At 46.0% G+C, this 72,089-nt stretch overlaps 1 protein-coding gene across 1 annotated transcript; it reads right to left on the reverse strand.

Annotated features, from left to right (window-relative positions):
* Positions 1-18,963: 18,963 nt before the first annotated feature.
* Positions 18,964-23,978, reverse strand: LOC144112421 (uncharacterized). Its single transcript, XM_077645258.1, has 3 exons — positions 23,780-23,978; positions 23,586-23,704; positions 18,964-19,086 (listed from the first exon to the last, which is right to left on the reverse strand). Exons 1-3 carry the CDS (start codon positions 23,964-23,966, stop codon positions 18,964-18,966), a joined length of 429 nt encoding a protein of 142 aa, XP_077501384.1. The 5' UTR covers positions 23,967-23,978.
* Positions 23,979-72,089: the final 48,111 nt, after the last annotated feature.

The raw sequence follows: 72,089 nt of genomic DNA on the forward strand, positions 1-72,089 counted from the left end.
CATATTTTGTCACAATGGCCTTTCACTCTCCGCTTCCCCTTTTTTATAAGCCGAACTCTCAAATCACCAAAAACTCCCGGTGACATCATTGCTTGCGTTGCCGCCCGTCGCTCCCATTTCTTTGCGTATACCCACCATTGGGCCTAGGCAGGATTTCGCTTGTGCACAACATCGTTGTTAATTTGGCGAAAACGCCTCACCGTAGTTGTGGCACGTACACATATATTCGACGACACAATGTTTTCGCACCGCGTCGGCCTGTGCCCTCTGCGAACTACACCCCGATCGTACTTGTGCAAGGTATTTGCGGCCTCCGTACGAAGACTTCCACAACAGGGCTTTGAACGCATCAGTGTACGTGCACAAATAGAGCCACAAAAGGTTGCCTCTCGCAATTAATTAATGACACTTGTTAGATGAGCCGTGTGAGAAGTTTTGAGACGTGAAGATTTTTTCATAGGTGTAATTAACACTATAAACCTTACACAAAATAGTAGATGCAGTCCTACCCGCCGCGGTGACTCAGTGGTTATGGCGCTTGGCTACTCACCCGGAGTTGCCGGGCTCGACCCGACCGCGGCGTCTTCGTCTCAATGAAGGCGAAACGCTAAGGCAACCGTGTGCTGTGCGATGTTAGTGCACGTTAAAGAAACACTGGTGGTCAAATTTATTCCGGAGCCCTCCCGCCGCGGTGGGCCGCTGCCTTGCGCAGCCCCAATCTCGGTGACCAACTCTGGGCCGTCCAGCAGGCCCGCGAGGCGACGGCGAGGCAACACCTCGACGTCCCCACGTGGGAGACCTAAGGCCTCATCGGCGAAAGCTCTGCAGGACTTTCGAATAAAGTTGCTACCAACCAACCCTCCACCACGGCACCTCTTTCGTCATTTCTTCTCTCGCACTCTCCTTTATCCCTTTCCTTACGGTGCAGTTCAGGTGTCCACCGCAATGTGAGACAGATACTGTGCCCTTTCCTTTCTCCAAAAACCAATTTTAATTTTTCAAAAGCAGTCCTAACGACATAGTTTAAACATCTGCGGCTGAAATAGGTTTTAGAAATATATCGTTTTCTGATTTCTCTACATCACAAAAAACACATCACAGTTACAATGTGAACTTTTCCAGAATAATATAAAACGAAGGATTAAAGTTTTGCTTTAGCGGTAGCATCTTATAACAACAAGCTCTTCCTTTGCAATGTACCTACCGTCGCAGTAAAATGATTACAAACACGTATTACCGTGAAAACATTAATTGCAGAACTAACTTGCGACCTAGTGTCGTGGTATTGTTTCAAACAAATAGAGCATGCACGTCCCTGCACACGTATACCCATTTCAGGGAACTGGGTTACGTGACTGGGTCGAAATAATTCTAATTCCGCGCATACACGAACGGTACATTTTTGATCAATAGCACACAGTTGTACACAACCTACCAGTGAGGGGCCCCGCAACAATTTTCAGCATTTTGTATACACTTGATCGATAAGTAGCTTGTTTTGTCATAATCCCCTAAGGCGAATAATAAAATTCTCTAAGTAGCAGATAATCTGTAATTGCGTTCGGAAGAGGCCGACTCTATCCTGTGATTTTTCCATGCCAGTTACCGCTTTCGATTCACTCATGTAAGCATGCAAGTTTATAAATAGTTATTGGTCAATTGATTTCAGATCTTGTGCAGCTACCGTGGCCGTCCCCAATAATCCGGATTATGGCGGCGCATACCATAGACCACCGGATGATGTCGCCGGCGGAGGAGAGCCAGCTCTCGAACATGCAAAAAGGGACGCGAGAAAAGTTTGAAGGCGCTGAAATTCAAACACTAACTGCAGATTACTCTGCTCCCGCTAAGAAAATTTAACCCCTGCAGAAAATATTCTAGTGCGTTTTTCTGATATTGATGCTCTTTTTTCCCCGTGTTGTGTTCGAAGCGATAATGCGGTGTCACATGTTTGAGCTGAATGTTTAAATATACGACCTTTCCGCGCAATAAACAGTTGGTATTATGCGCTTGTGGTGTCTCTTTCATTCTTGTTTGTGTCCCTTCTGCTACCTATTACGTCAAGACTGCCTGAATCGACACCCTCCTCAGCTATGGAGTATTGAGTTCTGAACATTATATATATATATATATATATATATATATATATATATATATATATATATATATATATATATATATATATATATATATATATATATATATATATATATATATATATATGTAGAGAGAGAGAGAGAGAGAGAGAGAGAGAAAGAAAGAAATTTTTATCCCAGGTCACTGGTTCGGATCGATCGTAGGTAGGTGAGTGTTTTGGCTTCTGCTTTCTAATCAATGATCTTTAAAAAATAATTACCGAAATCAGCTCCCATTGATAAACGCCACAAATTACAAAAACGAAAATCCCCTAGGCCGCTTGGTTTTGGTGAGTGTCGGCTTCCGTCATGCATGCCATAACGTTCCTCTCTGGTCCATTCCCTTGCATGTTCAAATACGCTCACAGATTTTCAACACCACGACACTATTTCATTCGATAGCCGGCTTGTGTCGGCACCGTGTCCAGAAGTTTCTTTCATGTCAGCTTCGTAAGTGAATAAGTAAATATTTATCCCCAGTTAGGAATTCCGTTTCTAATCTTAACATCCTGGTTAGACATGACATACAATAAAATAGGTTTTATGTTCATGAAGGAGAAGACGACGAAAAGGATAGGAATAACAATTTAAGAAGTTTTTGCTAGGTGATATCTGTGGACTCAAAAAATATAAAGAAGCCAGGCAACTTGTTCGGTGTGCAAGCGAGCCTCGCGTTGACCGTCACAGTCATTTATAAAATATGCAGGGATTGTCCATCACATAATGTTAGGTAATGATTTTTTAATGAATAGTTTTATACAACCCAAATACTAATGCTTTACAAATTTAATGAAATGCACAGGTGATGATAAAATGTGATACAAAATTTTACATTTATCGCTTTTTTTCGCGGATTTGACATTGACGCCATTTCAGTTATTTTTCTCTTGTGCTGCATGGGTCGGGGCTTCTGGAAGATGTAGGCAAGTAAAGGATTGTGCAGAGGGACCTTTGAATGTGCTTCGCAGAACCCACATTCGAGACCAAGGAATGTCTCCAGAAGGCGCCCCGTTCTGCTTCGATATGGTAGGGGGGCTGAGGTGTGCATGTTTCACGCAGACACAGAGTGTGCAAATTTTTCCTCGATAAAGGTCTATGATGCTAGAGCAGAAACACTCCGAAGGACGGTGGAAGTATCAGAGCGCACCTATTGAAGCTTTCTCCAGTGCATAAACCGAACACGGAGTTTCTTTTCCGCCACTTGCCTTTTAGCTTTTGTTATGCCGTTACCTCAACTAAATCAGGTGCGGAGGAGGGGGTGAATGTAAGAAGCCACTCAAAGGCAAAATATTGATACTTCACTCAACTCAATCTGACCTGCTGCTTTATTTCGAGCCCAGACAAAACTGCAAGGACCTTTTCCCTTATCTCTTTGTGCGAGCCTGAATTCAAATGCTGATCTTGCAGCCGTATAGCGAAAATGTAACTGCTGCGGGCAATGCGGTAACAACAAGCCAAGTTTGCTGCAGACAACACTGGTTCCCTAAATTAAAAACGCGTCAGGAAAAATAGCGTTAGCTGCTGATTATAGCTGTCCCTGGACAGTATCAGACAACACTAGCTTTAGGCTCACGAGGAAATCGCTCATACCACATGCTCAAGCTGCCTTGGATGAGCGCACGTTTCGAAAGGACGCGGTCGTTCTACAGTGTGGCCACACTCTTAACCAAAAGCAGCCCATAAGTTTCTAATAAAAAGTACGATATGAAATAATGAAAGTCCTCACAGCTTGAAACAAGGTAACTTTCTGGATAAGCTTGTAGTATTGCCTGTTGTAAAAGCTATGATTCTTAATGAGGCTTCTATGAAATATTACGCAGGAGTGATTTAGAAAAAAAAACAAGCGACATTATAACGCAGAACTCACCATGTAGAGCTACAAACAGCGCCAGCGCGGAGACAAAAACGTAGGCGATTGTCGAATGCATCCTCTTCGCGCTGGGGACAGCGAAGGGTTCTTAACCGGAAAGCCGTATTTCATGGGACGAATGATTCTCGCGGGGTTTTATACGCAAAAGTCGGCAGTGTAAATCCATCGAAAATAGATTTAGAGAGAGAGAGTTGAAACAATTTTTTTGAACTTTTCCTTTTCCTCCAGTTTACAAGAATGTTTTTTGCGTACTTTAATTTTCAATAAATTTCATTCTAAATGTGACCTTTATAACTGTCTTCGCACATCAAAGCACTTCGAAATCGCGCGGCTCTGGTGTGGAAACTTCATTGTTTCAGCAGACGGCACTTGCAAAATACAAAAAGGCTGACGTCGGTTGGGAGAGAATTTTCTATGACGTGAGAGTGCATACCTTCGCAGAGAGTAATGTACTTTTTAAAAGTTTCAACATGCCTCGAAGTTAGAAATTCAAAAAAATCTTCAGAAATGCACCTAATACAGGCAGTATCAATTGTTTCATGAATAAAGTATCTGAATGTCGAGCGCTGCCCCTTAATTTCACATATTCCCTGCGCAGCGCACGCTTTTAGAAAGCTGGGAAGATTAGAGCCCAGGAAAACAGTATACCTAATAAAAATCCACGGTGGTGTAAACTGCAGTGCCGAAAAATAGCTATGAAGGCAACTCTTTGGACCCGCCGCGGTGGCTCAGTGGTGGTTAGGGCACTGGGCTACTGATCAGTTGTACTCGGTTTCAAAAACGATCGCGGCAGCCGCGTTTCGATGGAGGCGAAACGCTAAAGCGCCCATCTGCTTTGCGATGTCAGTGCACGTTAGAGATCCCCAGGTGGTAGAAATTATTCGGAGCCCTCCACTACGGCACCTTTTTAATGCGAAAGCGTTAGATGGCTATGTAACGTCAAAAAAACCTTTCCTGTGCGATTACTTCGTCTCATAAAGATAAATGTGAAACAGTCTATTACGGAGTACGTGATGGAATCTTGGTGTCGGAAAAATTCATTTGATGAATTGTAATTAGCTAGTTAAACAAACGTGAAAATTCCACTTTTATTCCACAATATCCCCGTGTCTCGTATCAGCAAAACATTCTACGCACGATTACGTTGTTCTGTTAATATAAATGTGCGAAACTTTGATTGTGTTACATAGTGCGCGATAAGACCTTGATGTATAAAAAATATGGTTAAATATTTTTAATTACTTCAATCATTAAACTCGAAAATTACGCTTGGACATCACAATAGCCACAGATGACGACATAACACCTGGGTGTCAAAACAGCCACGGACGTCGTCGACATAGCATCTGGACTTTTAAACTACAATAAAAAGTGCACGTAAACAATAAATCATAAATAGAATGCGTACTGGCGTCGTGGAAAACCCGGGTTCTAGAATGTGCCATGCTTTCTCAATCCTCCACGTAAGCAGAAAAATTACCGCCAGAATTTTTTCCTTTCTTCTTTCGCTCCCTCTTTTAACCCTTCTCTTACGGCGTGGTTATGATGTCCACCGAGGTATGCGAGACAGTTACTGCTCCCCTTACTCTCCTGAAAACCAGTTTTCAAGGCAACTCTTTCACATATAAAACGAAAATCGCTAAAGAATGTGATCGTCGTGAACGAATTTTTTCATTAAATGACCACATTTTCTCCAACATCGGGAAGCAATAATAGAATGTAAGCTACACAAAGTCCAAGCAATGTCGTTTATGCGTTCCAGGGAGACGGTTACCTCTTTCGAGCCAGTCGGAAAGAAACCTAATAGAAAAGACCTGTTTTGGTGGCATCATTTTTAATTAAATGACACTATTAGAAGCGAGTTGTTAGTATGCACTATGTAGTAAACGTCAACAATATTTCTTCAGATTTTCGTAAAATCAAATAGAGAGGGTTTATTGACGGGAAAAGCTGAGACATTAGCCTGAAAAATAAATACCTGGCCTGCTACACTGCACTGTGGAACGGAAAGAGAAAAAAGAAGGTCACGACGGTGGATGATGATGACGGGAGGAGGCAGATGAAAAATAGTGTGAAAAAAAGAAAAGAAGAAAACAAGGCACTTTTTCTATCATCACAAACGCGAGGCAAGGTCCGTGTCGCTTAAAAAGCGCGGGAGCCCTCGCGTTGCCTGTAGTTTTAAAACTATCTACCCAAGCGCCGGGGATCAAATCCTCCGAGAGCGGCCATGTGTCCATAGACTTCAGAGCAGATGCGAGCATGAGTCTTTCACGTGCATATGCTGGACACGCCACTAAAACCCGTTCTATAGTCTCTGGCACGGCACATTAGGTACAGTCCGGGAAGTACGCTTGTCTTATTGAGTTTAAGTATTTGCGCGTCTAGGCGACGTTTAAACGTAATTTATGGATTATGCGTGCAATCGGGCGTGGTATTACTCGAGGAACAGTAAAAGTCATCGCCAGATCTAGCCGTTTTAGGCGAATGTGTCGCTGTCTGGCAGGACCCAGTACTAGCCGTCGCACTCCTCATTCGTTCCGAAAGGAGACAAGCGGTGTACGGTCTAGAGAACGGCACTGCTGTGCTCAGGCCACTGCTGAAGGCGCCCCTTGCTTCAGGTTCGGTGGTCTCATTTCCATCGAGTCCTTAGCGTTCAGGGATACACTGTAACCCTATACGGTGACCTTTTTCCTAAGCAAATTACAGGAGACTGTTATCAAGAGCCAGAGCTTGGTAGGCGGTGTGGCGTAGGAAGAATCCCAAAATTTGTAGGGCAGGTTTACAGTCAGTGAAATGCACCATTCCTGAGGCGGTTCTCCGCAGACGAGGTGAATCGCTTACCGAAGGCCCGCGAGTTCTACAGCGGTTGAAGTAGACTTGTGTCCTAAAAGGAATCTGCGGGTCGTCTGCTCAGTGGGGATGACGAAAGCTGCTGTTGATGACTTTGGAAACGGAGATCAATCTGTGTATACGTGCACACAGTTTTGATATTTTGACCAGATGTAGGCAAGAGCAAGTTGCTTCAGTTCGCCAACCGGCATCACAGATTCCTGAACTATGCCAGAGACATGCAGGCATACTGAAGGCTGAGTCATCGCCCATGGTGGCTCCAAGGGATGATGCGGCAGGGCATAGTCTGATGGCAATTCGGATAGATGGAAGCGCAGTGCACGTGCAAAACTGCTGTCTGGTCGCTCATCAAAAATTTTCGAGAGCGGGGGACAGCGTTGCCGTGTAAACGCGCGTTAATATGCAAGTGGTTCGTGTGAGAGATAGATTGATATTGGGCACGCACGAAATTTTTTAATCGTGCCTTTGTTCGAGGCAGAACGTGGTAATCCGAGGCATATCTTGAGCGCCTGTGCTTAGACACTTTCTAATGTCCGCAAGCAGGAAATGCTTACGATAGAGAGTACAGGAAGGCCGTAACGAATGTAGCCCATATAGAGAGTACAGTAAGTCTTAACAAGGAGCGCTCCGTTGGGCCCCATTTAATGCCTGCTACGAAGCGAAGGACATGGCAAAAAAAGAGTGAATCTTTTCTTTAGCATATTTATATGCCTCGACCATGACAGGTCGACGCCAATGATAATGCTAAAAAATCTGTGGCGGGAGACGTATGGTATTGCAACCCCTCGAAATGTTACCGGGTAGCGGCAGATAGACGTGCGCGTGAATCCGACCACAGCACATTTTTCAGCTCTGCCTGCAAACCCTGACGTCGTAGGCACCTTGAAGTAGATAACACGGCATATCTGTTGGAGAGATTAGTATTTACTACGGCCTACTACAGGAGTGTATTAGTGTTTACTGCAGACTATTACAGCAGTCTGACAATGATTAGATACTGCGGCATCGAAACGAGAAGTTTCGACCAGCCAAGTGTACCAAGCAACGAAGCCCGCGTGAAAAACTAGGATAGAATACGACACAGGTACGATTCCTAAAGATAGCGTCGATAGCTTGCGCCAGTCATGTCTCCTTTCTTCGTGTTTTAAAGAAAAAGCTTTACTGCGCCAGCCAGCGAGCCATTTCGGCTCGTCGCTCAATTCAGCCGTATGCCGTGTGCCATGGCCGACGAACCACTATATATATATATATATATATATATATATATATATATATATATATATATATATATATATATATATATATATATATATATATATATATATATATATATATATATATATATACTTACGAAGGGAGCCAACAGTCACCGAAACCGAGGTGCGTAGCAGAATGTTTTTCTTTTTCTTATGTGTTATGCCTATCAGTGGGATATTATAGTACTTAGATTAAAAAATATCTTAAAGAAAATTACTTATAAAGCAGCAGAAAAAACAACCATGCCGCCGGTGGGATCCGAACCCACGACCTCCGAATATCGCGTCCGGTGCTCTTATTAACTGAGCTACGGCGACGGCTGTCCAAGCTGCTGCTCTCGTGGGTATTTCTGTTTACTGGGTGTAAGCGAACCTTGAGTGTTCACCAGCGCCACCCTCGACCATAGCGGCGGACGTAGCACGTCCTGTAATACCGCGAGCGTGACGTGGAACGTCATCAAACGGCGAGGGCGGAAACTGTGCGAGAGCCCTCTTAAGCTACCTATGCATCAAGACTGCCAGAACCGAGACCCTCGTTAAGCTATTAGCAGTAAAGTTAAAGAAAATGAGGGGCACGTTCGACAATCTTAGGAAGGGAGCCAACAGTCACCGAAACCAAGGTGCATAGGGAAATGTTTCTTTTTTAATTTTTTTATGTGTTGTGCCTATCAGTGGGATAATATAGTACTTACATTAATAAATCACTTAAAGAAAATTACTCGTAAAGCAGCAGAAAAAACAACCATGCCGCCGGTGGGATCCGAACCCACGACCTCCGAATATCGCGTCCGGTGCTCTTACCAACTGAGCTACGGCGACGGCTGTCCAATCTGCTGCTCTCGTGGGTATTTATGTTCTTTGGGTGTAAGCGAACCTTGAGAGTGTTCACCAGCTCCACCCTCGACCATAGCGGCGGACGTAGCACATCCTGTAATACCGCGAGCGTGACGTGTAACGTCATCTAACGGCGAGGGCGGAAACTGCGAGAGCCCTCTTAAGCTACCTATGGCATCACGACTGCCAGAACCGAGACCCTCGTTAAGCTGTTACCAGTAAAGTTAAAGGAAATGAGGGGCCCGTTCGACAAACTTATGAAGGGAGCCAACAGTCACCGAAACCAAGGTGCATAGGGGAATGTTTTTGTTTATTTTATTTTTTTATGTGCTGTGCCTATCAGTGGGACATTATAGTACTTAGATTAATAAATCGCTTAAAGAAAATTTCTTATAAAGCAGCAGAAAAAACAACCATGCCGCCGGTGGGATCCGAACCCACGTCCTCCGAATATCGCGTCCGGTGCACTTAACTGAGCTACGGGGACGGCGGTCCAATCTGCTGCTAGATGCTAGATGCTTGGTAATAAATACCAATATCAATGTGAAGAAACTGATCGTAAGAAAACCTAGAAACTGAAAGTGCGATGCTCTGAAAATATTCAGTGCAGAAACAAAATGCTGGAGAAGCCAAACTTGGAGCTCTATAGCACAGCTAAATCTAAAATTGCAGGGGAAAGCATTTCTGTCAATTCCAAAGGAAGTGGTTTACCTTTCGAGGGCCTGGCTGGGTGCTTCAGGACGAAGTGGTACCAGGAGAAAGTTCAGACCGCTGACGATACTTACAGCTTTTGCATGCAAGACTGGGCATCCCGGTTGCATGCAAGACTAGCCATCCCGGTTAGCTGTATGCTCTATAGAGCATACAGCTAACCGGGATGGCTAGCATAAGGTAGGGCGACAGTTAACTGTTCAATAACTTGAAGTGAGAACAATGTTCGTCAAATGTTGCGGGGAATCCCCCAAGGTGGAATTCATTTCATATAAAGCAGTAGTTACTGATTGGCATGCACCAAGCGAATCCACATGGCTAGAAAGGAAGTATATATACAGCTTTCTAAGAAACATCGTAGATAAAACAAAAAATTTGTCCTGCTGTGGGGTTCGAATCCGGGACCACTGCTTCACCTGAGTAGTCGCTTTACCAGATGAGGTAACCGGGACAGCTATCATATGGTAGGGCGAGACGGAATTGATCAATAACTCGAAATGGGAACAGGGTTGGCCACTGCAACAAGCAATACATACCACACATATTTAATAGTTTGAAGGTTCTATGAAGCCATTATGGTACAAAGAACTAGCCAAATGCCTTTCATATTTTGAAAGCTACTTGTTTGTCTCAAATCGGCTAAGTGTAGTAACGGGGATGTGTTTATATTGTCCTTTGTTTTTTTTTTCAATTAAGAACTGCTTAAAGCAGGTATGCACTCATTTGGCAGTCTCTGGGACCCAAACGTAGCTCTGAGCCAAAACAGTGTGAAATATCTACTAACCGAAAGCCGCTAATTAACACTGTACGCAAAGGTGGTCTTCAGCCATCTATGTCCATGCATACGAGTATCAGGGTATGTCAGTAGACAAAATGCGAACAGGTGGCGCTGAATCTTAAGCATGGCGAGACGCTCGAAATTAGAATGATCTGCACAGAGCCGCGCCTAAGGAGGCAGCTCTAGAAGAAAGGCCAAACGTTATTCGCAATTAACAAATAAATTCTCCGCAACTTTTGAAGAACATCACTTTTTTTCCCGCGGTTCTCGATGGTCTTCGTCTTGAAGGATTACGTCCACGAGACACTTCCGCGTAGATGTAACCCGGGAATTCGTCTTTTTTGCTAACTGGATGTTCACCTTTCTGCTGAAGTTCTCTGTACCCATGAACTTCAGAACGGAATGCTCGCAAATAATGCAGCGCCTCGGGCGACGAGCGATAGAAAATGAGTGAAGGTTTATTATTTATTGGTTATGAACGAATGTCTTGCATACCAAACTTAGTTGAAGTAAAAAATTGTTTACCATTATTTTGATTTCTTCTTCGTCTCCTTAGTAGTAGGTTTTAATTTCATTTGGTTTCCTTTTCTTCCTCTTATTTATTTCTTCTTTTCCCAGTGATGATGAATGGCATTGAACGTGCTATGCAATTTTTGTTGTTATTGAGCAGTTTTGCGGTTTCTGTTTGCCAAATTCAAGGTGAGGTGGAGCTAGTCATGCTGCATAACACGCACCTTTTTTTCCCGCTCTCCAGGCCACATGTCGTACGTCAACCGTTTATACGTTTTTAGTGAAATAAACTTACACCGATATTGGCCTACTAAATGTATAGAGCAAAATTTGGGCTGCTACCTTCAGATGTAACTGTAAATTCACTGTGGCACGACTGACATTAAACATGATCAAAATGCCGACGTGTCTTCCCATGCTGTCACAATCCGCTTATTTTGCCCAATAGCGCCACTTGAATGAACGACACTTGACCTGTGCTATTGAGCATCGCGCAGCAACCCGCACCCCCCCCCCCCACTCTTATCTTATTTCCCATGACCTGCGTCTATAGTGAACCTGCTTTGTGGCGTACCGGAAGCAATCCGATTCACTAAGAATCACATGAATAAAAAACTAATTCTTAGGTGTATATAGGTGATTATTTCTTGAAGAGAGAATGAAGGCAAGCGTTTCATATTTTATTGAAAAGGAGCACGAATTAAAAAGCCCCAGCCAACGTAATTGATATGGATTATGTCCGCAGTGACACTATGAAAGCCAATAAACTGGAAATAAGTTGGGAAGAAATGCAGACATTCCTTTGTATATAAACACACGTATCTAAATGTCTAGCAAAGTCCTCTTTGTGTGTTGGGCAAATGACAAGAGCAAACGTATTTTTAGCGCCACCCGTACAATTTCATCCACAATAGCTGAAGTGACGAGAGCTACCTCTTACCAGCGCTGCACCCACTCCAGACGGCACACCCTCATTTTTCCCGCTGGTTTAGCCGCTCCTGTCGGTGTGGCCTACACAGAAAACTTAACATTTTGGTGTGAGGATGCCCATCATAGCCCGTCAAAGTATGCCCATCATGTAGCACTGCCCTGCCCTCGTCTTTCTTCGCCCCGATTTTACGCTACGCTTTAGTTAAGAATGTCTGAGCAACTGCCCCTACAGAATACTTTGTAAAACAACATAGCTCAGACAGCCCTTCACGAAGCGTTATCGCTGGTAGTCGAATTCATTGCTTAAGCAGAGCAACTCTGCCCCGCTGGAATCTGATGTCTGTTAAGTGAAGCGTCGAGCTTAGCGAGGAGCCCAGCCCTTCGCCTCACCATTCCAAAAACACTTCACACCAGCCACATCTTCATCTCCCCACTGCATCCCCTCTAGCTAGGGAGATTTCCACCTTTACTTGGGATGGTAAACAGCGCTAAATACACAGGAACACAGGTAGACAGCAGTGAAGTGCTGACCTTCAACTGAACGCTTATTAAGAAACTAGTTCGCCGTGAAACGCAGAACAGGCACCTACCTCCTGGAATGCACATGTCTCGCAGCATCTCGCAATGTCTTGAAAACGAATCCGCAAATTCCTCGCGGTCATACATGCCGTATAGGGCTGCACTTCACCTATCATGCTTGTCGATGAGTTAGACATTGCTTGAGGAAGCAGAAACGATTCGTTGCCTACATCGGACGCAAAGTCCCCGTTCTAGAAACGCACCCTATGTAATCGACGTTTCGCAATACCTTTTAGACCTCGTCTTCAGTCTTCGTTCTCAAATCACAAAGCGACATCATATGGCTCACATGCAGTGCAAAGTCAATGATTTCATTACCAATAACCATCGCTGCAAAACCAGTTAACAATGTCTTCGCCACCTCAATGTTTAACGTATGATATTTTTACTCGTCATAAGGACTGTTGAAGCGATACGATGCAAAACTAACAATGTAGACATTCTCTATTTCGAACGGCCAGATTTACTTGTACTAATTCTGGTGGCTTCTAAAATGCTGCTCTTGGCGCTTTTTTTAGTTTTGATTCTAAGCGCCAAATGTGAGGTTGTATATTTTTATATTTAGGTTGTATGCTCCGCAAAAAAACACAAGTTCATCGTTGCACTAGTTTACAAATAGCAGTCTTGCTGGTGGTTAAAGCGCACAACTCCCATCAAACCAGTGAACGCGCTTGTTTGCCACTTGTTGAAAGGCCGTAGCGCCTTTAAAAGTTCCGCACAAAAAACACAAGTTCATCGTTGCACTTCTTTGCAAATAGGAAAGAACTGGCAGCGGTTAAATGACACGACGGACGTCAAGCAAGACGTCAAACAAGTTGAAGGCCTTTAAAAGTTCACACCCGCAACGGAAGAAATGTCTGAATGCAAGTTTTTTGATTTTGTGGATGAGCGCAAATAAGGCACATCTGAGAAAAGAAATCGTGTGATACATCTCCTGTCATTTTTCTTTTTGTCGTGCGCAACATTAAAGTAATGAACAAAACCGTAGGCAGCCGTGTATTCTATAGGTCGTTTTTATTACATGATCTTTTCTAGAACATCTGGTAGCAGGTCCGACAGATCACTTGAACTCTTGGTCTCCCCAAGCAAAAGTAATTATTGGAAGCCTTCGGGTTCTCACTAGAAAATTCAAAATTGCAGGCCATTATTTTGATTCGAACTCTGCATCTTCAACCCTCCGAAGTTCGATTTTCGCGCATCGCGTAACTCAGAAATTAGGCGTACATTCAACACCACTGAAGCCACCAGCTAGAAATCAAACGGCCATCCATGTATAGGTGACGTTTATGCGGTTACCTGATTATAAATAGCATTTGCGCAAGGTAAATAAAATTCCCTTGATAAGCATTTATAATGTATACTTTACGTCATTCCAGAAAATGTCAACTAACTTCCTTTTCTCAGAGCCGCAAGAGCTTCATGTGCGCATGAAGTCTCTAACTCAAGCTGCAGCCGTAGAATTTTGTAGTTACATTGTATCTGGACAGGCTAAACCCAGGGAACACAATAGGTGACGGTGAAACTAGAATCAGATCATCAAGTTCACCTCATGGATATTTTGCTGCCATAAAGCCCCAAATCGAAAAAAATAATGTTGACAATAACTGTTAACAAAACCAGCCTACAAAGTAACGCCACAATGAGTTTTATATTCTCATAGAAATGTGTAAAGCAACCGCTTTATTTAAGCCGCGAGCCTCAAAAACATGGAATTTTCTTGTTTCATTGTTACTTGCAATGCATCAGGATATACTCAAGCCAAGTATATATACAAAAGCGCAGCCAGTTTTTTAGGTGGTCAACATGAGCTAGATAGCGCTGAACATTAAAAACTAACCCGTTAATTTTAAATTGTTTGTGCACACTACTGGTTTTCTATGGCCAAGAGATCTGGTAAGTTTCGAACGGTGGAAGCATTTTTTAAGTCCGATTCTGCGACGGGTAGAAAGTGTAGTAGGCCATTCGTATTAAATCCTTCGCGCAGCATCTCACCGCGCTCTTTTGGTGTCTCCAATAAAAAGAAAAAAAGGTGTTTGTTACTAGTGGTCGAAAATGGCATTAGCTGGATCAGGTGTTCAAGGATATATGAGACAGATACTTCGCCATTTCGTTCCCCAAAAACCTATTATTATTATTCTTATTATAAATATTAATATTATTATTATGTCCAGCTAATGGCATCCGTCTGCCTTTCATCTAAGTTGACATTCCCTCAAGCTGAAGATGATTAAGCAGCGCCAAGCAGAGAGCTCAATGGACGGCTCGTGTTCTTCAGGGTTAACCAACTCATTAATGTTGTAGAGAATCATGTTCAGCAGCAAGTGCAGAAAAAATGCACTCCATGTGCATATATGTCTGCCTAACTTCATTAAACAATTGAACTAAAAGCTTGCGGAAATCTCCCATGTGACAGAATAGTCGCCTGCCGAACGCTTCCTTGCGACGAAAGGCATCTACATGCTTCGCAAAGATCAGTGGGGAAGCTAGGTTGCACCTGGAAAAGTGGTGAACCTCTGTAGTGACGAAGCTACAAGCAGTTTGGAGGACAACAGCACGAGATGTCGGTTGCAGGGCACAGAAACTTTATCGGCCCTGTTGCAAAATGTCGAATATTCGAGTCTTCGACTTCCGGCTACAAGCACAGGCCATAGAATTTCTTTTTTTTCTCACCTTTGCAATATGGGTACTGTGGTCCAGGCGCACTGGTTCAGAAATGGGCACTGTTCTATAGCACATACAAATCTGCGAGTACATTTCATGGCATAGGTTACATACCTGTTTTGCAATCATTGCGGGTAAGCCTGGCAAATCAACTCTGGTAAATGAGCCATGCGTTAGAAAAAAAAAGCTTTTCAGGTAACTATGTAATGAAGCGGCCGGTGTGCACGAAAAAAATTGTTTAAAAGAAGTATGCTGGTTTTGTCTGTTTCAAGAAAAACACCATAAACTGAGACGAGTATTTATGTAGGCTGCAACTTCAGGAGTTTCGTCTTATGAATCAAAAGCCACAGCCGCCCTTTCCTGTCGTGATCCTTCTGCTATAGAGCACCATATAGAGTCTATAGAGCAGCATATAGAGAAATCGCAATAAAAAGCAAAGAAGGGCGCATTCAACTTAAGAGAGAAACTGAGGTCAGAGACCATAATTTTTCATTACAAAACTGGCACTACGTAATTCGAATCAAATATAGCATTTTTTTATTGACAATGATTCTTGCGTACCATGGCAGAATTAGAAAAATAAACATGAACTACGATCCGCTGAATTGTCATGGCATCTGTCCCGAAGATCATGCGAATTAAAATATCAAGACTAGAGAATATAGCTTGACAGGCAATGTGAGAGCGCAAATATGGCGATATAAAAAAAAGCCCTCAATTATGAATGCCTTTGAAAGATTATGAATGCAAATCAAAGGCTATCGTAATATATATGTAGTGTTGGCAAATTGCCTTATAATAATAAATTATTAGTGACAATTCCGTCTATTTACCAGATATTAATGCTTAAGCATGCAAGCGCGATGCTCTGACGCGGCGATGGCGTTCTAGTGTAATGCAGTGGCCAGCAAAGCTGATCTTTTCCCGCTCTCCTGAGGGAAGGTGACGAAGAGTCACCGCAGTGGGTGAGTCGTTATGGCGCTCAGCTGCTCCTCCTGCTGCTCCTCCTCCTACTACCACGCTCTCGTTAATTCGACAGAATTTCTCTATGTTTCCAGTTATATTGATGAGGAATATCAGACCTAGTACTCGTCTGTCTGCTAATACACGACCGCATATTAGGTGCCCACCTCTTAGCACTGTAAACGCCTCATCTACCTTAACCTCAGGCCGCCGCGGTGGCTGAGTGGTTACAGCGCTCGGCTGCTGGCCCGAAAGACGCGGGTTCGATACCGGCCACGGCGGTCGAATTTCAATGGAGGCGAAATTCTAGAGGCCCGTGTACTGTGCGATGTTAGTGTACGTTAAAGAACCCCAGGTGGTCGAAATTTCCGGAGCCCTTAACTACGGCGTCTCTCATAGCCTGAGTCGCTTTGGGACGTTAGACCCCCATTAACCATACCAGACCAAACCAATTAAGTCGATGAAAACGATCATACCCAAACACGACGCGCAAGACTGGCAGTTTAGAGCGCGTGGTGTTGGGCGGCTGTAAAGGCTAAGTCAGGCAATTAAAGAAATGCAGTAATGGGGCAGTGCACTACAGAAGTGACCAGTGAAGCAGATCTTTTAAGTCCGGTTTGGGTTCAAAATTTACTTCTGAAGAAACTCTGTTTAGCTCTCCCTATGATGTAGGCACAGCCGCTAATGTCAAGAGGTCACGTGGTTCCGGGATCGTCTGGCGTGGACAACTACAACACTGACAGATTTTCGGCCTCAACAACCGTATAATGATAACGAACATCATCTATAGAATGGAGACGGCCTAAAAGCTTTGAAGTGGAAACTAGGCATAGGTAAAAACCAGATGTATGTGTTAGGAGATAAGGAGGGCAATCTCGTTAGCAATATCGATAAGACAGTGTAAGTAGCGGGAGAGTTCTGCACAAATCTATACAAAAGCAAATGTAACCAGAACGCTAATGCGAGATACCGTGGCGCACAACAATGCGTCAACCCGCCAGTAACTACAGGAAAAGTAAAGGAAGCCTTAGAAGCAATGCAAAGGGAAAACCAACTGGCGAGGATCAGGTAAGAGAAGATCTGTTGAAGAACGGAGGGCAGATTGCGCTAGAAAAACAAGCCACCATGCATACGCAATGCCTTATGACCTCGACCGTATCCGAAGCTTGGAAGAACGTGAACATAACTCTAATTCATAAGAAAGGAGACACCAAAGTGCTGGAAAATTAGAGACCGATCAGCTTGTGGTCCATTGCCGACAAGGTATTTAATAAGGCAATCGCTGATAGATCCAGAGAAACCTTAGACCTCAATCAGGCGGGTTTTCGTAAGCAACATTCCACTTTAGATCATATTCACACTGTCAATCAGGTGATAGAGAAATGCGCAGTATATAACCAACTCCTATACTTAGCCTTCATTGATGACGACAAAGCATTTACACTCAGTGGAAATCTCAGCAGCCTTACAGGCACTGCGGAATCAGGGTGTAGATGAGCCTTATGTCAAAATACTGGAAGATATATGTAGGAACTGCACAGCTACCATAATTGTGCATAAAGTCAGCAATATTATTGTTACGTTGATGTGGCAGTGGAAGACGAAGTGGCCTCTCGCGTGAAATGACGAACGAAGAAGTGTAGGTTAATGCAGCTCCCTGTTCGTGTTGGTGCTCCCTGCTAGGAACTCTCTATTCTAACCCCCCCAACACTTGTAAATAAATGTAAATAGTTTATCCCTGTAACATCCTTGGTGGAGGCGCTGGGTAACGATCCCAGTACCTCTCCTCTCCTTGTCAACTTTCCTCGTCCACAGTCCCAGAAGGGCGTGCACAGTTTTCTTGGGCTGTGTTCCTACTTTCGCCGTTTTATTCAAGATTTTGCCCTTATCGCTCGTCCCCTCACCGACCTACTGAAGACCGACACCGAATTGCCCTGGGGTCCTGATCAACTAAATACGTTTTTCACGCTTGTCCGCATGCTAACGTCATCACCGATTCTGGCACATTTTGATCCCGCGGCCCCTACAGAACTCCGCACAGACGCCTGCGGCTACGGGACTGGAGCAGTGTTCGAACAACGCCCCCGCCCTCCAGACCATGTCGTTGCGTATGCTAACCGCCTGCTTTTAGCTGCCGAGCGAAATTACTCGATTACCGAACGAGTATGCCTCGCCCTGGTTTGCGCTGCAGCTAAATTCCGACCATAATTGTTCGTTCGCGCTTTTTCCGTTGTCATAGACCACCATACCCTTTGCTGGCTGTCCTAGCTGAAAGACCACTCCGGGCGTCTTGGCCGCTGGGTGCTACGCCTTCAGAAGTATTCGTACACTGTTGTGTACAAGTCTGGACGTATTCATCAAGACGCTGACTGCCTGTCTCGGTACCCTGTCCAGCCACTTGATCTCACTGACACTGACGATATCCATTCCCTGTTTGGCATTTCTGATCAACACAACATCGCCGAGGAGCAGTGCAAGGACCCATATTTGCGAACAAACATCAAGGGCCTCAGTTCTGGAAGCTCGAAGCGCTCTCTGCAGCTGTTTGATACCAAAAATGGGATCCTCTATCGCCGCAACTACCGTCCTGACCGGCCCTCCCACCTTCTAGTCATTCCCCAGCAGCTGCGCTCTTCTATAATCGCAGAACTCCATGACCTGCCTGCAGCTGGAAACCGTGGTGTGGCGAGAACCTACGACCGGATACGGCGCCGCTTCTTTTGGCCTGGCTTATACCGTACATTCCAGCGTTACGTCACCACTTGCGACCTCTGTGAAAGCAGGAAGTAGCCTTTGGCACCATCTCCTGGTCTTCTGCAGCCTATAGCCGTGCCCGTGGAGCCATTCCACCGTGTAGCGCTCGACTTCTTTGGACCATTCCCGACCTCAGAATCCGGAAATAGGTGGGTCGCAGTAGCCACCGCCTATGCCACTCAGTACACTATCACCCGTGCATTGCCTACCAGCTGCGCGACCAATGTCGCTGACTTCGTTTTGCACAATCTTATTCTGCAAAAAGGTGAACATCGTCAATTACTCACGACGGCTCCTCAGGGAGGTGGGCCTGCGGTGGAACCGCGAAAGTGACTTCGTGAAGTGGACAATGGACAACCGTTTCATTAACAACCTCTGCGACTACCTCAGCGCAACGGTTCTTCACGCCTTCTTTTAACTTTCAATCCCGTGCATTCCTTCCCCCTTTCCTTTTTCAACTTATGCCTCATAGCACACTTCTTGAATAAAAAAAATTACTCACGGACCACGCACGCTATTTCATGTCTAGAGTTGTTGACGACATCCTGTGCTCATGTTCATCCAAGCGCAAGATTGCCTGAGCATACCCCCCGCAGACTACCGGGCTAACCGAGTGTTTGAACCGGACATTAACAGATATGTTGTCTATCTACATCTCCCCCGACCACAAAGACTGGGAAGACGCCGTGCCCTGTGACGTTCGCTTACAACGCCTCCCGGCATGAGAAAACTGGTTACTCTCCGCTCTATCTTTTATATGGGAGACCCGCCGTCCTGCTTTTGGACACACTTGTCCCATCCGCTGACCGTCCAGTCACTGCCTGCACCCGTGATACCATTGTTCAAGCTGCAGACTCTCGCGAAATCGCCCGTAGTCGGCTCCAAGCGTCCCAGCAAGCACAGAAGTCTGTACGACAATCGCCCTCACCACGTCACCGACGAACCGGGGTCGCTCGTTCTTCTGTGGTCTCCTTCCCGCCGCGACGGTCTCTCTGAGAAACTTTTGTCCCCCTACCATGGCCCTCATCATGTGGTGCCTTAGGCCACCGATGTCACGTATGAAGTTGCTCCCCATACGCCTGCACCCTCATCAAGTAGACCACCCACCTATATTGTTCTCGTCATGCGCCTCAAGCCCTGCAACGTCGCTTCTCGACCACCGGCCTAGCGCGTAGACGGCGCTCGTGCCGCCGGGAGTCATGTTACGACGAAGTGGCAGTGGAAGACGAAGTGCCCTCTCGCGTGAAAGGACGCAGAACAGGAGGTTAATGCAGCTCCCTGTTCGTGTTGGTGCTCCCTGCTAGGAACTCTCTATTCTAACCCCAACACTTGTAAATAAATGTAAATAGTATTTCTCCGTAACAATATTCCAATAAGTAAAGGTGTCAGACGAGGAGACATGACCTCACCAATGCTATTTACCGCCTGTTTACAAGGCGAATTCCGAGGCCTGAATTTAGAACAGTTGCAGATAGTAGTTAATGGGGAATACCTAAATAATCAGTGACTCGCTAATGAACTGAAGAGATGAACTGCAAATAAAGATCAATGAGTTAGACAGACAGAGCCGTAAAGGGTGGGTCTAAACGTTATCATGGAGAAAACCGAAGTCGCGTTCGACAGTCTAGCAAGGGAACAGCAGTTCATAATTGGCAGCGAGGTGCTTGAAGTGGTAAAGGAATACGTCTACTTAGGGCAGGTAGTGACAGCTAATCCGGCCCTTACAAAAAAAAATTATGGAGTTTCTGCAAAATCTTTATTGCTCATTCGCATCACACAAAGCATAATTTCTGTGGTGTTCATGTTGATGTTTGTGTGCAGGCCTTGTCGAAACCTTCCAGAAAATTTGCCGCCGATTGTCTGATGTACACGTGCTGACTAATTGTCTGATGAGGATATGATGCATCTTCTGAGGAGTTTCTGGTGAAGACTTGTGATGATTTTTTGTAGAATGTTTCCAGAAAATTTGCCGCCGATTGTCTGATGTGCACGTGCTGACTAATTGTCTGATGAGGATATGATGCATCCTCTGAGGAGTTTCTGGTGAAGACTTGTGATGATGTTTTGTAGAATGTTTCGAGAAAATTTGCCGCCGATTGTCTGATGTGCACGTGCTGAATAAACGTCTGATGAGGATATGATGAATCCATTTGAGGGATTTTTGTTAGCGATGTTTTGTGGAAAGTCTGCAGGTAATTGAAGCCGATTTTGTGATGTTGGTGTGATGACCGATTTTGTGATGTGGATGTGATGTCTGATTTTGTGATGTGGATGTGAGGCCCGATTTTGTGATGCAGATGTGGTATCTGATATTGTGATGTGAATGTGATCTCTGAATTTGTGATGTGGATGTGATGTCCGATTTTGTGATGTGGATGTGATGTCAGATTTTGTGATGTGGATGTGATGCCTGATTTTGTGATGTGGATGTGAGGTCCTATTTTCTGATGTGGTTCATATGCCTGATTTACTGATGTGGATGTAATGTCTCATTTCCTGATGTGGATGTGATGTCTCATTTCCTGAGGTGTATGTGATGTCCGATTTCCTGATGTGGATGTGATGTCCAATTTTGTGATGTGAATGTGATGTCCGATTTTGTGATGTGGATGTGATGTCCGGTTTTGTGATGTGATTTTCTGATGTGGTTGTGGTGGTGTCCGGTTTCCTGATGTGGATCTGATGTCCGATTTCTTGATGTGGTTGTGAAGTCCGATTTCCTGATGTGGATTCACATCCGATTTTGTCCGATTTCCTTATGTGGATGTGATGTCCGATTTTTAGATTTGGATGTGATTTCCGATTTTGTGATCTGGATTTGAGGTCACATTTCCTGGTGTGGATGTAAGCTTCGATTTTGTGGCGTGGATGTGATCTTATTTTGCGATGTGGATGTGATGTAAAATTTTGCGATGTGGATGTGATATAAGAGCATAACGGTAGTACTCGTGCGGATCTGTATCTTTAATCAACAGTAAAGTACTCCGTGAATGCATCCATATGATCGCCAGAAAATAGATTAATGCCGCATAGTACATTGATCAGGTATGAGTTTTGAGAATTTATTTTAAAACGGTAACAAATATCGTTACAAACTGTCCACGATGTCATTTGATTTTTCGGGAGACCATGGAGGAAAGGCTGTATCTAAACGGTTGTCCCGGCACTCCAGGAAACTTGGAGCATGTGTACCCTGAAAAAATAAAAGCAAAACCAAGTGTAGAGCAGTTGTAGCATTGCACAAGCTATGAATTCAGTTTCAAGGAATCAGGTCCTTGCTTTTGGTTCGGATTGTGGTTCAAGACCACAAGCAACATCTATGCAAAGAGGTAATCATGAAAAAGAGTGAAAGAAGCAAAATGTTCATTTTACTGCCATTACCATTTCACCCTTTTAAGAGGAGCACAAAGGAACATAGAAACCTAACTGGTTAATGAGTGGAAGAACCAAATGTGCATTTCACATGCCATTACCACCTAATCCATTTACCACAAGTAAACATACAAACCTAACTGAATATTACTAAGACAATACGAAGACACAATTGTCTTCGTATTGCATGCGCCACAGCCGAGAGTTTTAAAGTTCGATTATCACAAACTTTTCCAAAATGCAGCACGATACACTGCAGGTTATAACATGTCGGGTGCTTTCTTTTAGCCACTTAATCTCTGACAAAAAAAGAGGAAAAATAGAGAACCTAATGTATGCAAAAAAATCTTACAATGTATCAATTATTTACATTCTTTAAATTTACTTGAGATGACAGTAAAATGCCCCAGTACACATTTTCGTCATTGAAGTGTAAACCCTGAGCTTGCCTTAAGACTGCTCAGCAATGCTCCGAACGCAGAGGCCACTATGCTGAACGTTTTGTGGTAGTTGGTGCAGACTATTATTCATTCTTTCAATCTTCGCTGCCTCCAGGCGCAATAGAAATTTAAACTTAGCAATCCGATGTTCTCACTAGCCGCAGATGGCCGGAAGAAATAACGGTTGAACTACTTTTAAGCTGCAGTCGACCGCTGGCAAAGAGGTTGGTCAGTCTAGAACTGCTTCCGGCAACGGTGAAAACGAGCTTTGCCGGCAGAATCATTGCCACAAAAAACTGCAGGAAAGCTGTTTTTATGGCATCCTGAGTAGACAATGAGAAGGCGAATTTCGGCCCGGAATTTCAGCTGGCCGCCAGCAGAACATTCTATCTTTCTTTAACGCATGCTCTTGAAGAGTTACAAATATTTCATTTGTCTGTATTACATGTTAGCTCGAACTTTTGTTCACCTTTACATCATCTGTTAACCTCATCCGCCCACCTAATTTTCAGCCGCCCCGTGCTACGCTTTTCTTCCTTAGGAATCAAAGAATATAGCAGGGGTCAAGTGGATGCAGCTAGCATAGGACCGGGTTAATTGGAGGAATATGTGAGAGGCTTTCGCCGTGGAGCGGGTATAGTCCGGCTGATGACGATGATATTCCTTATCCGAGCGGTCACTCTGCTGTCGATGTCGAGGGTTAACCTCCACTCATCGCGATTTACTCGCTGCAGCCGTCAGGCAGTAGCAATGTTTTGTTCATCGTATGTCCACATTGCTTACCATTCCTGAAAAAGAAATGGTTGTCTATTTCCTTCAACATTGAATTTATGTTCTTTCTCAGGCAAGCAGCATGCTTTTTTCACCATATATTATAGCGTTAAAGGTTACCGAAGCAAAATAGGTGAAGAGAATGTTGGCGATGACGAAAACCACACTTACTTTTTGTCTCTTGGTTGGCGGCTGCGTTCCGCTCTCGGTCTCGGGAGTGTTCGGGACGGCGCCTACTTCTGCTTCCAGAGCAAGCCGCGTTCTTTGCCATTCCATTGCGCGCTCCGTGCCTGCATTTCATGCGACGCACTAAATTATGACAGAGTCATTCACAAATGTGCCAAAAAGTAAATGATGACACTTACCGAAACCCAAAAGGGTTGCCGACGCTGGTGGCTGGCTGGCTTCCCATTCAACCATCACCATAATGCCCCGCAGTTCTTCTATGGCGCTTTCTTTTGCTAGAAGCTGCATACCAACGTCAGCGTCTAAGGCGCGGATCGCGTACACATCCCATTTTTCTTCTTGCCATTTTACAAACACGTGCGTCATTTTGGAACCGGAGTGGCTGGACTCCAACTGAACTGATGTCACTCCAGCAAACGAAGGGTGGCTCGAAAAAACGCGACGGAGTCACAATCACGTGACGGGGGTGACGTAGCGTGTCTAAGTGCGGGAGTGGGGAGGGGTTGATGCGCAGTCACATGACAAGAACTGCGGAGTAGGAACTACCCTACCGGTTCTGGGAGCTCAGAGTGCCCTTTTTTCTTTTTTTTCTTTTAGAAAGGGGGTGGGAAGGCGAGCGAGCTTTCTTCTCTCAAGGCTAGAAGCGAGAGGGGAGCTGTGTACACTTTCATGCTATCTGTTCCGGCTCCCGCTTTCCATTCACAACGACGTTATCCAGTCTCCCCACCAAACTAAGAAAAAACGTAGTGCCACCGAACAGAAGCTTCTCGCATTGGTTTCCGAGACGTCCATGGGACCCGCCTGATTCTTCAGCGGGTCCGCTTCCACGGCCTATGCAGTACAACCTAACACGCGCACTGCCTGTGTGCATGCCGAGAGGAGCCTGCACCTAGAAAGCTGGCAGCGATTGCAAGAAAAGCAACCGAGCTGAAGAAGCGCAGAAGGATATGCAGATATTCTTCAAGGTGGAAGAAAAAGGAGGGGAGAGGTAGGAGGGCGGCTGTGAGCCCGCAGAAGGAGAGGACTTGGTCGGTCTGGCAATGATGGAACGAAAGTATAAAAAAAGACGGATATAAGGGAAAAGGAAGATGTGTTGCTAGGTTTTATGGCGCATAATGAAATATTAAAAAAGAAACAAAAGACGAAATAAACGCACATTGTAAGAGGTGCACGGCGAGGTCCGGGAACGAGATACAAGAACAGACATGCAATTAAAGTTAGCGACTACAGTATTTCCCGATCAGTTTAATCCAGACGCCAAGATATTTAATCGTAGTGCCGCTGAGTTATTAATATTATTAATGATAATCATATGAATAATAATATTGCCACGTGCCTAGCGCCGCGCGGCAGCCTTGTTTGGTGCCGACGACGACGAAGCGGTTGTTGTGGGCACGAGCGGCGCGCTGGTGCTGGTCTCTGTGACTCTGTGATCGGAACGGCAAGCCGACATTATTCTCTGGTCCTCGGCAACGTGTACCTTCCCTGTGACTTCAGTTGTGACACTGGTGGAGGTGCCATCGATGATCCCTTCTCCTGCGGACGATCCTACGCGGCCACCTCTCGTGACCACTCCTGTTCATCGTACCAGCCGACGGCTCCGAGGCTTGCCCCCCGAGGCCTTCGCTCTTGACGAAGAGACCCTAGCTGTGGCAGCGATACCGCCCGCCCGTACCATGACTGTCTCTTCCACCCCTTCGACCTGTCTCATCCTTCAGACCACACGCACCCCTAAACCATTTCACGGTGAGCAGTATGAAGACGCCGAGGACTGGCTAGCTCACTACGAAAGGGTCGCGACGTTTAACGGCTGGGACGACGCTGCGAAAATGCGGAACGTCTACTTCAGCCTTGAAGACGCTGCTCGGACATGGTTCGAGAACCGCGAGGCCACATTCTCTACGTGGCCGGCCTTCCAAAGCCAGCTCCTCGGTACGTACGCCAACAGTGACCGCCGAGAGAATGCCGAGGGTGCCCTAACCTCTCGAGTTCAGCGTCAGAACGAAGGGGTCGCAATGTACGTTGAAGACGTCACGCGCCTTTGCCATCGCGCCGACCCGTCTATGAGTGAGGAGAAGGAGGTGCGGCACCTGATGCACGGCGTCAAAGAACAGCTTTTTTCCGGCCTCGTGCGGAACCCGCCCACCACAGTCGCGGCGTTTCTGGCTGAAGCTGTGACCATGGAGAAACTGCTACAGCAGCGATGCAGCCAGTACGGTCGGCCGCTGAATTCTATCTCCACACTACCGCCGTCTGACCGAACCGACTACAATCCCGGGCAAGATATGAGCTCCCTTCGCGACCTCATTCGCAACGTGTTTCGCGAGGAGCTCCAGCAACTTCATGGATCATTTACTCCTGGTGCAGCTTCCCTGGCCAGCATCATCCGTGAGGAGGTCCAGAACGCACTCACGCCACCGACAAGTACAGTCGTTCCACCACCACCCCCGGGCCCCACCCAGCGGATGACTTATGCTGATGTCACACGCCGCCCAGCCCTGCTACCTACCTCTTCGCCTTACACGCAACTTCAGGTCGCTGTGCATGCTGCGGAACCGCTGCCCCTTTGGGCAGATCGGCGCCAGGCGCCCCGGAAGACTGATCTCTGGCGCGCTCCAGATAACCGCCCTCTCTGCTACCACTGTGGCGAAGCAGGTCCCCTCTACCGGCAGTGCCCTTATCGTCAGATGGGCCTTAGAGGATTTTCCCCCGACAGCCCTCGTCCACGGCCTGGTCAGCGGCCTCAGGACATCGCCGAGTACGTCACCCGCCAGCGTAGTCTGCCACATTCTCCTCGTCGCGAGTCGCGCTCGCCTTCGCCTCGTCGCTCTTCGCCTTCTGGGCCACGGTATACCGCTGGACGCCATGGTTCCTCGAGCCCTCATCGGGAAAACTAGCTCCGGCGACCTTTGGGGGCGAGGCCGCCGCACACCGATTCGCCGTAAAGCTTCCACCGCCGCACCGCTCGATTCGCCCCGACGTCGAACGCCGAATTCCTGTCCAGTTTTCGCCGCACAGACCAGATCGCCCCGACGTCGTCCGCATCGCCGACCAGTTATCACCGCCGTGTCGCTTAAATTGTCCCGACGCCGACCACCCAACCGCCGTCCAGCTTCCGCCGCCACACCGCTCACTTCACTCCGAACCGACGTCGACAGGCCCTGGTCTTGGCCGGGTCTCCCTGGACATCCCTATTATCGTCGACACGAAGGAGGTCAGCGCTTTAGTTGATACGGGAGCCGATTATTCTATCCTTAGCGGGCGGCTTACAAGGACACTGAAAAAGGTGGTGACGCCATGGAACGGACCTGACATACGGACGGCAGGCGGACATGTGGTTGCACCACTGGGTATGTGTACAGCCCGGGTTACGGTGCGAGGCTGCACATTTGTTGCGACTTTTCTTGTTCTACGCGAATGCTCTCGTGATGTTATTCTTGGCATCGACTTCCTTCGTGAGCACGGTGCCACTATAGATCTACCGAACCGCTTGGTGACGTTTTCCGCCAAACTGGCCACTGAAAGGCATGAGTACCGTGGGTCCCACTCCACGCTGCGAGTCGCCGATGATAGCCTCACAGTGCCACCACGTGCCAGCATCCTCGCCAGAGTTACTTGTGAGGAGCCACATCACGGCCTCCGGGTTGTTGAGCCTAATGTCTCCCTCTCACTCGCCTTGGGAGTTTCTGTGGCAAGAGGTCTTTGTTTTCTTCGTGGAAGAGAGACGGGGGTGCTTTTCACCAATTTCTCCAATGAACATCGACATCTGTTCCGTGGCACTGTCATCACTTACGTCGACCATCTGCACGAAGTCGCCGAATGTTTTGCTTCAGAAGAAGCTACGCCTAGCACTGAACCGGATGATGCCGTACACGCTGTCGACATCAATTCTAGCCTTTCCTCCGTTGAAAAGAGGCAACTCCAAGATCTATTGCTGGAGTTTCGTGTGTGCTTCACGTCTTCATCTAAAGTGCAGCAAACGTCGGTCATTAAACACGGGATTATCACGCCTGATGGCACTCGACCCATCCATCAGCAGCCCTATCGTGTGTCTCCTCGGGAGAGAGACGCTATCCAACAGCAAGTCAAGGAGATGCTCGAGGATGGCGTCATTCAACCTTCAAGCAGCCCATGGTCGCCGCCTGTAGTCCTCGTTAAAAAGAAAGACGGAACACTTCGTTTCTGCGTTGACTATCGGAAACTTAACAGTATGACAAAGAAGGACGTCTATCCGCTGCCACGGATTGACGACTCTCTCGACCGACTTCGCCGAGCTAAGTACTTCTCCTCCATTGACCTCAGGAGTGGTTATTGGCAAATTGAAGTTGATGAGAGGGAGCGTGAAAAAACTGCCTTCGTAACACCAGATGGGCTCTATGAATTCCGCGTCCTCCCATTCGGGCTCTGCAGTGCTCCTGCCACCTTCCAGCGGATGATGGACACTGTGCTCACAGGTCTTAAGTGGCAGACATGCCTTGTTTATCTCGACGGCGTGATAAATTTTTCACCGACGTTCACAGAACACCTGCGCCGCCTGAGAACTGTTCTCGAAGCTGTCCGGTCTGCCAACCTTTCTCTCAAGCCTCAAAAGTGCCACTTCGGGTTCACCGAATTGAAGTTTCTTGGGCACATCGTGAGTGCTGATGGCATCCGAGCTGACCCTGAGAAACTTGCTGCCGTTGCTGCCTTTCCCGTCCCCGCCCACAAAAAAGCAGTCCGACGATTTTTGTGGCTGTGCTCCTATTATCGTCGCTTTATCAAACACTTTGCACAGATGGCCCGCCCTCTGACTCTCCTAACTCGAGATGACGCATCATTTTCCTGGGGCGCCGAGCAGCAGATGGCTTTCGACGAGTTACGACGCCGGCTCCAGTCACCCCCGATCCTGGAACATTTCGACGATGATGCCGACACAGAGTTACACACGGATGCGAGCAACGTCGGCCTTGGTGCCGTTCTAGTTCAGCACCAAGACGGGGTCGAGAAAGTAATTGCCTACGCCAGCCGTCCACTTTCCCGTGCAGAGTGTAACTATTCCACCACTGAAAAAGAATGTTTGGCGGTAGTATGGGCCGCTGCCAAGTTCCGCCCGTACCTTTATGGCCGACCGTTTCGTGTCATCACTGACCATCACTCCTTGTGTTGGCTGAAAAACTTAAAGGATCCTTGTGGCCGCTTAGCACGTTGGGCATTGCGCCTGCAGGAGTTCGATTTCGATGTTATTTATAAGTCTGGCCGGAAGCACACCGATGCTGATGGCCTGTCCCGCGCGCCCGTCGGCCCTCCTTCGTCAGATGCCACCGACGACGATAGCTTCCTCGGAGCAGTCACTACGTCCGATCTCGCCTCCAAACAGCGTGCCTACGACGAGCTGCGACTGATTATTGACCATCTTGAAGGTGGGCATCCTACAATACCCCGGTATCTTGCTCGGGGGTTGTTGTCGTATTGCCTCCGCAATGGGGTGCTTTATAAGAAGAATTCTACGTCGAGTGCGAAAACATACCTGCTAGTCATACCGGCTGATCTAAGGCACGAAATCCTCCTGGCCTGCCACGACGAACCAACTTCAGGGCATCTTGGCTTTACACGCACCCTAAACCGAGTCCGGCAGAACTATTACTGGCCACATCTTTCTCCGAGCGTTAGACGTTACGTACAGACTTGTCGACAATGCCAGCGGCGAAAAAAACCCACGCTCAAGCCATCCGGTATGTTGCAATCTATTGAACCACCCCTCACACCCTTCGAGCAAGTGGGCATGGACCTTTTAGGCCCATTTCCTTTATCCTCGAACGGACACAAGTGGATCGTAGTCGCCACAGACTACTTAACACGCAACGCCGAAATGAAGGCTCTTGCCCGAGGTACTGCCGGCGAAGTTGCTCGATTCTTTATGAACGACATTGTGCTCAGACACGGTGCACCGTCGACCATCATTACTGACCGAGGAAAGGCGTTTACAGCTCGGCTACTGCGGGACACCTTAACTCTCAGCCATACCGAGCATCGCAAACAACAGCATATCACCCTCAGACAAATGGATTAACGGAACGACTAAAAAAAACTTTGGCGGGCATGATCTCAATGTACATCGACGTCGAACATAAAATGTGGGACGAGATACTGCCGTATGTCACCCAATACGGCGCCGCAGGAAACCACGAAGTTTACGCCGTTCCGTCTCGTATATGGCAGAGAGGCCCGCACGATGTTGGACGCGATGCTCCCGTGCGGGGAAGAAGCGGTCGAACCCGATGCCGCCCATTTCGCAGAACAGGCCGAGCAAGCCCGTCAGCTGGCCCGCCTGCACATCAAGAAGCAGCATGCCACCGACGCTCGCCACTATAACCTCCGGCACAGGGAAGTCCACTACGAACCAGGGGACCAAGTGTGGGTGTGGACCCCCGTGCGCCACAAAGGCTTGAGCGAGAAACTACTCCACCGCTATTTCGCACCCTATAAAGTCCTGCGCCGCTTAAACAACGTTAATTATGAAGTCATTCCAGATGGAACTGTGACCGTCAGTGTTCGACGCCAGCGGCCTGAAATTGTGCATGTGGTGCGCTTAAAGCCATACTTTTCGCGCTACTGAGCGCTTCCTGCAAGTGAAACCTTGCGTTATTGTACAGTTGACCTCATTTTTTTTCTTCCTCTCACCTTGTCATCGGGACGATGTTTTCTTTCACGGGGGGGAATAATGCCACGTGCCTAGCGCCGCGCGACAGCCTTGTTTGGTGCCGACGACGACGAAGCAGTTGTTGTGGGCACGAGCGGCGCGCTGGTGCTGGTCTCTGTGACTCTGTGATCGGAACGGCAAGCCGACCTTATTCTCTGGTCCTCGGCAACGTTTACCTTCCCTGTGACTTCAGTCGTGACAATATATAATGTGTTTTTCTTTTGTTGCACCGAACGGAGCAGCCGCTAAAAATCTGCTTCCAAGAGCAGCTTGACAGGGCGGCTGCCCTGATATTTGACAGCAGACAATAAGCCACGCTTACATAAATGAATAACTTTTGAACATTAGTGGTTTATTTAAATGAATAAATAAAAAGGCAAGAAAACGAATGTTGCCGGCCACAGCAATTGCTATCTAATATCTTAACCACCGCAGCTGCAGCCGGCGTAGATTGAACAGAATTGTAAAGGGGGGTACAAAAACACACCAAGGTAAGTCAGGGAAAATACTTAACGGTAACACGGAGGAACACGTCACAAGCTGGAATACTGTTTCGCCAGGAATATATACTCACATAAACATTTCACGGATTAATTTAAAGAGGGGAAGTGCGAAATTTTAACTGCTATTGATTGAGTATTGATTTAATAAGTTAGGAAGCCTGAAGCGGAACATCTGCCCGTCATAGTTTGTCGCGGACCCCGTAACGTGCCAACACTCTGAGTTGTGGGTGTAGTATGTTTTTATGTAGTCTTGCAGCGCCGCTGTGAGTGCTAATGTGTTTTTTTTAATGATGCCTTGTTTTTATATTCGCAAAGGCCTGTACTTACAAAAAGGTGTCATTTTAATCATTTTATGCTTAAACATTGGTCCTGTGTGCGTTATATATTGGCCTTGCATGCGCGAGCTCTGATGCTTTATAAATTAATCTGGTAGCTCTTTTTTTGAAGCATTACTTTGTGCTGTCTTCTGCTGTTCTTGTTGCCCCTACTAATGAGCAATAGTTAAGAGATGAAAAGAGTGAATTATAATTGGGAATGTTAATGGAAAGCGGAAATACTGAACCGTCTCGGCGTAAACAACCAATTTTTTCGTGCTACTTTGTGTCGACTTAGTATTCTATGTGAATTTCCATCTTAGTTCCGCAGAGGATGCAGCTCCAGTGCTTTATTTCTGGTAGTGGAAGACAACGGCCTTTGCTTTAATGACATTAAGTTTGTGCTGTTTTGCAAGCCCAATGGTCAGTTTCGGCCAAGGTTGTGTTAGCAGTTTTAATGGCCCTATGTCTGAATGACCAGAAAAAAAAACGGTCTGCTGTCGTCAGCAGAAATAATGTATTTCGCAGCTGGGTATATGTGGTACAATATCAATGATGTAGAGAATAAAAAGAAGGGGTCCTAAAAGACTGCCTTGTGGAACTCCCGAGATGACGGGCTTGACTACGGAGGAGAGACCATTCATTTCTACATACTGCGCCCTATTGGCTGTTTAAGGACATGTTAAAGAGTGGGCTGTGCCACGTACACCATACCTGTCTTGCTTATTGAATAACGTTTTGTAACTGATGTTGTCGAAAGCTTTCGAAAAATCCATGAATATGCCTATAAAGATTTTTTTCTTCAAAATTATCTAGTATATGTACTCTTTTTGAGTGAAAAGGCCCAGTACACAAAAATTCGTAAAACGAATTGAGCGGAATTTAAAATATTGTGATTAAAAAATTACATGCATGCACGCGTGAGAATTGCCTTTTACAAACCCTTTTGAGAACTTAGGTAGGATATATATTGGGCGATATTAGGGTCTTTTTTATCGTTTTTTTTTTCAAATAGTGCCAACCTCTCAGACTGTCCGTTGTGTTTGAATACGCCTTGATAAACATGAGTTGAAAATCTGCCAGGCAGTTAGATATATCGAGAATAACCAATTTTACTGGCTTTACCTGAACACCTGCACCTCCCACAGATTGGCTATTGTTAAGACCGTTGCATACCGCCAAAACCTCGCCATCTGAAATTAGATTAAAAAGTATGATTGGATTTCCCGTTTGAATAATTGCTCAGTAGTACCCCTTCGCAAGATATTGAAGTCAGGGCAATAGAAGGAAAAAATCGTTGAAAACGTTATTTCCCTCAACTTCTACGCCACCGGAAGTTTGGTAATTGGTTGTCGTATATATTTCCTAGATTAGTTTACAATTTCTTACAGGTCACGTCACTCTCATAATACTGTTTTTTTTTTTGCAACTCGAAGCTGCTTTGTAACTTTGTTTCTAAAAGACATGAGGGTTTTCAACGCGTCTCGACATTTCGTTTTTAGTGGCTTTACATTTTGTCTCCTTTTTTATTCGGTTCAGTAGCGCACTGCTGATCCCAGGCTTACGATCTCGCCGTAGGCGATCATGTATCGTGTAGGGTGTTTCAATAATATGATACATTTATCGTACGCTGCTCCAGGATTCGTTTCATTCAAAAATTCGCGGCAGTCCGCGCCGAGTATCGGTTCACGAAAGTCAGAAAGCCTAGACGGATTGATGCCCCTATCAGCACATCGTTTTGAGCTCCTTTTAAAATTAGGTGCACGGTTAGCAAGCAGAAAAATATGCAGGTGATCGCTAATTGTTATACTGATTACTGCAGACTTTAAGTGATCTTGGTTATAATTTGTATTGAAAAGATCCAACAATGTCTCTGTTTTTTTTGTTACTCTCATTGGGTCAATTGTAGCATTCCTACAGCACTGAACATTGAACAGCCTGTCTAATTTCCGCGTCACAATGCTAGCGGTTTGACAAGAGCTTAATATTAGGTCACCACCAAGAACAATACTGAATATGTAATGATTCACAAATTCAAGAAGAGAATCCAGAAAATAAAATAAAACACTCATATTGGCAGAGGGAAGGCGCAATAGCACACAGAAAACACATATAAGCCGAATATGAGCGTGTCTAATAGCGGGCGTTCACAACACAAATTTCATCAAGAAGTTCACATTGTAATTCGTTTTTGACGAAACAGCAATACGCCACCACCTCCTTTAACCTGGCGATTCAAGCTATATCTCTTGAAATATAGTATATGCCAAATACCTCGTCCTCCAGCTCTACAATCATGTATCCGCGTACATAAGAGCACGAATCGGCAACATGACCTCAGGAAGAAAACATTCGATATCATAATGCTTCCTTCTTCGTGAACGCACGGTCAAATTAACTATGTTTAAAGATTGCTGGGAATTCTCGCAAAGAAAAACGAGATCCGATGTACAGGATGGGCTTTGCAGAAAAGAGGCATTAGAGACTACACATATTTAGAATAGGGTGACGCCGCTACCGTCTAGAGTCATAAAAGAGCGCTAAATTCATGAAGCGTACTTCATTCGTTTGCATGGCGATAATTGTAGTAGCACTGCCCCCCCCCCCCCCCCCCCCCCGGTAATTGTCCTGGGTCTGCGCACTGGCTTCCCGCTATTACCCTATGAAAATGATGGTGACAATGAAATTTTTTAACCTAATCGATAGCGTCACCCTATTATAAAAGTTAAATGAAAATCAGACAATAACTAGACAAATGTCGAAATGGCTTCTACATCATGAGTTCGCAAGTTTTATGACATCCTCTGCGCTACGTACGGATGAGAACAGCAGTGTCAAATGCACGTCGGCCGAGTATTATACCATCCAGCACTTGGTGAGAGTGCGCGAAAGGGATAGCCATTACGCACCGGCGCTGTCGTGCAGCTCGCACCGTGGCATATATTCTTTGTATGGTCCTAACGGCAGCTAGCTATTACTCTGAATAGACCGAGTCATTTCGTAGAATGAATTAAAAGTCGTAAAAATGTCCTTTCATAATGAAACTTGCTCCATGCCACGCGACAATTCTTTATAACGCATATGCATTTCATAATCAACATCATAGCTATGGTTGCAAAAACGACATGGCATGATTCTAAAGTCACGTGAGCCAAGAGAACTGACTCCGCCAAAACCTTTTCTGTAAAGGATAGCCATATTGCCCAGGGAAAACTATGTCATTGCCAATACCAATCTTGCTGGGTCGCTAAAGACCCTCATCTTTCCGTAAAATCATGTGACTATAGCGTTTCGAAACTTCTATAGTCTTCTAATACTCGAAATTAACAGAGAAATTTGATACCATTATTATAAGTGGGGAAAATTTGCATCCTTTCGAAGTTTAATAGTATCATGAGTCGTCATTAAACTACCTAGTCGTAGCAATAGCCTTATTAAGTTCGAAGTAAAATTTCGTCAGCGCACCCCTCGTAATTAGGCTGAGAATGCATGACGCCAAGTTGCAAGTGATACATAGTCATGTGACAGGACTACCAGCAAATCACAGGAATTTTGTCTTAGTCATCACCATAGCACGGTGTGGCACATCTTATCGCGGTAAATGTGTGATGCCATGGTGCGAACTGCGACACTGCCGTTATGTAATAGCTGACAGCATCGCGCGCTTTATACACCGGCTCCTTCGGTTGACGTGCACGGTGGTATAAATACCCATCCCGTTGTAGCAGACCAAAAAGTGATGATCATAATTATCATGTGATCATTAGGTCTCTCTACGTTAAATACAACTCGTCGATAACGCATCTTCGAAATTTGTAGACCACGATTAACTCTGGGCGGGACGGTGATGGAAAAATGCCACTCTCTCGCTTGGGTTAATTTGTGTGGCGCCTAGATTAAATTGGTTTGCAGTTCTATTAAATACTCTTGCGATTGGGTAAAGTTCAGCGGGAAATACTGCAAAGGTGATGCAGCGTGGAAGAGAATAGGTGAGAGTGTTCTTCATAGATTGCGTTCCTGCGCCTAGCTAGCTAGTTTCAGCATGCCGCCGACGAACATATTGCTCGCCCAGCCAAAGGAAAAACATTCCTTCGATTCGTTGCGCTGACTGCTTCGAGGATCGGACAGAATGCACTTTCTCCGAATTAGTGGCCGGAGGAATGCTGACTCCGACGTGAGTGCACCGCGCCTGCGAAAAAATGAGAAACCTGTTGTGGCACCCCGACATGCCAGAAACACCGATTGTACACAAAAAAGGGGAGGACCCCCCACCCCGAAGGGTAGAGAAGGAAACTCACGCGGCCGAAAATAGAACGGACGGGAGGGAGACAGAGACACAGGTGGACACTGAGTGGAGGTAAAAAGCTGCGCTACCGAGAAAAGGACGAGGATGAGGCAATTGACGACTATTAATGATTTTCTTAGAGTGCTGGATAACTCTGGACAGATTGGTGTTATTTTTTTAGATATGGCTAAAGCTTTTGATAAGGTGCCTCATTCAAAGCTCCTTTATAAATTACACTTACTTGGTATTCCGTTTTATCTTATTGAATGGGTCAGAGCATATTTAAGTGGTAGAACTCAGTGTGTTGATGTGAGTGGTGCTCTTTCTGAATCCCTTCCTGTTACTTGCGGTGTTCCTCAGGGTAGTGTGTTAGGACCTTTGCTGTTTCTAATATATATAAATGATTTAATACATGCCATTCCTCCGTCTGTGTCAATAAGATTGTTCGCAGATGACTGCGTTGTATATAAAGAAATACCATCAATTGGAGACAATCAAATGCTTCAAGAATCTTTGCTCAAAATATATCACTTGTGTAAGGAATGGAACATGGATGTAAATATAGATAAGAGTGTTCTTCCCAGAGTTACGAGAAAAAACGCGTTAGTCATTATCAATACTGCCTTCACCACAGCAACATTAGAGAGGTTTCACAACATAAATATCTAGGAATTACTCTTAACAACCGATTAACCTGGGGCACTCATATTTCTGAGATCTGTTCAGCCGCTTTCTCTAAGCTTTGTTTCTTGCGACGTAAATTAAAACACACTCCTAAAAATATTAAGCTTCTGGCTTACAAAACTTTTGTCAGGTCCAAACTTGAATACGCTTCTGAAATTTGGGACCCGCACACCAAGAAAGATTTCTATCAATTAGACCTCATCCGGAGGAAGGCAGTACGTGTCATTTTTATTAAATATAGAAGGTCTGACTCTCTAACACAGCTCATGAAAGACAACAACATTCCGTTTCTGCGTACACGCAGAAAAGTTAACCGTATTTCTTTCCTTCATAAAATTATAGCTCGTAAGCTTAGCATTTCTCCCCTTCATTCCTCAGGCACTCTACTGCTGGAAGGACCCGCCATAGTAGGGAGCACTCCTTACAGCCTCTTTTTCCAAAAACAAACGCATTTAGGCACAGTTTTTCCCTCAACATTAGCAGATTGGAATGCACTACCTGAATCGATTTTAACTCTCCTAACGTGGAACAGGCGCTAAAAACTTTTTTGCTCAACTAAAAAGGAAGTGACTATTTTTCCCCTTTTTTGAGCATGTATTTTTTCTCCTGTTATGTTCACTTCTTTTGTTTCGTTTTTGCTATGTGTCACACGAAATATTTTCACGTGGTGTTGTGATTTGTGTTTTTTCATGCCCCTCCTGCTTGGGCGCTGGCCTGCAATAAATAAATAAATAAAAAAGATGCACACAAACGCACACTAAAGCTCAAACTAGATGGACACATCCTAGGCGTAAGGCGGAGCGCCTGCGCGCCCAGCGTTGCGCCGCGACGGGCGTCGAAAAAAGGCATCCACCTCCATGCTCCCTGTGCTGACGCGTTCCCCCTCTCACGCCCACCGAAGGAATTTCAAGGGTAAAGAAAGGAAATTTGGGGGCGCTTAAAGGACAACTTAAACCGCGAAGAAAAGTTCCCGGAACCTGAGAGAGCTGCAAGCCATGAAGAAAAGAGTCCCCGATAACCACGCGATCCTCCTATTGTAAACCGGACCCCTCTTCACACGCGCCGCCGGCAAGCGCCTGCGCGCGCGTCGCTTTTTGCGCACGTGCAGACAGAATCCAGCGTTCTCCCGTGCGCGTAGGTGCTCCGCCGGTACGCGTAGGATGCGTCCATCGAGTTTATTTTATGAAGAAATACTTTATTTTGTGAAGAAATACAAGGCATATATACAGGGTGTCCTAGCTAACTTTAACCAGTGTTTAAGACTATGCAGAGGCACTCAAAGACGACGCGACCAAATGCATATTTGTGGCTATTGTATGGAGCAAGTCACAGTATTTTTGTATTGTACTTAATAGCATAATTAGTCGAGATTAATTAGCCAGCTTCGCAAGCAATGAAGATCGGCGGAAACCGCCAATGAGAAAGTTGTGGAACGGTCCTCGAAACGTCCAGTTGAACAGTTTGTAATACCCCTGTCACACGGGCACTTTCGATCCTCATTGAGTCAATGCTCATCGGACTCAATGCAGATCGACGGTTGTCACACGGCCACTTTCAAGCGCAATCGAGCTCGATCCTGCTTGACTCGATGCCGATTCCTCAAGAGTGCTTGAGGTTCCAAGCACAATCGAGAACTCTCGCTCTCATGAAGCTATAAAAATAAACACAAGTTAACAAAACCAAACCACAATTGTTGTTGTTGTGATCGATTAAAATGTAATACAGAATATTTTTCAGGTACTACGCCTGCTTATATGCAAACATTTGAAAGTAATCTCGACACCACGCTCCAAGCTTCGCCGTCAGTGTAAACAAAGATGGCGTCCTCCTGCTCGTCGGAACGGAAACTGTGGAGCGAGCGCGAGACAGCCGCTCTCATCGACTGCTGACAGTACCGCCTAAATGATTTGCGGCGCCAGAAGAGAAACGCCGCAGTCTATGCAGAAATCGCGGAGCCGTTGCGGGTCCTTGGGTTGCATCGCACAGCAGCAGAGGTGCGCCACAAAAACGTGGCGCAGATACGCAATGTACAGATTTGGCTACGGATTTGGCTGCCGCTGCCCCCGACTGCACAGTGTTGCCGGACATCGCCATGGTATGGCTGTCGGCGGAACATTTGGTGCCACCTAACACACATGAGGGAAACTTCTCAATGAGCATTGAAAATGCCCGTGTAGCAACGGATGTTTCGAGCGTGCTCGAAAATCTCGATGCAGATCGAGCTCAATGAGGATCGAAAGTGCCCGTGTGACAGGGGTATAACTTTCCATCTATTACATATCGGCTTTTTTTCACTCTGCAGATACCCGCGAAATAAGAAAAAAATACCCCGTGACATGCCCGCTTGCGCTCCGCGATTTCAATGCTCTCAAACGTTCCGCCTAGGAACGAACAGGTCATTTAGCCCGGTGTGGCCGATTCACACGACGGACTGTTCGCCCGCGGCCCGCGCATCACGTGTTTGTGCGTCACCAAATCGAGAGGCGGGCTGTCGGCCCGCGGACTGGACAACCAAGGAAGTTGAAGTGCCTCTCCCCTCGCGGGAATTAGCGGAGGCCCGTGAAGGTTAGCTCTGGCAACCACCTCTCTTGCTAATATTTCGGCTGCCGCATTTCGCTGAGTGACGTTGAGATGGCGCGCTGTTTTGACAAGCTGCACTTCTGTATTGAAAGTACATCAAGAACTTTGATGTGTTCGTGCGGAATGAATTTCTATAGTAGAATCACATGAAATATTTCTGAGGAATTTATATTGAATGAATTCCTGTATTGAAATTACATCAAGAACTTTGATGCATTCGTGTGACTGAATTTCTACAGTGAAATCACATAAAAAATATGTGAGGAATTTTTATTGAATGAATTTTTGTATTCAAAAGTACACCAATAACTTTGATGCGTTCGTGTGGACTGAATTTCTATAGTGAAATCCCAGGAAAATATTAGAGGAGCTTATAAAGAATGAACTTCTGTATTGAAAGTGCATCAAGAACTTCGATGTGTTCGTGCGGACTGAATTTATATAGTAGAATCACAAGAAAAATATCCGAGGAATTTATATTGAATGAATTTTTGTATTGAAAGTTTATGAAGAACTTTGACGTGTTGTGTAGACTGAATTTCTATAGTGAATTCACATTAAAATATCTGAGGAATTTATATTTAATGAATTTCAGTATTGAAAGTACATCAAGAACTTTGATGTGTTCGAGTGGACTAAATTTCTATAGTGAAATCACATGAAAAATATCTGAAGAATTTGTACTGAATGAATTTATGTAGTGAAAGTACATCAAGAACATTCATGCGTTCGTGTGGACTGAATTTCTATAGTGAATACACGTGAATAATATTTGAGGAATTTATACTGAATGAATATCTGTATTGAAAGTACATCAAGAACTTTGATGTGTTCGTGTGGACTGAATTTCTATAGTTAAATCACGTCAAAAATATCTGAAGAATTTATATTTATTGAATTTCTGTATTGAAAGTACATCAACAACTTTGATGTGTTCGTGTGGACTGAATTTCTGTAGTGAAATCACATGAAATATATCTCAGGAACTTGTAATGGATGAATTTCTGTGGTGAAAATACATCCATATCTTTGTCGACTTTGTATGGACTAAATTTCTGATGTAAAAGCGCATCAAGCACTTCGTGTGGTTTTATTGGAGGTCTCTCTACAGAACCGGAGTTTCTGTCGACATCCTGATGAGTCCATAAGAACCCCATGAAAACTCAACAAAGATTCCATGTCCATTTTTGTAAGGGGGGTCATGAGAGGGAAATAACTAGAAGGATAAGAATGGGATGCAGCGCATATGGCAGGTTCTCTCAGATCATAAATAGCAGGATACTAATATTCCTCAAGAGAAAAGTGTACAACAGCTGTATCTTGCCGGTGCACACCTATGCGCCAGAAACATGGAGGCTAACGTAAAGGCTAACGTTTCCTCAGCTTAAATTGAGGAAACGCAGGAAGCAATGGAAAGAAAAATGATAGGTGCAACGTTCAGAGACCGGAAGCGCGCAGAGTGGGTGAGGGAACAAATGCGTGTTAATGACATCTTAGTCGAAATCAAGAGGAACAAATGGGCTTGGGCAGGGCATTTACTGCAAAGGCAAGATGACCGCTGGTCCTTAAGGGTAATGGAGTGAATTCCAAGAGCAGGCAAACGTAGCAGGTGGTGGCAGAAGGTTAGGTGCGCGGATGAGGTTAAGAAGTTTGCAGGCATAGGGTGGGCGCAGCTGGCAAAGGACTGGATTAATTGGAGAGACATGAGTGGCCTTTGCCCTGCAGTAGGTACCGTCAGGCTCATGATGATGGTGATGATGATTAATGACATCGCATTAAAAGGAGAGAGAGAGCTTCGATTCTCTGTTTGGTTTAGAGTTACTAGGTCGGGGTGCCTGCCGTATCCTGCTAAGAGCGTTGGCAGCTGAGGAGCTGAGCGCTCTGCTGCACGCATACAAAATAGTTACACCCACCTCTAATACAACGCAAAAAACACATAAAAGACTCTTGATGACTGATATTTTTCGTCAGTTTGCAACAATCCACGCTTGGAGAATTCATAATACAAAGCAAATTTTTAGTGGCTGCTTAAATTTGACAGTTTCATGTTCTGGCGCAACTCGTTGCCATCGTGACAGCGTCTCTTCTGCGGAATTTGGCTGTGGAGCGCTTGACGCGCGAAGAAGTACGTATTTATACCCCCAGGACGCTCTAGTTTCGTCCCACTGTCCAAAATTTCCCATCTTCAAAGGAAACATTATTGACTAACTTACCCTCGCACCAGACAAATTAGGTGCTTCTGTTAAACGTGCGCTCCTCCTGCACTCAAGGATTTTATCGGTGGGTGCATTCGTACAAAATACCCGCCATGCGCAAGGGTGTTCCTTTCAAAAATGTAAAGCTGGCTTCACCGCAGTGTTGCATACCCCACTATTCAGGGAAGAAAAAATGTCAAAAAAAACGGAAAATAGAGCCCTAGCTCATGTGGTTTATGGAACGAATTATGTTAGCGTAGTTCCTGTGGGAACATCACGTGCACTTGTGAAGCAGTAACATGCATGTCGGGCATTTCGCGTTTTACCAATACATCGACGCGGTTGCTAAGGCAACATTCCACATGGCGATCCATCATCAGCATCATCAGCCTCACTACGCCCACTGCAGGGCGAAGGCCTCGCCTATGTCTCTCCAATTAACCCTGTCCTTTGCTGGCAGCGCCCCACGTATCCCCACAAATTTCTTAATCTCATCTGCCCCCACCCCCCCCCTAACTTTCTGCCACCCCCTGACTATTTATTAAAGCATGCAAACGCTCTGACGCTGCCGGTAGCAGGCGCTCTTGACGATTGTACTTTGAGGCATGGTTTAAATCTTTCGCAGCCGAGAACATAAATGCAGCGGCGAGAAAAATATTGGTTCACTTGCAGCTGGAAAAAAGAGTTCTGAGTGATTGATTTTGCTTAAAATGCATGTAGAATTTGTTGGAATAATACCTACGCCGCAAAGTGGGTGCTTATTATTTGTTTTGATTATAGCGCGCTCCTGTACTTAGTATATACAAAAGCAAAGCAGTTACAACTGCATCGCAGTCAATAGAGAAATCATTAAGTTGAAGGTTTGCAACAATATGTGTGAATCGAAGTACTGCCTGCGCGAAATCATTCTGCTTCACACACAGTAAAAATCTACTTGTTCCCCTCTCTTCTACTTCTCCACTTATTGTTGCTGGTCCTTTATTCTTTCTTCTTATTACATTCCGTCTCCCTGCTTCTCTAAATGAACCTCTCGAATTGGCCGGATTTACCCAGAAACGTGGTTTAATTAAACACTTGATTACAACAATAAAAACCGTACAGTGCAGTTAAAATAAGGACAGCAGCATAGAACAGAAGAACTGAGCTGGGCCGCCCTAATCCAGTCCGTCTTCCTAAGCGAGCAAGCGGGAGGAAGTCCGGCTTCTACCGAGCTCCGACCTCAACTGCCGCCCCGCCCAGAGCTCGCGGCCGTCGCAGGGCTTTCTTCCAGCAAACTGTTATTAGTTCAGCGCTCCCACATTCACAAGGGCACTTCCCACGTTTTTGGGGAGTGCATTTACCGCAGACGGGGCTGGGATGCCGGAGCGTCCGGGCCCTGGTGCGCAATGTTAGGCAAACCCATTCCCGCGGAGAAACACCGATTTACAAGTGGCTCCGAGGTCCCTTAAGGGATCGAAATGCAAGCCGAGAGACCTAAAGGACGCGCGGAGTGAGGTTTGCAGAAGGCGTCCGGAAGCTCGTGCCCTAAATCATGCGCGAGGCACCGTCTGCAGTGACGCACGGTGCCTCGCATGTAATGCCAGAACAAGACCGACACAAGCAACAGTACACGCATGCTCGCTCCACGCGAATTAAGATTTAACCCGCGGAAGTAAAAACATCGAAATACGGGTGATGAACGCGCTGGCGGTCTCGCCTAAGGAGGAGGAGGAGGAAAAGCAGGGAGGTTAACCAGAAAAGTAGCCGGTTTGCTACCCTGCACGGGGGGAAAGGGGTGAGGGGAGAGTGTGGGCCCCGCTCAATACGATATAAAAATAACAAACAAAAGTCCCCCCCCGCCCCCTCCTCACCCCCGAAGGCGCACGGTATCCCGGCGACGGGGCTCGGGGGCACAACTGTAAGAAACACTACACCGAAAAAAAGGCCCCCCCCCCCCCCCCCCCCCAGAAGACGCACGCCGTCCCGACGAAGCGGCTAGATGTGCAACTGTAAAAAAAACACAAGCAAAAGACGTGCATAAGCGGGTGCGCACGGCCACCTTATACACACCATATCACGCACAAGAAACACGACCAAAATTAGCTATTTTTGAAGCAAACACTGTGTTAACTGGAAAAAAGGTAACGGCGGAGATTTGACGTTGATTACTTCCCCACAAGAGCTTGAGAGACCCAAAGTGGAGAAAACAAATATTTAATTTTTCCTCGACATATGTAGCTCTCCTAAACTGAACAAAAAGCAGAAAGTGCCTTTGCAACCCATTACAAAAAGTTAAACGCTGTAGTACGTGGCGTGTAATATCCCAAAGCTAAACCTGAGCTATAGGACGCGTCGTAGTGGACGGCTCCGTACTGTTTTCGACAGACCGGGCTTCTATAGCGTCCACTAACATCGCAGAACACAGGGGCGTTTTAGGCATTTAGTGCTTTCAGCTACCTGAGAAGCCTCGTCAACATCGTCTATGGACCGCAGCGCACCGTGCAGAGAATATGAGCTATAACGAAAGCCGAACATCTGCGTCCATCCGCTGATTTCGGAACTAGCATGCCAGGAGTGGAAGCACGCTGTGCGAGCCCGTGAGAGCGCCAAGGGGAACCGAAGGTCTACTGGACAGCAGAAACATGTGTCGAGCGCTTCGATCCGACCCTGCAGTCCAACACCCTCTTCGGCCCACTCTACAGTATGACGTGTGTTGCTCTCAATCACCGCTGCTTTCTGTTGATTCATTTTATTTCATGAGGAGCAATGCCACAATCTAGCCGAATCTGCTTCACTCGCCGGGAATTTGGTGTAGTGTGAATGCGCCTTTAATGCGCGTTCCACTTGTACAAAAATCCGGCGAGCGAAGCAGATTCGCTTCGCCAGAAAAAACTAGGACCTGTTCTCGTCAGTTGACTCCCGGGCGAGGCGGAACAGCAGCGCCGCTGCCGTTTCTCGCTTTTCCACAGATTTCCCGGCCACCACGTCAAAACTCGCGGCGTACACAGATATGCGTAGAAAAGAGCATAAATCGAATCTGTCTGTGTACCATGACCGTATGGACGCTTACATACGTAAACGCAGGCACATTCACATTTTTATTTCAACGTATGCGAAGAAACACTTCAGCCGTCAGCGCCAGTTCTTCTCCCATGGAAGTTTGTTCAGCTCAGCGATAACAAGCCAACAGATAAGCGCCGACCAACATTTTCTAATTCGGCATCGTTTCTTAGCCTGAAATTTGAAGCACAAGGTGCTTGCCTGCCTGAAGGATCCATTGTTGTCTACGTAGACGCAAGCATCCTACCCTGCGAAGCAACAACAGCAATCTACTGCCCGTGCACACCTGCCCTGAAACATATCTCTAGGTTTCAGCTTTCGGAACCCCCTTCGTCCATTTGTGCTGAGCTCGTTGCAGTTCAAGAACCACTCGGCTCTGCGGCCGCCATAACTATGCTCCCTGCGACCCGCGTTGTCATCCGCACTGACGCCCTTCAAGTAGCCCGGTTGCTACGACGTGTTAGACGCTGGCCAACGATATGTCAGGAAATCCACCGGCTCGCGGCACGCATCCCGCAGCCAGTACATATTGAGTGGGTACCACGGCACCTCCTATCCTCTCAAAGCCAGGCACATTTAGCGACCCGCCTCGCGACTCCAGGCTCATCATTGCCTCGGCGCCTACATTTGAATAAATTTACCCTCCTTTCAACAAGAAAGGTACTGCTCCAGCGCCGCACACGTGCCCTCATCCCTCCGTGTGCGGTAACCCTCCCCCGCGGTCTTATCCGTGCAGAGGAGGTTGCTCTTAGGAGGATCCGGGTCGTGGTTGCCCTCAAACTTGCCGTCATTTGGAAGTGGCCTCAGTACCGAGATTTTCCTCGGCCTGGGTGTCCGATATGCAAACCCGAGGACATTGAAGCCGACATTTACCACTTACTGTGGGACTGCCTTGCCCTCAAGCCTGCAAGGATCCGGCACCTGAAGGTAGCGGGACTGTCACCAAGCAACCCTGCTTCATATATTGCCTGGGCGCATTGACCGTAACATCGCTTTCTACTGGACTTCATAAAATCAGCTGGCCTTTTTCTACTAATTTAATCATTACTACATCTTACATCACACCTTCGCCCATCATTGATGCCCTGAGGCAATAAATCTCGCGTCAAAAGAAAACTCCGCCTCGTGGAGCAAACTCCTTGTCAGGACGGGGACCAGAACTGTCAACAAAACTGGCGCTCCTCTTAAACCTAGTAGCGGCAAAATGGTCACTCTAAATAGAAACGTTAAGCAAATGTGTGACTTATACGTTTACTTATAGATGAGATGAGACGAAGCGATTGACCGGTGTCCCATTTACTGCCAGTGAAAGCGCTGACAACTGAAAAGGGCAGAAACCACGACGAAGTTATTCTGAGGCGAGAGGTCCTGCTTCGAAGGGAACCACCATGTTTGCCACCGCGGAATTTTCCCGGCGGCGGAAATTGGTCCCGGACCGATCGGCCTCGCCGCGCCGCTTTCCGCCTTCGTCGGCGTCAAAAGCAGCCTAATATGGGCGAATCCGCTTTGCTCGACGGATTTTTGGACAAGTGTGAACGCGCCTATAAACAGGGGATTAGGAAAATTGATGTTCCAGTAGATAGAACGGCTATTTAAATCGTCGCCTAGTACCATCTTACAAGAATGTCGTTCGGTGGAGCACAGAAGTTCGTTAAGTTAATCGAAAAACCTATTGTTGCTGCTTGGGAACCGGAAGAAGCTACATACAATTAAGTTACACTGTTTTAGATGTGTTTTGACTATGACGCATTCGATCGCAGGTATGTCTGGTAATCTTGTGAAGTTCAAATTTTTATGAAATGTAACAGCTACGCCCCCATCGTTAGGATTCCTGTATTTTCGATGTGTACCGTAACCTGGTAGTGTAATATCATCGTCGCCAATTTTAGTTTAACCAGGACTCCGTTACAATTATTGTGTGTGGTTTGTATGCTAATGCTGTGCTTTATAGGTCTTCACATTTATTTATGATTCTCCCAGCATTAAGGGTGATGTATCGAAAATGTTTCTTATTGCAACGTTCCAATAAAATCTGACGGCTTGGCTTGCTTGCCTGAATGAAAACCCTTTCAGTGTTTGCCTCCTTCCATTAAAAAGCTGATGATTTATTTTGATTTTGTTATAGCCCAGTTGAAATTTTCCACTTCTGCGTCAGATTTCGCTAGTGCTCTCTCAGAGTTTCTTTCAGTTTTGTCTAGTGGACACCGAAAAATCCTCTCCAACCCGGCAATCTTCCGTTCTTCAATTTCTAGCAGTTCTTCAGTACGTTGTTTTTTTTTCACGCTGGTCGATCAGTTTTATGATTACTGGCCGTGTTTTGTCTTGTTGTTTCTGGTCTATTTTATGTATTTTTTCTTAGCGGACGATACTAGCAAACCAAGCGTAGTGTTGAAGAATTCCGCGAATACACTTGTAGTAAGGTCATCATGTGTTTCATCGTCTTTCTCAGGCGCACCATAAAGAAGGGTTTGTTCCGCATTGAGCGGTCTTTAGATCAGCCAGTTTTCTCTCTAGACTTTGGACAGTCTTCTTGAGGCAAAACATTTTTGTGTCCATTTCCTTGATGGCTGCTCTTGACGCTGCCACTATTTCCAGCTTTGATTCAATTTCGTTTAGGCGTTTTTGCGTCTTTTTTATACGGCCACACTGCTCACATTCTGCGAGCGCCGCCATGCGGCCGAGCGGCATGCCTTGGCTCGTGACGGAGTGAGGAAGACTGCGCTTCCGCTCAGGTGCGCGCTGCTGGTCTAGTTGGCCATTCGATTAAAAGCCCCTTTTGAGTCGCGCTACGTTTTTCGGCGCTAGTTTAGTGGAGGTGCGGGGTAACGTCTCATGAACGCTCACCCCGAGGACAATTCTGACGATCATCCGCGACGCTTGGAAATAACACCCGCCCACAAAGCGACCTGCCGCCTGCTAGGCCTGGAACCTGAGTGTCAGCCACTGACAACGTCGGTGTGTACCATGACGTCCACTACTGGCAGTCAGACAGGTGAGCCTTCCGGCACTGTCTCGCCGGTTGTGGTCCTCACACCTCGCTCGCCGCCATCTTTCCACGGCGATCGGTTCGAGGATGTCAAGGACTGGTTGGCCAGCTTCGACAGTGTGGCCACTTTTAACCAGTGGAACGACGACCGAAAGCTACGAAACGTGTATTTCGCGTTCCAATACTCGGCGAAGACATGGTTTGTGAACCATGAGGCATCCTTTACGAACTGGGAACCATTCCTTCGTGAGCTGCTCGCCACATTCAGCACAAAGACACGAAAAAAACGCCGAAATCGCCCTTCGCTTTATGTCACAGCAGTCGAGCGAAAGCGTCACCTTGTTTATTGAAGATATGGCAAGTCTCTTCAATCTGGCTGACCCTGCCATGCCCAAAGCTACGATGGTGCGCCACCTCATGCGTGGTGTGAAGCAGGAGCTCTTCGCTGGCCTCATACGCGACCCTCCAAGAACCGTCGCTGATTTCGCCAAAGAAGCCACGGGTATAGAACGCTCCTTGCAGGAACACAGTGCGCAGTACAGTCGTCAGGGAGGTGTTGCAGCTACTAACTATTGTGCGTCACTGCCAGTCGCCGGGGACTAGGCGCTTCGAGAGCTTGTGCGGAGTGTGGTCCGCGAAGAACTGCTCAAAATCCTCCTAGATGCTCCACCTGCCGGTGTTGCAGCTGTAGCCGATGCCGTCGGTGACGAAATTCGGCGAGCGGTCCAGCCACCATTGGCACCACAGCCACATCCGTATATACCATCAGCTACTGCGAAGCCCTATATACGGACACCACCGCCGGAGCCGGACATCATGAGCTACAGCGAAGTCCTACGGAAGTTTGCGTCGGCACCGCATAAATACCGTCCTGCTGCTGAACCAATGCAGGGGTACTTTCCCTCGTCGAGCTGCGTGACCCGTGCACTGTTCTACGAAAAGCGGACGTGTGGCGCACACCCAACAACCAGTCACTCTGCTACCACTGCGGAGAGCCAGGTCATGTCCTCCGCAACTACCAATACCAGCGAATGGGCTTAAGAGGATTTCCACCGAGCGCACCTCGACCGCGCCATGGTGAGAGACTGCGGGACACTGAACAGTAGATTGCCGATCTTGTGCTGCCCTCAGCGCCTCCACGACATCAGTCTAGGTCACCGTCTCCAAAACGGGTTCCTTCGCCCAGTCACGCATCATCCTGTGTCCAATGGAGAGGCACGCCTCCCCGTCGGGAAAACTGAAGAAGGCGTCCTCCGGTGGTAGGACCGCCGCTGCCGCAGACAGTGAACAGCTTCCTTCAGACGACCCCAACCGCAAACCTCAAAGACGATCTCACAGCCTACCTCAAATACTATCCCCACGCTGACCCCACCGACGACCACATCGCCGACCGCACGGACGACCTCACCGACGGCCTCAGCGACGACCTCACCGATGACGCCAACGAAGATCTCACCGACGAGCTGTAAAAAAAATTGTTTCCGCCGCCGAAATTCTTATTGCCGCCGACAGCTATGCCATGTCAGCACTCAGGGATACCGGAGCCGACTTTTCTGTCGTGAGCAGCCAGCTAGCCACGACCCTCAGAAAGGTTCTAACACCTTGGCCCGGGCCGCAGATACGCACAACTGGTTTCCATGTGGCAACGCCGATTGGCGTCTTCACCTGCCGTATGAAGGTCCGTGGTGCAACTTTCATTGGTTCCTTCGCTGTGCTACGAGGGTGCTCCAAAGAACTGATTCTCGGCATGGACTTCCTTAAAAAGTACGGGGTGTTCATCAACGTGCAGGAGCAGTTTTTATCGTTTTCGACACAGCGAGCCGCTGATACCGACCCCGAGCCGCACAGAGCAGCACTGCGCATTTCTGGAGAAAACATAACGATACCGCCGAGAGCAAGCAAGTCTGCACAGTCCAGTGTGATACCCGCTCCGGTACTCGGAGCATTGCCGAAGCGAACATGTCGCTGCTACTGTCTCGGCAAGTTTACGTTGCTCGCGCCCTCGTCGACCTTGTTCACGCGCCTACCGAGCTTTTAGTGACCAATTTTGGGCTGCGAACCCGAAAATTTGACGAAAAACACAGTGATTGCCCATTTTGATGATCTTGGCGAGCATGCCTGTCAATGTGCCTTATCCACAATGAACCCCGGAGCAGCGGAATAGGCCACGGCAACAACCATTAAGACCGACGTTAACCCTGACATTCTGACCAATCAGAAACGCCACGTGGAAAGCCTTATTGACTTTTTCCGCGACTGTTTTGCGTCAACCTCCAAGGTTCGTCAGACGCCGATAACTAAGCACCGCATTATCGTCGATAGTGACCAGAGACCGCTATGTCAGCGTCCTTATCGTGTTTCGTCGAAGGAACGTGATCCAGCAGCAAAGTGATATGTGACCAGCAGCTCAAAAATTATAGTGCTGCAGCGTTCACAGATGTCACCTTATTTGAAAAGCATGACATCCACCAAGCCGTTTTGTCGTCCTATAGTGATAACATTGCACCTCCTGCCTTATGCGCTCGAAGCGAGAACACGCTATGTGATTCACTGCACACTTCGTTATCGACTTAGTGCAATGTTCAATGGCACCCACTAGTAGTTAATAAATCTTCTTGACTGTGGCGATTCCGTCTTTTATGTTCATGGCACAAAATATGCTGTACAATGTGCGTATTATATTGTAATTCTATTTGATCCATTTCTTTGTCATGAATGCATAGCCCACAGGCTTGTACACAGCGTTGGGCAGGAAAATTTATTTTCGGAAACGTTATACTTTACAATGATAGAAATACGCCAAGGATAGAGGTATTGCAGTGAAGAAGACGACAGTGCGCCACCTTCGATGACGATGAAGAGGTTCGGCCGGCCTCGGCGACCGGCTGCCGCGCGCGTTGGAGAGCTCGAGCTCGCTCTGGAAGTCCGTACTGGTGCCGCCGCTGCTGGGTCAGTTTGTGCAACGGTTACGCTGTCAACCCTTTCAGCTCTACAATAAACCGCTCTTCACTATCCTTATTAAGAAACGAATCAATGTTAACACAACCGCTTCAAATCGCAGCTCATGTCCGTGCGTATGGGTTGAGACTAGGCGCTTGAACAAAATCATGATGGGTGCCAACGGCGCAGCGCCTGGTGCAGCTGGTTACGTTTTTTAGGAATTGGTCGTCATGGAGCTGAAAGCAATCGGCCGGTGAAGTGGACTTGTTGTGAAGGTTTGTACCGTTGGCGCGTTCTGGTTAGCATTATGAAAGAGCCTGCATACAATTGTGTACAGCGAAAACTTCGTAGGATATACAGATTGTTCATAAAAACAGAACAATCATATTACTTTGTCTTTGATTCAGTTCAGATGTCATGAGTCACATGTCGACTACGATTGAAAGGAGGCATAATATATTGTTATTCACCATACAGATCTGAAGAATTGAGGCTTTTACTGTATTTTGTGTAGGTGCAAAATGCGATTGCCAGGCTTTATTAGCTGTGTGCAAGACGTTTCACAACGCAGTTTATAGGATGATAGAAACCGTATTGAAAATGCATTCTTGACTTTAATTTACAAAAGATGAAACAGTACGTCCTCAGCCACGTCAGCATTCGTGGCATTTGAATCTCCTGTGAAGGCGACAAGCTCCTACAGAAAGAGAACAGCGTGCTTGTATTGGCTACAAGCATGCACTGAAAGCAAATATTACTGCTGAGAGATTTATTATCTCGAATTGAGCTCTCAAAACGATCCGGCGTATTTCAATGCACAGACTGCAGAATGATTTTTAAGGAGCTGCAAAATATTTTGTAGTTCGCCAATACAAAAAATGTCAAGTAGTCTATGTTATGATTAACATTATTCAGTCAGAGCATTTGAGATTTATAACCTTGTTGAAACATGCTGCGCAACGAAAAAGAAAAGTTTGAGACCTTTTTGTAGGTCCTGAAAATAGGAAACAGCGGAACAAAAAGTCATGTCAGGGAACAACACTTGTGTATCTCTTTCCTTTCCCTGGTCCTTCGATTTAGTTGCGCTGTGTCGTTCTGTCCTGATGCAATAACCAACTCGCCCACTATGCTATGTTATTTTTACGGTTCAAAATTTTTCGAGTCCTTACTTGTCGCTTGAATATACAATACGGTCCTGCCCTGCAGTTTTATTAGAACTTTAAAGGACGGGTATAAAATAAAGAGGAATTTTTCAAACACCTCTTCTAGTTTTTAGTACTGTGGTATGGTTAAGAGCCATTTTATTGTCTTTTTTCACTGTGTTTAGGGTCTCATCTTGATGAAAGGTACTTTTGTCATCAGTCGTCCCTTTTGTCTTTTCAAAACTTAACTATTTGTGTATCGCAACACTCTAAACTATTGTACATATTGCATGAAACACCACGGGTGTCACGGGAGAGTAGCAGGCGTATTAAGGTACGCCAAGAAATACACGCGGCATCCTTACGAGAGGAGATCAGGAAGCTCGTTCTAACCAAACCAAAGAGGGACGTAGATTCGACGCCTCAAAGAAGAGAACACCTTACGTTGTTGATCCTCTTAAGCAGGGCATTTTTCCTTCCGGTTGAAATTAAATATTTCTCCCATAAATAATACAGTATGGGCCAAAAATTATGATTAGCTATTTTCCAGCACAAAATACTGTCGATCGGTATTTACAGCATATGCGAAAATGCGTTCAAAGTTTCCTGGATATTGAAAATAGCAACAGCAAAATACCTTTACGGAACAAGTAAACACCGAAAGAATTAAGGAAATAATTTCTATTGAGAGGCCGCACTTTGCACTGTACATTAAGAAAAAAGTAATGTTACTACTAGTGAAAAACATGTCTGCACAAGAATGTCGGACGATGTGGCTACCATGCTCCCTCTTTCGCGTAGTATTTTGTACTATGTTCGCTACATTGCAAGTAAGAACAATTTGTTTTAGGCAAAGAACTCACTCAAGGTAAATTCCACGGTGGGAAAAAGCTGCGAGTTCATTTTTTTACATATCTGTGTACAGAAAATTTCAAAGGGTTAATTATTTAGCAGTCTGCAATCTCGTACTAGTTTTCATACCAACAGACGCTTTCACAATCCGGAAAGGAAAGTAACCGTGAGGTAATGAGCCTCATCTATATCTTCAGCGGTAAAGCGCGACATTTTTGCTGCTTGCCTGAATTGCAGCCTTCTTCTATATTTGAATGGTTGTAACCCGACTTCAAAAGAAAGCACATTTTAGGAAGAGATATTAGTATACTTTTTGCTCTGTGGTCACATGGTTTGCTGTGAGGAACAGTGCGCCTTGAGTTTAGTTTACATAATGAAAAGCATCCATTGCACTTCTGTTTACTTGCTAATATAGAACAGGTCTAAAAACAAATATGTGATACTAAAGAGGATGATGTGTCCAGAAACCCACCTAACTCGATGGTCAGTGGCTTAGACTTTCGATTAGTGAAATAAAAGTCAGTCGCGGTGTCAGTTATCCGCCGCGACTGGCGCATTTTAGTGGAGACGAATTGCATAACGCACCTTTGCGCTGTGCTATACCGTTGCATGTTGAGGAACCGCTGGTGGATGCAGTTAATTCTTAGTCTTGTATTTTACGCCGCCTCTTTCGTGCTTCCTCGGGGTCGCGTCCGCGTGCTGCCTCGGGGCTTTAAACGCTTGCAAATGGCTTGAAGTACCGCGATCGCTTTGAATGGGAAAGTCACGAAAGTAATTTTTTTTCGCCCCCGTTATATCACGCTTAAATTTCTCAATATATATACAGATATGTTTTTAAGCGCCTACGTTTTTTCCAGTTCCTCCATAGCCGGCCAGGGCGTTTTAGATACGGGGTAGTGTACTTGATATAATTCCTCTCAAAATTTTAACAAACGTTCCGCCACCCCCTCCCATGAGCACTAAATCAAGGAAATTATGCGGAATACAGAGAAGATAAGCAATCCACAGGTCGCTGGATCTTACTTCGCCCGCTAACTCAATTCTTACTCCAGATATAATACTTGAACTAAGATAGAAGCTTTAAAAAGAAAAGGTCACGGCAGGAATATGCGTTCGCTTGCAACTGAATGGAGCCAGAAAACGTCTCATCGATAAAAAAATGCATGCGCAAAGGTACAACGAATTCATTAACAGCTGTGAGCACAAAGCATAAAGGTCAATCTGTCGGCCATTAAAAAGAATTAGTGCGAAGGAAGAGCGTTGGGTGAAGCTCTAGCTTCCTCGTTCCAAAGAAGCTTGGTTGATTTATTGCGGAATATTTCAACAGATCATCCAGCAATTACACCAAGCGTTCTAAGTGCACATAAAGTTAGGAGACAGATGTAGGGTTTTTGTTTGAAAAATTATTCAAATGTGAGCAACAAATAATGCGTTCTAGAGGGGTGCTCTTTGTGTTTTAGCTTCTTCTCATGCAATCTGCTTGCTAAGTACCTCAAGGGACAAAATCAAAAGCGTGATCAGTGACTGAGAGAGGTATAGCAGAACAATTAGACTGAAAATTCATTTCAAGGGAAATTAGATAAGGTAAAACAGTCTGGGAAGAGAACAGCAGTTTACGATTGGTAGCGAGTGGTTGGAAGGGGTAAGGGAATGCATCAACTTAGGTCCGGTAGTGACCGCACATCCGGACAATGAGAGTGAAATAACTTGAGGAATAACATTAAGTTTGAGCGCATTTTGCAGACAACCTATGATCATGACTGGCAGTTTACGAATATCTCTTTCGAGAAAAGTACATAACTTTTGTATCTTAGCGGTGCTCACTTATGGGGCAGAAAGGTGGAGGCAAATGAAAAGAGTTCAACTAAAAGTGAGGGCAACGCAACGATCTATTCAAAAGAAACGTAACTTTAAGAGTCCGGAAAAGAACACAGCGGGACAGGGAAAAAGCACGGGTTAATGACAACCTAATCAAAATCATATGAAGAAATTGGCGTGTGGAGGGCATGTAATCTGAAGGCAATATCACCTATGATTTCTAAAGGTAACAAACTGTATACCAAGGGAAGGCACACGTAGCAGCGGCGGCCTAAACTGGGGTGAGCGGATGTCATTAAGAAGTTTGCCAGGATAACGTTGCTGCGGCGTGTAAAATACAAGATTAATTGAAGAGATATGGTTGTTGCTTTCGTGCTCAGTAGGCGTAAATATTCTCAAGATGATTCTCTTTGCATCACCTCCACGTAGCAGTTTTGACCAAAAAGTACGGAAAATTTAGCGTCACCTTAAAGATTTTAAGCTGTAGCGAAATGGTGTCGACTAAGAGTGCTCTTGTTTCCCGGGCGAAGGCTCAAAGCTCACTTGTCCAAAATAAATTTTTATGCTAAAAATAGAAAGCAGGAAATCCTGTTGTTCCATGAGATATAACAAAGGTTAAGCGCAGAAGATTCGCGCGTGATATTTTTAGCCAGATCTTGTCTGTGTCCAGTGTTTAAGCCATATTCTCGCTATAAAGTTGATCTTTTTAAACATAAATTATGGAAACAATTAAAGAAAAGGGCTGCATTGCGTCGTGAAAGCAGATGCGAAATTACAAAGAATAATGGAACATTCTCAGTGCGTAAATCTAAGAAATTGGGTTCACGAAATGCAGAGAGGCTTGTAAAATACGATCGGCGAGAGCTACACCGCTGGAATCATGAGTTATATTGCTTGATGAACTCGAAACTCAAGAGAAGCGCGAGTCCGCGGTTCTGATTTTTTGTGTGCCTAATTTGCACATTTCTTTCTTTCGCCCGCTTTTCTCTTAATCTTCATTCTTTTCCTAGGCAGCCTGTTGTGGCCAGCGTATATTTATAAATGATATTTACGGGATTTTATAGGACGCTACAGATGTGATTAATGCCGTGCGAGCCGTTTACCACTTTTCTACAAAGCTCTAATTATTGTCCACGATTTTCAGTTCGAACGTGAAAAAGAAAATCTACTTGAAAGAATCTTTTTTTATGCTGCAAATTGTTGAAGTAGCTTTGTAGTGCCAGGTACGACAACGAATCCAGGAATGTCAATCAAAGAACGTTTTGACTCTATTTCCACGTTAGACCGAAAATTGGATGAACCTCTTTTATTGAAGCCTGAAGTCTAATCTCTGAAATTTGTGGTGAATGAAGTTCAGTCATCGCTTGATTTTCTTTCTAAAAACTATGACTCGCTTCTGGCACGTTCTCTGGCTCGTGATGAGACCATTGATGCGCTGGCCACTCATGTGCAGTCCCTCGAAAAGTATGTCACTTCCCAGGCCTCAACTATCCTGAAACTACAAGCCGATTTAAATGAATCTGATCAACACAGCAGGTTGTCCAACCTAGAGTTACATCGCCTTCCCAGAAATCCGGATGAGACCCTGATGGAAGTCCTGAAGGATTTGAGTACTTCCAAGTGATTCCTTCTCGCAGCATCTGGTGATGGCTGTGCATAGGCTTGCCCCCCGTAGGATTGGTCCTGCTCCCGTTCTAGTAAGATTTTCAGCCGTCAGCAATCGAGATAAATGGCTGCTTGCTTGTTCAAAACTCCTATCCCTGGATCAAAGGAATAAACACTCCATGTTGTCCTTCGCCGAGAACCTTTCAAAAAGCAACAGAGAACTTTTTTGGGCTTCACGCACTGAAGCCAAGGCAAAGACCTACAATTTTGTATGGGTGAAGAACGGCCAAATTTACTTGCGCAAGAGAGAAGGGGACCCATTCATTCGTGTTAGGCATTTGTCGGACTTATTGGTGTTGACTTAGGCTGCCTTAATTGCCTCATTTCTTCTGATATCTTCGGGTTTGCTTTCATTTCATAATTTTTCTGCTTTTCGTGACACATTCATTACTACTACTGAAGGTTGGTTTAGTGCTCTTCATGTGAACATTCGAAGCCTTCCGAAGCGCTGGAATGAATTTTGCTTTGTAGTCAGTGTATTAAACGATTCCATTTATGCTTTCGTTTTGAGCGAGGTTAACCTTTCACATAATCATTCGCAGCAATTTTCGATTTTGGGATACTCTAGCTGCTTTCTCTTCACTCGTTACTCTGAACTAGGGGGCGGTATAGCGATTTTTGTTAAGGATTGTTGGGTTTCGACGACTACTTCTATCTCTTTCACTACTGCGGAATCATTAGCTGTCTGCATTCACAAGGGCCAATTTGACATAACTATGGTTGCTATTTATCGTCCGCCGAAGCAAAATATTGCTTATTTAATTAAAGAGCTGAGGAAGGCTAGCTTTCTACAGGGTCGTATTTGCATGATTGGTGACATCAATATTGAGCTTCTGAAAACTAAAATACAGTTGTTTGTCAATTACGTAAACACTCTTTCCGATGCTGGCATTGATTCCACAATAAACCTTTCTACACGCGTTGAAATGTTTGGTAGTAAATTAGTATCGTCATGGCTGGGCCACGTGAACGCTCGCCTTGAACCCAATGAATCCAGTTCATTTATAGTAGAACAAAAAATGTCGGTCCATTTCTTCATTGGCTGTTGTGTTTTTACACAAGCTAAGATAAGGGCTATAACGCAAGATAAATTGGACACAATCGAAGTCGTGGACAGATTTCGACTTGCCTATCCAATGGAAAAAATACGACTGGGATCTGTTCCTAGCTCACATTTCTGAAAGCTCTCTTTACGATTTATTTGTTGAAACTTTCATGCAGGTGTTGGAGTCCTGTAAAAAAATGATCATAAAGCGAAGAAAGACTAGTTTTTCGTGGATTAACAACGACGTATTATCGCCTATTGCAGAATGGGAAATGGGTTGGGCCCGTTGTACGCGTTTGCCTAAGAACACTCAATTGAGGACACTGTAAAGGTCTGCCCACAACAGGGCTAATGCATTACTCCGATCAAAAAGACGTCAATATTTCCACGCAAGGTTTGTGGCGTCGAAGGAGAAGCCAGCTATGTCCCGGGATGTTGTTAATCGCTTAAGTGGTAGTTCACCTATGTATGTAGCTGATTACACTTCCCGCTACTTTAGGACGTTATCTCTGACACTTGCTGATGAGTTCAATGCTTTTTTAACTGCTGCTGGCCTTTCTGCGTATTCAAAAGTTGCCAGTCTACCATCTTGCAGCATGGAATCTGTGCTTGAATCAGCATTTCTTCCACCTTGCACTCAAGATGATCTACGTTGCATTATTCCTGGATTTAGCAGGCGAAAGTCTCCAGGTTGGGACGGTATCTCATTCGGTACACTTTTTAAAAATTTTGAACAAATAAAGCATGTTCTACTCGCGAATATCAACGGCTAATTTTACACCCAAATAGTACCTGAAGGCTTGAAGAAGGCGTTGGTTATCGCTATCTATAAGAATGAATTAAAAAATAAAGTTGAAAATTATCGTGCTATTTCGATCCTGCCATGCATTGCGCTTGTTTTTGAAAAACACATTTCGACGGTGATGGTCAGTTTTCTTGAAGCTCATGACGTGTTCTCTGGTAATCAGTTCGGATTTATTAAGGGTCGTGGTACGCTGAACGCGCTTGATGAACTATGTGATCTAAATTGCTGTATTGAAGAAAATGAAGTTTCTTGTGCTTTGTTTTAGGATGTGTCCAAGGCGCTTGACTCGATTAATCATTTTGTTGTCAGATAAGCTCCACAATTATGGGTTTAGGGGTTCTTTTCTTTATCTTCTTGTTAACTGTCCATCCAATCGTTCGCAGCTTGTTGTATTAGGTAATAATAGAAGTGGCCTGCTGCAGATTACATCCGGTGTTCCTCAAGGATCTATACTTGCACCTACTAGCTTAATTTGTATGTCAATGATTTGAGCTCTGTCTGAAAACTGTGCCGTGTTTTCAATACGCTGATGATACGCGATTAGTTGCCAGGCATAAGGACTATAAGACAGCATTATCCTTTATCCAACCCGATAGCGAGTTAGTTATGGAATGATTCAGCAATAACGTAATTATTGTTTACAATAAAAAAACACAATTAGTATCTTTCCACAATTATTTACAGGAATTTCAAATGATGTGTCAATTAGACCAAATTGTGCTCTTTACAAATGCCCATCAATCATGCCTGTGTCAATGGTCAAATACTTAGGTGTATTCTTCGATTCCGACGTGCCTTGGAATACCCATTTGTTATTTGTGTGTTTTCAGCTTCGGAAAGTTGCATGTTTGCTGCACTCTGTTGAGACCCTTTGCCCTTGTATGTACCGAAGCAAGTAGTATACGCCTTAGCCTACAGTGTGTTACGCTATGGTATTTACTGCTTTTATTTCTGCTCTGCCTTTTGGCGAAAGATGGTCAACAGCATACTGAAATCTACCCTTAAATCAGTATTGTATGGTAAGGCATGATATGAAGACAGTAGCGTTTCTGAACTTTTTTATATGCCTGACTTTTGTCATCTTTTTTTGAAACAGTAGATTTTAAACCTATTTGGACAAGCGATTTTTGTACACCTTATGTTCCTTTTAAAGATTTCCGAAATCGCGATCGTTTTCTCGTGCCTAGAGTGCGAACACGTTAGTGTGAGCGCTTGCCAGGTCGCAGCTAAGGGGTGGCTTCCAGTACGTGCACACACTTCCCAAAGCCCTTCTGCGTCCACCAGTGGCACTGCACTGCCCGAGAAAAGTATTCCGGCACTTGGAATGAGGCGGCGTAGGAAAACGCATATGTCTGACGAGGAATGATCGCAGAGTCAGCGCCAGAAAAACCTCGCGGGTGGATATTGGTGCGGACCACGGACTAGCCCGGAATTTGCAGCGATTTGCAAATTAATCCGCTCTGCTGCTCCTGCCATACGAGCGGAATGTTTCGCGAAGGCAGGCGCACTTTTCTCCCCTCGCCATTGTACTCCTTGCCCCCACACTAGGTTGATGTCGACACTGAACAGGGCGATTAGGCACAGAGAGGGGTTAATTTATGGGCTTTGTCCAAACTCAGCGCATCGCCATCCGGAGATTTCAGTTCCTATGCCCTCATTCTTCTGGTCTCCCTCTCCTGCGGGCGCAAAGCGACAACGTCTCTAGTCTATACGCTGACATTAAACCGAAGAAACGCCGCTCTGGTTTTCAGCCTTTAGAGCGGACGTTCGGCGTAGACCGCGATGTCAAAACGAAATTCCTCCTTGCTCTGCAGAGTAATGATGTCTTTATACCACCATTATGCAGCAACTCTGAAAAAAGAAAATGTGCCTAAAAAAAAATGCTCGAGCCAACACCCGAACCACTGCCCTATGGGTCTTGAAGCGGCTGCCTTCCATCTCGACCATTGAGGAGTGCGTTGAGTGCGATTGCGACCGTTGGAATACCGGAAATACACATTCGGGAACCACCCAGCTGCCGGATGTGGCCAGAAAGATATAAGCAAGGAGTATGCGCAGCTTCCTGCATGTTGTCTTCACACGAGGCTTAGGTATGCTTTACTTAACGTCACGATATGCGGAGCCCTCCAGGAACCGCGGCTGAGTTCTGGCGTACCTCGAGTGGGGTCTTAGTCGAAACACTTTAACGTAAAACAAAAAAATGACCCGTCTCCTTAGCGCGGCTGCGGGCGAGAATGTGTCCAGCTTTCCGTCCGTCTGCCCGCATGATTTCATTGGTAGCTATGTTCAACGCCCGTTGTTCATGTTTCTATTTCTGAAGCGTGCCCCGCACCACATTTATCCATCGCCAGTAGCATCTTGCCGGCACATGTGGGAGCATTGTCTAGACACCATCACCAAAGCGTAGGCGGAAGCCACTGGTGTCTTGGACTGAGGATGCTACCCAAATCCGCTTCGTTCTTTTTTTTACAATTAAATGTTTATTCTCTCCCTCTGCTCCTACCCGCACTAGAAGTTAATAATAACTGCATAGACAACTGCGGTCGTTTGGAAGCTGCTAAGTATGCAACCACGGTACTCGAAGATAAAGGATCAGAACTCACGACTGCAACCTTAAAAATGGGGGAGCCCTATTTAAATAAAGAAGGGCTGTACAACTCAAGCAGAAAACATGATTCCAGGTGCAATAGAGATGGTCAATTGAAACATGCGGCCCGCTGAATTGCCCTAGTGGGCGTGGCTGCGGGTGGGTTCTGGGCGCCTGGTTACGAGTAACGCGCCAAGAAAGTAATAACGTACGCTACCATGGCCACGAGGAGAATGACATTTTCGGAAGCCTAAATATGGTCACTGCATGCTAATGCCCAACCATCGGTTCCCGATTGCAAACAGCCGCCTAACAGCAATAGGCTAAAAAGGCCATTGTTATGATGTAATTACGTTCTCTACTGCTTCCTACTTTGTAGTGAATATCCCGGTGCGAGCGGTCGAACCGCGCTTTCTGCTGCGCCCTAGCAGTGCCCAGGTTGCGGCAAGCCTTGCGTAAGGACTTGGTCATCTTAGTGCGCAGCTGCGTTGCGTATTCAGCTTGAGCTTACGAAGCGACTGGCGTCTTTCTGCTGTGCGACAGAACGAGGTCTATCGGATTCAGCAGCCCTCTACCCAGATTGAGAGAAGACAGCGCATACCCAGTCGAGCGGTTAACGATCGAATGCAAAGCAAACGCGATCTCTGGCAGATAGGAGTCCCAATCTTTGTGCCTCTCAGTGTACGCGACAAGCATGTGATGAACGCTTCGGTTAACTCATTCCGTGGCGTTCGACTGAGCATGATAGGTGGTAGATTTTCTTCTGCTTAATGCCGAGTGCAGCGCACGTATCAACGAACACTTTCGCAGTGAAGTAGGACGCGTTGTCCGTTATCAGCTGCTCTGGGAACCCGAACCTGGTGAATAAGTTCATCAGCTTCTTCATGATCACTCTAGCCGCCAGCTGTCTGAGGGGAAAGAGTTCAACCCACTTTCCGAAGAGAGGTTGAGGTTGAGGCTGTGGTGTTGAATGCTACAGGTGGGGTTAGCCTTGCTTTATCTGCCGGAAATTGCTCCACCGCAGCGTTCTTTCGATATTAACAATGCCACATCGACCCTGCTAAGCGCACAGTCTCTTATAATAGCACACATTCTCTCCCTCAGTCACCATCTATGCACACAATCAATCCACACAGTTCACATCACAGTCCACTCCAGAAGTCACCATCTATGCACATATTCAGTCAATGTAGAACATAGGCCATTGTAGTACCACACTGTAGTGCCACATTGTAGTGATCCGTGACCTCCAGCAAGAACTTGTTACTACTCCGTATCCCATGATGTCACACGCCGCTATTTGCCAGGGAACTGGCTGTTAATCGGATGCATGAGGCCGGGCGGTCGTCCGCCACGGAGCTTAACACTTTGGTACACATGGCAGAAGCGGGCGTAGCGTATTACGTCCCTTTTGATGTTAAGCCAGGTAGCAAAGTGACTTTTTTTTTAGGGGAGAAACAGCGCAATGAAACACGGACACACGAAGAACGGACACACACGAGCGCTGACTCACAACTGAAATTTATTTTGAAGAAAAGATGCTTAAATAGGAGACATGCGAGGGTGCTTAACAGGGCTGCTGCAGCGATAACCGCCAATCAGTGTGATCGCGTCACAAAATTTCAAAAACTTATCAGCGCATGCTGTCACTTCGCATCTACCAGGAAACGGTCCATTAGGCGCTGATAAGTAGCGGGCACTCCTACAAGCCAAAAGACATACTCTAGAATTGTAAAAGAGCACTGTGACTAGTGAAAGCAGTTTTCTCCTTATCACGCTCATTCATTTCAACCTGAAAGTATCCGTGGCTGGTATCGAGTGTTGTAAAGTACTTCGCCCCACCTAGGTTGGACACAGGTTGGTAGAGGGTACGCGTCTTTTCTCGCGACCTCATTCAGTTTGCTCTAGTTCACGCAGAGTCGAAATTTATCGTCTTTCTTTGGAACTAAGACTACCGGGACGCCCCAAGGGCTGTTAGACCTCTCAACAACGCCAGTGTTGGTAAGTTCGTCTGAGGAGCTGTCCAGTGCTTTTCTTTTAGCCAAGCTAATTGGTGTAGGATTGCACGTCCAAGGCAGTGCGTCACCGTTCTCTATTCTGTGCCTGACTAGACTAGTGAGAGCAGGGCGGTCAGTGAATGTCACATTCTATTCGTTGTATTCGTTCAGCAGAAATGACAATCTTGCCTTCTCCCTCTCCGACACACTGTTTAGATCCGACAAGGGGTGCACTCGCGTTCCCTGCACGGCAGAGCAGTTTTCTACCGTGGCAACATTTTCTCTGCCCTATCTCTCAGCGACGACTGTATGCTCGCCTCCTGGTTCTCGGGCTGGCGGTGGTGGTTTGCCACGGTCTCCCCCCGCTCGAGCCGCATTTGGAGCCTAAATTGGCTGCGACGCCGAGGGCGCTTTCGCGAAAAGCTTTGGGGCATCTGTCATGCGCTCTTGATAGCCTCCGTGCTCATGTCCCTCACGATGCCTGTCTTGGCTAGGAAGTCTCATGCAAGAATTGCAGGAACGAATAAACAGGGTAGATGAACGAGGCGTCGCCGCGCTTCTTTCCCAACGAACCACTATCCTAGCTGCACCACTTGATTGCGCTGTGCCGCTCGCGAGGCGAAAAGTGCTATCGCACTCTCTCAACTGGATTTTGTTATCGCGGAGATGGTTTAGCACCTCGTCACTCTATCTAGTAACGCGGTGAATTTCTTTCGAGCTATCGTTAGCTCAATGAACGGCGCTGACAAGTCAACAGAACTTCCTACGCGACATGACAAAGGCGCCAGCAAACCGCGGTTCTCGTGTGTACGCCGCGCGCAATTGAAGGTCGATCACCGGCGACTTTGGCCATTTCCCGACCGTGTTTGGTCACGGGCGAGAGGGCGGCCACACTCGTGGACGAAGTGCCCCGGATGGGCGCACCGGTAGCAATGGTTTTCCGGCCTCCGACGGGCTAGGCGCTGGTCGACGTTCCGGTCGGTCGTTTCGAACTCGTGGTGCGGACGGTGGAGACCACTCGTGCGGCCGTGTTCTGCTTCCGCTCTGCGGCGGCATGTGCTATTTGCAAGGCGTAGCTGAATGGGTCCGAAACACGGTCAGAGAACTCCCAACTCCTAGTGACAGGCTAGTCAGCAAACTCTGTGGACGCTTCAGCCCTGGATGAAGTGCGCGCTGAGCTGTCATTCCTTGCGCAGCGCTGCACAAGTGATAGTGATGCTGGTGGTGGTGGCCGATAGCCTCGCGCAAGGAGGATGTCTCCCTGAATGCGCTTCGCCTGAGCAGCTAGCTCATCCAAATCTCTAAACCTGCCTCCTCTCAGGTAGGCCGCGAAAGTCGGGTGCGCTTGCCTTGTGACGCGCTAAACATTCTCTGTGTTCGTGGCTCGGAGGTCAGCGAGGCGATAAAGTTCGTCCATCGTTCGGACTTGCTATAACTGAGACTCATCGGGGTGCTGGGTGTGGAAAATTGCGCAAAATTTCTCCATTGTCCTGGCCCGGTTGTAGGCTAGTCGGTACCAGCGAGAGGCTTGCTCCGCCAAAGAAACAGGCACAACACGCGTGAGCGTTTTCGCCTCTACGACTCCTGTCACTTGCTGATAATGCAACAGATTGTGGAGGTACTCATTTGCTTTCGCACTGTCATGGTATCCCGTGTAGGCAGGCAAATCTATCCTAACACGTGGTGACAAGGCCGGCGCTTGCAAATTGTTTTGCAAAATACCCGCTAGACTCTGCATAAACTGCCTTGCGCTCTAGAAGAGCACCTCGGCTGAGTACAGGCTAACGCCACCCGAGTTGGACGCAGTCGCTGATGGCGTCGAATGATGAGGCTTAAGTGCCTCATTGATCTCGCCGCGGAGCGGCGAGGTGCCCGATTTGGAGTCCTCCGTACCAGGCCTAAATCCTGCCAACGCGTCAGGGGATGTCCATCGGCTATTCCGCGTGGAACGCCCAAGATATGCAACATGAAACCCTTCCAAAGGCGCGTCAAGTACAGAGTCCTAGTCCTGTGCCGCTGCTCTGACAGCGTGAACAAATACTGAACGTCAGGTCTATCGGCTGTCATCCTTTGTTAGGGGACCGGTAGTCGTTCGCTCGCATAAAGTTCACTGCTCAATTGCCTAGTTCGGGCCACGTCCGGGCGCAAAGATATGGGGTACTCCACGTCCAGCCGGCCGGGAAGGCAAGCTTCTGTGCCAGCTACACGCAGGCGTTACTCGTACGCGACACGTTTCCCTAACCCATGGCGCAGAGTCGCAGCCACGGCAAGTCCGGACGAAATAGGCAACGACAGGGCACGCTAGGAAATAGTTTTTTGTCCTAACGTGAGGCAAGGCACACTGCGGAAGAATGCTCTATCCTAAAAATAGACGTTCAGTAGCTCACCAAGTCGTTGTCGACCGGCGTTGAATTTCGAGGGTCGGCAGACAGAAAGGGGTCCCTCAGGGCAGTCGGGTGAGGGCCGGCAGCACAAGATCTTCCCCCGCCATGAGTTCCTCCTTTTGTTTCCTCGGGAATTGCCCCCCGAGGAACAAAACACTGGTCACATGTTCAGGCATGCAACCCTTTCCGAAGTGGGCAGTGTCCTGTCGTGAGGTCACGAAAAGGTTGAGTAAAGAGCAGAGCCGCAGGGGTGCCTTTTCTCCACATTCCCGGTGTCGCGCGAGCGTGGAAGTCACGATCGCAGCTGGCGCGGGAGACGAGGAGGGATACCTGTGTATCCAACAACTACCTGCCTCTGTGTTATCACTGCAAGCCCCACCGTGCACAAAACGTTTGACACCGTGCGGTGGTGTAGTGTTGTGTACACGTACCATCTGCCATGATCGGCAAGCGGACGCGCAACCTGGCAACTGACATGGATTGTAGGAAAGTGTGGAGTGGTGAACCCTCCTGTTCACATGTAGGGGAGAGATGGGAGAGGCTGGACGGTGGTTACCACTAAAAGATCCCCCTCCCCTTCCACCCCCCTCCAAAAAAAAAAGACCGCAAAATAGATAAGGACCGATATTAACTGCAAATGACTGTTATGTGCAACATTCGCGGACAAAAATTTTGAACATTAAAAAGACTCAACATAATGTTATAAAAATATTGAGTGCAATGTTCCGTACTTCTGATGTGTAACAAAATCTTTCTTTTATCGTCTGTCCATCGATCAGATCCTGGAGTTAAGACTGCCTTAGAAACCAATGGGGAACGCGTTTGACGATAGCAATAACGCTAATAGGGAAAAAATCAAGACTGCTTCTTGGGTGACCGCCGCATATATTGATTGTTTTACTGATATCTTACATTATACGAAAAAATAGGGTTAATCAGCTGTTTCGAGCTCAAAAATGCTTCTGTACAGAATTGGTGGGTATGAAAAATGACTATGAATGGCTCAGCAGAGAGCACAGAAAAGTTGCGCCGCAGTGTGCTGAGCGGATTGAGAGAAGAACATTCGATAACCAAAGAAATACATCACAAAGTATATAAAAAAATATGACCAGAAGAAAAAAAGTAGGAGAGAGGCAATTGAAAGCAAAATGAAGACCTACTGATGACGCATTCGATTCTCATAATGGTAATTAATCGCCTCCAGAATTTTATTTTTACGCTTCCTTTGTTTCGAGAAGTCTGCTACCAATGTTATTAGTACGCCGTAAAAGCCGCTTTTATTCCCGAAAAGGCTCGCACAGACACGCGCGGACGGCTACAGGGAGTAACGGTGGCAGGGGAAGGTAGCGCTTCCCAGCTCGCGCTTTAGAGACGCTCCCTGCGGCACCATTGCGTGGCCACCACTGAGCACCGGCCGCATCGCGGACAACATCCCTTGGCGGGGTATGGCCAGGACTGAATAATGCAGGGAACGATGATGAGTGCCGTGGCGATGAGAGTGAGCCCGCTTCACAAGTCCTGGGCATCGGCGGCGTGCCGTGGTTGAGTAGCAGGCGCCGGCGTCTGGTCCGGCTCGTTCCCGTGTTCGTGATCATTCAGGGGAAGTTTTTTCAGCGAGGGCAGGACGCATCCGTCGCGGTTTATCCAGACGTCGGAGAGCGATTGGTGCCGAGCACAGGCCACCGTATCCTGCAGGATAGCGTTTGCAGCGACGGTCGTCCAGAGTGTGTGCGTCCTTCCATCGAGGACTTCCCGGCCCACTTTATGCAGAAGTAGCGGCAACAGGTCGATTGGTTGGCTGGTCTCAAATAGAGATGGCACATACCCACTACGGGGGAGTCATTAAGACGCAGGTGGTTAGTTGCTGGAAACAGGAGCGTATTGAAGGGAAAAGGAGTAGTAATAATATATATATAGGCTGACAGATTTGAAGTCTCAAAGACAGGGCTCCAGTTAACTTGGAGATCGAAGACGGGACAATGACCATGTGCATATTCATATAAAACGCCTGTAATGTTCTAATTTTCCACTGATTGAAAGCGTGACAAGGGGGCGTGGTCAACCACTTCATCATCGTCATCTACTTCTGCGGTGTCCTAGGTGTACATCTACGACGACAACTTCGTCCCATCCCTGGATATATTCGCGGAATCTTTTAACGTACCTAGCGATGTTGCCAGGGCGGTGGCTTTGTGGTAGGGCATCCGCCTTGCATTCGGGAGGTGTTCAGTTCGATTCCCCGCCGCCGGTACCCACCGGCTTTCGAAAGGGGTCAAGATTTCCCCGGCCCAGTGCTCGCCTTCTCGGAGGTGAAATTCTAGGGAAAAGTGTCTTCGACTAAACAACAAGTTGGGCTTTACTGCACGAGGCGGACTTAGGGTTGTTTCACGGCGGAACTTACCTCTGATCCTTCAAGGCAACGGATTGGTCCAGGACCCTTTTCCCAGGCATCTCACCCTAGAAGAACCGAGCACCAGGGCGGGACTCACCTTGTACCCAGGTGCCCCATTCCTGGGATAGTGGCACTGCGAGCGACATGACGTTGACGAACCATTTCGTATTTTTGGATCAGGTTCTTGGCTTCGTTCTACCTGGCTGCATTGCTCACGAGAAAGCCTGGATTACCGACAGCGACCTGACAACGCTGAACTGCTGTAATACCCAGGTTTACAACGCCACAAAGAAAATCGAGCGACACACCATCTGTCCCAGTGGGACCGATCCACCGCTGTACACCGCCCTCGGAGTAACATCGGCAGCTGCGGCGACATCGACGTCACACTGCTTTAAACCGAGTCACGCTCCGTTCATTGGCGTTGCCATGGCGGCACCGCGAGTGACATGACGTTGACGAACCATTTCGTCTTTTTGGTTCAGGTGAGAAAACATTTCGGTAAATGCTATCGCAGGAACGGTGCCTTCCTTCTGGTGCAGCCGTGCCCACGGCTGGTGTGTTCGCTCCTTGATGATTTCATTATTTCACTGAAGCATATATTATTACTTGAGGGTGACGTGGAGACCAACCCAGGCCCGATCACGCGAGAGGTTTCTCCTGAAACCCGTAAAATTGCTGCCGACATAGCCGCCATTAGAAATGAAAATAAAACTGCTACTGAAGCACTCGAAGCCCTACACGCTAAGCTAGATTCGTTTGCCGAAATGGAAAACAGACTGAAAAAGTTGAAAGTAGAAATAGCCAAATAGAGCAAACTTTTTCACACTTTGCGAAAAAGATTGACAATCTCGAAAACGCAAACAGGCGTTCAAACCTTATCATCTAAGGCCTGAATGAGGGAGAAGATGAAACGCTGGAAAACCTTGAACGCGAAGTGGCTGACAAGGTTATCAAGGTTAAGCTAAAGGTGTCAGTTGCAGGAATGGAAAGACTGCACCGCCTTGGGTATAAGACGGAAGGTAAAACAGGGCCTGTAATAATAAAACTGCTTGATTTCAGGGACAAAGTTAAGATACTCAGGAATTGTTCCAAGCTGAAGGGATCAAGTTGGTCCGCAAGCGAAGACTTTTCTTTAAGGCTTCGAAATATCAGTAAGCAGCTTTGGGACAGTGCCAAGTCGAACAGCGATAATAAAGAGAAAGTTTTCTTGGTTTTCGATAAGATTATATTAAACGGAGAGCTGTTTGCCTGGGATGAAATACGGAAAGAAAGAGTACCCATTGAAAAAAACGAGCCCAACCAAGGAGTAAAGTAAATATTGGCTAGAGAGCACAAAGTGTAATGCGTAGCCAACAATGTGGCTGAGCTTGTAGCCGTCCTGCTTGAACACACACTTGATATAACAACTATTACTAAAACTTGGCTTTCTCTTCACATATCCAGTGATGACATTTGCCCAACCGAGTACACTTTCCTCCAAAAAGACATGCACTCGGGGGGTGGTGTGGCGATTCTGATAAAAAATACCTTTCTTGTTACACCGATGCCTGAGATTATGAATATTGGAGCACTTTGGTGCAAAGTTTTCATTGGCAAACTGGCTTTCTATGTAGGAATAATGTATCGGCCTCCAGGTCCTAGCTCCGTTGTATTACATGAATTAATTGAATACATGCAATGTCACTTTAAGTGCTCAGATAGAATTATATTAACGGGTGACTTTAATCTTTTGGGGCATACAATGGGAATCTTCAAATGTGATATTATGGATAGCGCTTGCTCAGAGGCCGTTTTGGACATGACTATTAACTTTAATCTTAAGCAGATTATCCATCAACCAGCACATGTCACCGAGAACTGCCAAAACATTCTAGACCTTACCTTTGTTAGTGATAAGCTTGCCTGTGAAGGGCTCTCTTCGGAAACAGTCGATGGCCTGGCTGATCACAAAGCGACCAAGTCAACTTTTACATGCGAGGTAAAGTCCGTTGAAAGAATAAGAAGTTTGGTCTACGATTGTAATCGCTCTCACGATTTCAGAATTCTTGAATATTTTGAAGTCTTATGACAGGTTTCAGCATCATTTTAGCGATTCTGATGTGTCAGCCGAAAAGCTATGGTTAATTTTGAAAAATAAAGTTGAGCACTGCTTGACAAAGCTTGTGCCAAATAAAGTCGAGAGAATACGGAAAGTTATCCCCTGGATAACGTGAAAAATTATACACGCAAAATTTTCAGGCTTAGCAAACTTAGCAAAAAAATGTTCATTTCAAAGCTACACTGAAAAAATTCTTGAAAATTTTCGTGCGCTCAAGGTTACCATAAAGTTAGCGAAAGAAAAACAACAAAATGTTACACCTAGTAATGTCATAAAGTCTTCCCCTCATAAATTTTGGATACACCTTAACACAAGGTCCCATAAGCAATCTTATCCGCTCCCAACTGAAGCTCCACTGAGAGCGGGATTGTTAACCGTTATTTTAAATGCTTGGTTGCTGCTGACAATGGCATATTACCCGACAGAGACCCTATGAAATCTCAGGGAACCTCAAAACTAGCGGAAATAATAACTGAACCTGGCATCCTGTCCTTGTTGCTTGCCATTGATGTCAAAAAGGTCAGTGGTCCAGGCAATATTCCAAATATTTTCCTTAGAAGATACGCAATATGGGTAGGCAAATACCTTAGGCTTGTCTATTAGAAATGACTTAAAACTACTACATCACCACGCGACTGGAAAATAGCTAAAATAATTCCTCCTCATCAGAGTGGAAGTTATGACAGGCCTTCTAATTACCGCCCCATTTCGATCACTTGTTCAGATTGTAAAATTCTTCATCACATTATTCTGACACATATCGTGACTTAAGTGGAACTAAACAATTTAATTTGTAGCAGCCAACATGGTTTCTGTAAAGGCTTGTCAAAGACAACGCAGTTAATTGAAACAATTCCTGGCCTCGCCTTAACTATCGACAATCGTGGGCAAACAGACATGTTATTTCTCGATCTATCCAAAGCATTCGACCGAGTATCGCACCCAAAAATGTTTCACAAACTACACATTTCATTTGGTTCTGGGAATATAACGCAATGGCTTCAGGCTTATCTGACGAATCGGTTCCAGTTCGTTGAATATGAAGGGCAACATTCGAGATGTGCTGAAGTAGTGTCCGGCGTGCCTCAAGACACAGTATTAGCTCTGATTCTTTTTCTTATCTTCATCATTGACATTGCACCAAACATCGACTGTTCGGTCCGTATGTTGGCAGACGACTGTATTATTTACGAAGAAATGAATAGCTATGAAGATCAATTAATTCTTAACAACTCACTAGTCCAAGTTTCCAAATGGTGCGAACAGTGACAGATGACACGTAACTTAGATCAAACTATCTCTATGACAGCAACCAGGAAAAAATTCCTCTAATATTTACTTATGGTATTGAGAGCCAGAAACTAAAAAAAAAGGTAATGAACGTTTTGATGATGAGGAATTTTGATCTCCTCGGAATGTAAAAGAAATAGACATGTTTCGTATATTACATCTAAGGCACTCACTGCGCTCTATTCCTTAAAGCGTTCGTTAACATCTGCTGCACCTGACACCAAATTATTAGAGCATGCTTCACTTGTACGTTCTGTAATAGAGTAGAACATAATTTGTTGATTTCCGCCTAAGAAAGACTGCATTGATCAATTAGAAAACGTTCAGCGAAAGGCCATTCGATTCATTAATAACGAGGTCCGCCGTATCGATTCCCCTGCAGCACTTTTACGCAAAGCTGGTCTTCCAACAATACAAAGTAGGGTCCAATTCTTGCGGCTAACATTTCGTTTTTACTTTCAAATGATGCATTGATGATAAATAAAGATAAGTACATGTCATTTTCTAACTCGGCAAAATCGAGAACAAAGCATACTAAGCACATTGCTGACTACAGATTTCACAGTAACACATTCAAATCTTCGTGCTTTCCGCAAGCCATCGGAGAACGGAATGCGTTGCCGAGTGATGTGGTCACCTGCAATTCTTTTGATGCTTTTTTGGAAGGATTGTCAAATCTAGAATGGGAGTAATTGCACTTTTTGGAATTGTTGTTTATTTTTGTCCTCTGTGTGCATGATTTATCGCATTGTACTGCATTGCCTTACTCTTTTTGCAAGTTATTTTGTAATCAATTTTTTTTATTTTCTATTATTTTTAGTCTTGCACAAACCTGACTGTAAACGTTTTGCATGTGTGTATATAATTTGTCCCTGTCCTGCAAAACCCTGCATGATGAGGCTAGCAGTATGTTGTAAACAAATAAATAACAACTAGTGGGTACCCGGCGGCACTGGGGATCGAACCCAGCACCTCCCAATTTCGAGGCGGATGATCAACCAGAAGGCCCTGGTAAACGCTGTGGCTTTTATTGGACTGCTTGGTGATTTCGTATTGACCTTGACATTGAACACTTGATTAGGATGGTAGATTTTTATGGTGCATAGGCAGCTTGCGCGAGATAATGCCATGGCACAATGCATTTTTTTACGGTGGGATCCAAGGCCCATTTTTCAAGCATTTCACCCAAGGAAATCCAAGCACGAGGCAAGTAAAAAGACCTTGAAGGCGGGGTACACCGCCAAGACTTAACCGTTAGCCCTCAAGATACGACATTGTTTAGTTTTGTCTTTTCCATCAAAAGGAAAAAATATTAATAAATGAATTCTAATCAGTATCGAACTTAGATTTGATTTTTGTTTGCTAAAAAAGTGACGATATGATGCTCCCCCGAGATTCATGTCATGTTTAGAGAAAGAAGAAGTCTCTAAGGCCAGGAAGGTTTCATGCCTACCAAGTCTGAGAAGTCTGTATTCAGAGCGTACTCAGGTATTCCTCCAAGGAGATATCGGCAATGCAAGCTGACGATACCACGTCGACGGCGGACAGTGACGGCGCCTCAAGCGTCAGCAGCCTGGAAGGCCACGGCAGCAGATCACCGCTCGACGACAGAGAGGCCGCTCGAGGTGAGAGGCAAAATTTTGCATAACATTTTCCAGACACAGTCGCGAGTAAAAATCATTAGCCTAATGACGTAACTGTAGCTTTGAAATTCCCACCTCGCAGCTGGCAGGGCGCCGCGGCTTGCTAAAACACCTGGCACTTCTATAATTTTGTCATCGGCGTGTTTTTCTATCCACAGCGCCAAGTGCTGCTAGCAGCCACTCTGGTGGCACGTTACTAGTAGTAATCTTTTTCTCTTTGCGACTGTACGAAAATCTGCGCACTGCAAAAAAGCTTATTTCACTAGGGGAACCCCTAGCGAAAACCAATGAGTTTGAAATATATTTCGGGATATTTATAATGTCTTTTAAACATATTTTGTGTTCATGAAGGCACAAAATATCTTCCGGAAAAAGGTTCCTGAAATTTTAAGCATAGTATTTGAAATATATTATTAAAATTTGCTAAAAAGACGTCACTTAAATCATCCTTCAAGCAATTTTCAAATATGTGAAAAAATATGAATGCGGTTTTAGCATCTTGTCAATATATTAAAAGTGTACTTTCGTAAATATGAAATTAATGCATTTGACGCATACCTCAC

This window comes from Amblyomma americanum, unplaced genomic scaffold (assembly GCF_052857255.1).
Source record: "Amblyomma americanum isolate KBUSLIRL-KWMA unplaced genomic scaffold, ASM5285725v1 scaffold_97, whole genome shotgun sequence".
Lineage (NCBI taxonomy): Eukaryota > Metazoa > Arthropoda > Arachnida > Ixodida > Ixodidae > Amblyomma > Amblyomma americanum.

What these genes read in the sequence shown, in the direction of transcription:
- LOC144112421 (XM_077645258.1), bottom strand. Translation starts at nt 23,966, where the DNA reads ATGACGCACGTGTTTGTAAAATGGCAAGAAGAAAAATGGGATGTGTAC. An exon ending in GGCAACCCTTTTGGGTTTCG is followed by an intron (nt 23,705 to 23,779) that starts GTAAGTGTCATC and finishes CATGAAATGCAG; the next exon opens with GCACGGAGCGCGCAATGGAA. An exon ending in CGCCAACCAAGAGACAAAAA is followed by an intron (nt 19,087 to 23,585) that starts GTAAGTGTGGTT and finishes ACCTTTTTGCAG; the next exon opens with AATAAGATTGTGCAAAACGA.